At 34.1% G+C, this 72,089-nt stretch overlaps 1 pseudogene; it reads right to left on the bottom strand.

Annotated features, from left to right (window-relative positions):
- Positions 1 to 29,918: 29,918 nt before the first annotated feature.
- On the bottom strand, positions 29,919 to 65,849 carry LOC149545355 (putative inactive receptor kinase At5g10020; annotated as a pseudogene).
- Positions 65,850 to 72,089: the final 6,240 nt, after the last annotated feature.

Below are 72,089 nucleotides of genomic sequence, written 5' to 3'. Positions count from 1 at the left end.
AATCCCTTAACTATAGAGGATCTCTCAAAGATTTTGACCAATCTAAACAATAAGCTAGGTTATGCACAAATCCTATCTTGGTCAATGTTGATGAGATACGCAAGGCAATAGCTGACCCAATTAAAGTTAAGGTGAAACCACAAGAACCGCCTTCAGTCTCTAAGGGTACACAACTACTAATACTTCTTCCACAACCTCTACCAAGTGCAACAAGTGATATAGTATAGATGTCGAGTGCAGAACAAGGGGAAGATATAAGAAAAATAGAATAGATAATAGGTGCACCCCCAATAATTGTGATTGATTATGGAAAATAAAAAGAAGTAAAGGAGGAAACAAACGATGAGGAGCAAGCTAAAATCTAGACTTTGATTGAACTAACAAAAATTGGCACTCCTACACAAACTCTTCAGAAGTTGAGCATTGACATGTTATCATTGCAAGTTCAAACACTAGGCTCAAGCTCTACAAAGGTTGCCAAGATAATTTACCATGGATATCCTAAGCTAGATGAAGAGATTGTCATTCCCTCCTATGAATCCAACACTCTAACAATTGAGAAGATAATTGAACTACAAAATGCACTAGATAGGAGAAAATAGAAAGAGATGCTTAGAAGAGAGTATAAACAAAAGCAAGCACTGAATGGCATTAAGGACATTTTCATGAATGCCTTCAACTTGTAGTCACTAGATGAATCAAAGCCCATAATGGAACAACTATCAAATATAGTTGACTAGGTGACCAATGAGGACCAAGATACTAATCCCAAACTCATGGAATGGTCAAAAATATAATTTCAAGGGAAGGTAAATGAAAAGATATCAGGTGATATAGCACTAGCACAAGTGGACTTGGCTAAGAAACTTGAAAGAGTCAAAATTGTACTTGAGAACATTTTTTCATTGTACAACAAAATGTGTTATTTTTTAAAACTTCACACAAGAGACTAGCCAATGTATATTGAGCTTGGAGAGAAATCTCAAGATTTATAGCATGCAATTACCTACAAGTCCAACTCAAAGTGAGAAGCATTTTGCACAATCTCTTCACACTCAAAGGGAGTTAGCTTTACTCAAAGGCCAATATAAAGGAAAAATTAATGCAAATTCAATCCTCTATAACCCCACATTTAGAAGTCCTCCACAAAGAGAAAGCATATGTAGAAATAGTCCTAATGAAGGATCCAAATATTTCTACACTAGATTGACTTGTACACCTTGCTGCAAAGACTACCATCTAGCACAAGTCATTTGACATTGCTTTGGAAAATTGGGATGTAGCTCTGAAACTACTCTTGGAGGTAAATTATAACTTTTTGGCTAAGTATGGTATTACTCCCTAGAACCCTTTGACATAAGTTTCAAAAAGGGGGAGATATATATTTTGGGGAGATATATGTTTTTGGGGAGAATACTATATGTATTTTTATTACATTCTTTCATTCATTTTGAGAATAAAAAGGAAAATCTATAGATATCCAAAAGGGGGAGATAAGCAATAAGACAAAGTGAGGGGGAGTTGCAAAATTTTGACAATCATATGAAAAACAACACTAAAATAAGGATTCCATATAGATCAAATACAGAACACAAGTATAGAATATAGGAACAAGAAAAAAGAAAAAGAGTATTAGGTACATCAGCATTGAATTTTAGTTTCAAGAATGAACAAGGTAGAATCAGCTTAGGGGGAGTTATAAGGTATATTTTTGCTTACAAAATTTTGACCAATTTTTGAAATTTTGAATATATGCCGAGCAAAATTAAAAATGTACTCATAAGATTAGTTCAACAATGCATAGTTAAGTGTTTTTAACACTCATGTCAAAGGGGGAGATTGTTGGTTTTAGAATGGTTTTAACTTTTGAGTGTCAACACACTTAACCAATTCTACTATATATGTGGAGTACATTATGTATGCTAAGCTATAGTATATGCCGAGCCATAATATCAATAGGTGCCAAGTAAGTAATGGATGCCGAGCAAAGTATAGGTGCCAAGTCATAGTTCATGTCGAGCAAGATAGAATGTAACATGTGCCAAGTGATCCAGAAATATACATTAGCTGAGAAAAATAGAGTGTAATAGATGCCAAGGAATCTAGGATAGCATATATGCTGAGCACTAGTAAAGTAATATGTGCCAAGTAACACAAAATTAGCATATTAGTTTGTGCCTTCACAAACTTAGATGCAAAAAAGTTTATGGATGATTCATGAAGGGATAAGAAGATAAGATCAAACCTTTACATTTATCTATGATATTAGCATGTAGCCAATCAAAAAATTGGAGACAACATGCAACCAATGGGCTAAATCTAAGGATTTGAGCTAGAATTTTAAGTTCGTTATTTCATTGTTAATCCTAAGTCCACAAAGCCTTTATAAGGAAGACTTAGAAACCATAATATCATTGTTGGTAAGTTGCTAAGAAGTTGTTAAAGGAAGTTGCCAAGCAGATAGGAAACTGCAAAATAGAGCAAGCAGTAGGGGTATTAAGGACTTAGTGAATTGTGTAGCAATTACACATCCAATTGATTAGAATAGGACAAGCGACAAGAACAGAGATTAGATCAAGCTAGGATCACATCATAAAATAGATCAAGTGCCTAAATCTAGCAATTGAAGATTGCATATTATTAGGTCAATTGGTCTAATACTTTCATGCCATTGTATTAGATGTTGGAAATCCTACATTGATAGGTTAACTTGATATCTAGGTGGGAGAAGCTTTAGAGAAGGTGATTGAAAATCCTATTGAATTAGGTAGGTTTAACAACCAATTGTAAATACTTTAACAAGGTGACACTTTGTGTAAAGTGTTTGTAAATCCTTTAACTAGGTCACTATTGACACAGTGTAAAACCTTTAATAATGTAGGCTTTTAATGGGGTAGACCATCAGAAGTGGTCAAACAATTAGTGCTACAGTGATTTTGTGGGTATCATCCCCACCCCAGTTTTACCTTCTTATTCTTGGAGGGTTTCTGTGTTACCAAATTCTTGGTGTTATGTGTTTATGCATGCTTCTATTTTGTGTTTGTTTATATATTTACATGCATGCACTTTAATTTTAGTTATGTGTTAAAAAGGATTTAAAAGGATAAAAACTAGTTATGTCTAATTCACCCCCACCCCCCCTTCATAGAAGTACACTTCCCATTTGAATATTCCAACATCACCAACTAGAAATTATTAATTACTTTGAACCATGCATAAGAAAGTAAGCAAAAAATGTTGAACAATAAAAGTAACCATACACAATGAGAATTCATAACACCATATTTTGTTAACTAGGGAAACCTTGGCCAACGAAAAACCCCTATGGGAATGATTCCCATAAGATACACTGATATATATGTTCCTTGGTAGAGGATGGACCCTATTAGGAGTCAAAAAGAAGATTTAGTATATAAAGTCCCTATTAGGAGACTTTGAATCCCTATTAGAAGATTCTAATCCTGTTAAGAGTTGTGGTATAATGTATGCAATAAGAGCTCACTGCTCAAACATGCACTTTCAATTATAATAAGAGCTTATTGTCCAAACAAGTAAGTAAACTTTAAGTTCCTTAAATATAGAAGTATAGATGTTGTAATTTCTTCTCACCTGATCTTTGACCTCAGCTCAATCTCAGATCACAAACTTTGGTTCTCAAAAACTTCACATATATCACTTCACAAAAGTTTGCATATCACTTTCACATAAAAAATACACACTTAATCCTTGCAAGATTTCCTTTGCATAAATACCATGCCTTTTTCTAAATTTTTTCTAGGTTAGCTAAGACCACAATATATTTTTTCTAACTTAGAGTAAACATCTAGGATGTTGGCCCTAATTAGTCAAGAAATTATTTTATAAACAAAATAATTTGTTTACCTATCATTCTGATGTCCTATACATCTTAGTAATCATTCTTTCATACTATCCATACTAATTTCTAAGGTTATACACATCATCATGAACATGTATACTATCTTCATCTAACCTTGCTAGACATAATATGATGTTAGAAATATTTTACATATAAAACAATGCACTTCTTTAAACCATTTTCATACTTAGACAATATTTTGAGTACCAAAAAGCTAAGTACCTTGATTTTTGAGGTTTACTACAATTATGTACATCATGTGTTTCCATTGATGATAACATTTACATATTTTCATATAGCCAATTATCAACAATCTCCACCTTTTTCATTGATGGCAAAAAAGTAAGGAAAATTGGCTAAGGAAAAAAAACTTTACTGAAATCTACATTACTTATCATCTATTACAACTACTTCATATTTCAAGTACTCGATATTACAAATGCTCCATATTAAAAATACTTCTCCTTTCAATATTATTACAACATACATAACTTACTACAATTTTCTTCTACAACTTCTCCCCCTTTGACATCAATGACAAAGGTCAAAAAGTCTAAAAACTATCAAAAAAGTTATATCTGTCGTCCAAAACTATCAAATTTTTTTATCTTGCTACTTCAAGATAATATAATCTTCATGTAATTATCAAAATTTATATTCAAACTACTCATACCTTTTTTCCTTATGTCCTTTTCTTCTTTGGTAGAAGTGAGCATTACACATAAGGCATATGATGCAATCTCAACTGCATTAAGGTCGGAGTATGTAAAATTGGAATAAGTGTCCTTTTCTTTGACACATTCCTCTGATTGTCTCTCAATAGTTGATGTCTTTAGAATAATAGTCTCTCTAAATTCTAATAGTCTTCTCAAAATTTATTCTTTATCAAATCATGATTTTCTAATGTCTGAGTGAACATTGACAACTTATCCTTCAAACTCATCAATTTTGCAAGAGGGTTGTTGTATCTGACTAGTTAGAGTTTCTAGGTCTAGCTTCCCTTGAATCTTGTTATCCAACTCTATTGTCAACTTATGACATAAAGTATATTTGATGTACAATACCTTGCCAACTTTTTGACAATTCCAAAGTTCCTTGATACAAGTATCAAGACTCATCAAATCATTCTAAATATATTCAAGCTGATTGAAAGGATATTCATCAATGTTAATAGCAACATTTCTCTAATCAATCTACATAGTATCACCACTTACTGATACTTCTAAAGTTTTCTCTATAGTTGTAGCTTCTACCTTTAACTCACTCATCATTTGATTGATGGTTTTTTTAGTTTCACTTCTTATAACATTCTTTTCTCCTCCCATTAACAAAAATGGCTTCATCTTACTTCACAATTTAGATGCTAGTCTCTTCATCAATTTCTTTATTTCTTATTTATCATCTATCTTGCACATAATTCTCATCATTGACTTCTGATGTTCCATGTATCCTTCATGAACTGGTACCTTCTCAGCTATAAGTTTGTCATAGAATTTTTTATTCATCATGCCTTTAATACTCTCAAGTTTCAAGTTATTAAGAATCATATATCTCAAAGTAGAGATATCTATCTATTCATTCTCAATATCATTGTATAAATTGTAGAATTTATTTATCTACACAAAGTTTCCTTCATTAAAAATGGCCATGTTTATCTTCTCTATCTTTGGTTTCCATGGTTTCCTTCTTTTTTACTTGCTGACTACTTGGAAATAGTTATTTTTTTGGATGTTTGACTTGCTGGAATCCTCAATTGTCAACAAGTATTTGTTCCTTTTGCAAGGTCCACTAACTTGTTGCTTGACTCTCTTTGCCTTGTGAGTCTCAACTTCTACTAACCTCTCAAACTTCCTCTTAGTTTTATTAAATTTCTCTACTGACATAACAGCATATGGAAAGCTTTGATCTACAAGAGTTTTTGCAATAGATAGACTAGATGTTTCACCAAATGATAGGGGTGTCACATACGTCACACCTTGTTCACCAATATGTTTTAGTTTAGAGATCATTTGGCTTACTTCTTATCAATCATTTTTGTCATATTGGCCTCACTTGGTGCTTTCCTCACCATAGTTTAAACTTTCTTATGAGATGCCTTCTCTAATGATGCCTAGTAGGTTGACTAGGTTACATCCTCATAAGTTTCAAATATATATGAAGCTTGATCTATTTTAGATTTCAACATTAAATCAATGTAACCAGTAGCTACATCATCACACACAAACTAATGGCTCAAGAAATGTTTCCCTTGGTTCTACTGCTTCAATATAAGTTAGATTTGTATCTACCATAAAACAATATATCATTCTTAAATCTATTAAAATTGCAGGGGTAATTTTGAATCTTAGTTTTATTTTATTTTTAAATGTCCTTGTAATCAGACTTTTTTTTTCCAAGATTTTCTCTGTAGGATGCCTTCTGCACACATTTCTTGTCTTGTCCATAGTGCATCTTTCACTACTCATAATATTAATAACTGATAGAAATGGAAATCTCTTAAGTGCATGAAAGAAAATGTGAATGATTAGAGACTAAAATCTAGATACACCATTCTTAGGCCTCTTAATCTTCTCCAGATTCTCAAGGAGTTTTACCCTCAAAATCTCACTCAAATTCACTTGCTCTTTCTCAACAATAATATTATAACCTACATAAATGAAACCTACTAACAACTCATCACTTTTGGAACTTGAAAAAATGGAATTTACAATGATTCTGCTCAAGAATCTCATGTCATGTTGTCTAATGTCATGTCCCCTTTTCAAATAATTAAAAAATAATAATTTTTGCCAAGGCAGGCAGGCCCAAAAAGGTGAAGCTTCGAAAAAAGGGGCTAATCTTTAGAAACCAATGGACTAATAAATGAAAATTATTATTAAAATATATTTTATTAAACCCTCTTGGACATGAGTCAGGGTTATACCCTCTTTTAAGGAGTTTGGAGGCATTTTGGGCTCATTCCAGAACTGAATTTTTGCGCATTGCTTTGTTATTCTTCATAGGCAGCCAAACCTGTGGAGGAGACCCAAGAATGAGATTTTTCAGGTTTATAGGAAGGCTAAGGATGGAATTTTAAAGCCATTCCATGTGCATGCTCATGCAGAGTTTTCCTTTGTGCTGAACAGTGCAGATTTGTGAGTTTTCGACTGTGTTTTTTATAAGAGTTTGGTGTTTCTGGTTGAGTATTTCATATCAGTTTGGGTTGCTGCTATAATTCAGACATTTAGATTTTAAAATAGAGCTGAATATATTTATTGGGCCGTGGTGAAACTTCTATGATATTTTATTAGTGTTTTGTGGTGTTTTCAAGCTATTTTGTGTTATTTTTAGGAGCTCAATGAGCATTGTTTTTGCCCTCCATTTTGGAGTTGTTCTATAAATGTTATATAGATATAGAAATTTAATTTTTTATGCTATTATGCTGCAGAAATTTCTGTATAAAAATGTCCACTTTCAGATTTATTAATAATATGTGAAGCTGTGAAATTTTTGGCACTATTTCGGGCATACTCGATTTGGGATTTATTGAGAAATTGGTGGATCTTTGAAATATTGGTTGTTTGATTTTAAAGATCTGATTAGAGGCTTGAAATATCATATAAAATCAGAAAAAGGACATTTCATCTGATAGTGCTGATCACCATTACCTTACCATTATAAACTGCTTTGTTGTTAAGTTCCACCTTCTTCTTAACTAGTTTCTCTCCAATAGGTACACTTCCTTGTTTACTAAGACTAGTAATGTCATGTATAAGGTTGATAGAAATATCAACTACGTCTTTTCCCATATTAATCTTTCCATTGTGAGTTCTACTTAATATAATATGAGTCCACTCTTTAGTATCAAGTTCATGGTAAAAGTAATATCTAACTAATTCTAAATCCTTCAGATGCTCATATCTACACTTTACAGTCATGTCATGATTAAAAAAAATCCATATCTTTTTTCATGAATTCACTTCCAATAGTCTTAAATCTACTAGACAAGTAGTTTCCTACATCTTCCAAATATACTACATTGTTCAGAGTAATAGATATAGCTAAATTAGGGTTTTCCTCTAAGGTTATAGGAAAAACCTTCACTTTGGGTCTATCAACATTATCAACTATTGAAATATCCATAATTACACCAAATATAAATTTATCCAACATATTTTGGGCAAAAAATGATAAAAATGTTTCTTCTAAAGTAGAGTTTTTCTCGAAGTCGCCTTTACAAATCACTTTTGGATGCTGTAATTTTTTGAAATGATTTGCAATGTGAAAATAATTATGTTCATACTCCATTTATCAACGTTGAACTTGCATTAATTATGTACTTTGCTAACTTGAAAAATAAGTTAATTACATTATGAAATCAAATATCTACTTAAGATCATCTATCCGATCTTCAAATGCTACCCAAGGTTAACTATAGCTTCCATCCATCATAAAAATTCTCCAAAAAACTTTGCTTCACAAAATTTGTTGTAAGAACATAGATTCCATCTTCTATTATAGAATTAACCTTCTCTGTTTACAACAATAACTCTTATTTCCTTCATAAAAAGATCCAAATTCCAAGAAATCTTAGCCATAGTCTAGAATCATCTAGATACACCTTTTCCCAACCTCGCTACTCACAATTCTAAATCTACTTGGAGTTCCAAGTTCTGGTACAAGCTTAATTCAATTTATTTGAATCAAACTCAATTATAACTTCAATATTTCTGTCTCTACATCATCTAACTTTTCCTTATGAATATTTAACCCTTTTACAAATGCCTCATCAAGTTCTTCTCAAAGTTCACTAACTACATTTTTTTAATCTTCATTGTCTTTCTTAGTTCTGGAGTTTCTTTCATGATTCCTTCTATCATTTCCAAAGTTTCTTCCATTGTTTCTTTTGTTCCCAAAGTTTCTTTCATGATTCCTTCTATCATTTATGAAGTTTCCTCCATTTTTTCTTTTGTACATTCTATGAAAAAATTTGTATGTCTGAAGTTGTTGCATAACTGACATGTTCTGGGGTTCTTCTAGGATTTTATTGATCAATAAGTGCTTGACAATTCTGAGCTATGTGGCTAAATTTGTTACACTTATAACACATGATCTAATTTCTTTCAAAAAAATATCTTCTTTCTTTTTATGTCCTCTCATTAAATCTTCTTCTATATGTAGGGTTAGTATTTCCAGACATTCTACTATTCCTTTTATCATTATCATATTTTGGCTTCTTACAATAAATTTCTTTATGACCCATACCATGACAATAAAAATTCATAACATGATTAAATGACTTATTTGTATAATTTCTTTTCATTTGACCTATTTTATTACATGAAAAAAACTACCTCTAAATTCATACCTAGTTTCCTTAGGAGATTCCACTTGCTTGGGTTCATCTAATTTCTCAGTTTCCTTCTTTGGTCCAACTTCTTTAGATTTATCAAAAGATTAACTAGATTCAATCTTATCATCAGATTTATCTTTTTTTGTTAGATTGGTTCCACTTTCAAGTTTCTTTGTGGACATATTAAATAGGTAACCAAGACCAGTCTTATCATAAGTGGCTCTTTGTATTGACATAGATTCATCAAGATTTTCTCTACTAGAATAAAGCTTTTCAAGATGTAGCTTACTTTGAGTTAGTTCACCTTTCATAATAGTTTTATAGTTTTGAAGTTCTTCATAATCTTCTCTTAATGCTTCAAGATCAGATGTGAACTTTCCTAGATTGGCTCTAAGATCTGAATTTTCAGTCTTCAATTCAAATTCAACTTTGTTAAGATCACTCTTCAAACTTAACTTTAGATTAGTAATCTTCAACTCATGCTTCAAGATCTTGCACTCCATTTTCAGCTATGAATATTCATCATCATTGGTTTTACATTTAGTAAATTCAGGCTTGGATTTGAGATGTTCAATCTTGTCCTTCAGTTGTCCAATATATACTTTGGAATCTTCATATCTACCTCATCTCTTTCTTCAATAAGGAGATCAATTTTTTCAAGTTCCTCTTCAAGGTTCTTCATCAACTATTCCATATCCATAAGGATCTTACTCAAGCTATTAAACCTCTTCTGAGTAACTGTGCTCTAATAATAATTATTAGAAATAGGGAATATTGGGTGGAGGGCGGGCTGAATTAATATACTACAAAATTTTGTCTCCAACTAGATATTATTAATTTCTTTGAACCATGTATAAGAAATTAAGAAAAAAATGTTGAATAGTATAAATAACCATACACAAAGAGAACTCATAACACCATATTTTGTTAACTAGGGAAACCTTGGCCAAGAGAAAACCCTAGTAGAAATGATGTCCACAAAGATATTGTTAGAAATAATAGTCCACCAAGATAACTAGGGGGAGGGGGGTGAATCAGTCATCCAATAATTAAAACATTTATCCACCATAATTAAACTTAACCATTCAAATAAAGTAAACAACCATACAAAGATATTCATACATAATTACACTAGATATGTTAACTACGAAAACCCTTGATCAAAGGGAAAACCTTAGTGGAAATGATGCCGACAAGATGTTGTACTAATATAAATATTCCTTGTTAGAGGATGGACCTTGTTAGGAGTCTTTTACAAAATTTAGTACATATGAGTCCCTATTAAGAGAGTTTGAATCCTTGTTAGAAGATTCCAACCCTGTTAGGAGTTTTTCCAACCTTGTTAGGAGTTGTAGAAGATTGAAGGACTCATTGTCAAAATAACTTTTGGGGCAAGTTCAAAAAACTCACTATCCAACTGATCTCTCAACAATTCCTTGCAGAATAATTGTATGTATTGTTATTTTAACTTCTCTCCTCTATCTTGTAAACTATACCAATCATTGTCAATCCTTATAGACCATGTCACAAACCTCAAATCCAAGTATCCAACTTTGGATCACATAATAAAATCTCAGCAATGAAGTTTTCTTCACCTTTGCTCTACTCTACTCAACTTTGCATTCCACTTTTCATGCTTCTTACAATAACTTTTATTCCATACTTCATGATAAAGGAAAATGTTGTTCCTTTATACCAAATCTATAAAATAAATTCTTGAGTTGGTTGTTACACCTTCTCAATTAATTATTATAATAGGACCACATTAAGAACATGTTACACTTAGCAATAACATTAGTCTTGTGCCTTGCAACTTAAATAACTTTCTGTACATGTGACATTATGATGAGAAAGATTAACTATGCCATGATCAACATGTCTTTTCACATATTCAAATTTGGTTTCTTAGAATAACAAATCTACTAAGAGATATAACAAGTTTACTAGAACATTCCTTTGTAAATCTATCTCAGAAAAATCTTCACCAAAACTTGCATAGCTTCTTCCAAAATTATTATCTTATGCTTCCAACATTGGATATGTATACTAGGCACATAGTACAATCTCTCTTCAGCCTCACTTAGTGAAAATGCTTGACTATCTATCCATACCAACTCAATCTTTCCATTGTTCTTTTGTTGAATACCATAGAAAACTATTATGTTTACAGCAATGACAAAAAAAGTCATGATTGTAACATATCATCATGATAATGATTTAATCACGTTTCTATAATATTCCCCATAGGAATATCATCAGAATTCATGCTTCCAATAGATATAGTGATATATATGTTCCTTGTTAGAGGATGGACCCTATTAGGAGTCAGTAAGAAAATTTAGTATATGGAGTCCCTGTTAGGGAACTTTGAATCCCTATTAGGATATTCCAACCCTGTTAGGAGTTGTAGTATAAAATATGCAAGAAGAGCTCACTACCCAAACATGCACTTTCAATTGCAAGAAAAGATCACTGCCCAAACAAGTAACTAAATTTTAAGTTCCTCAAATATAGAACTATAGATGATGTAAATTCTTCTTAGCTGATCTTTGACCTTAGCTCGATCAAAAGCTTTGCATATATCACTTCATAAATATTTTTCATATCACTTTCACATTAAAAATACACACTTAATTATCATAAGATGCCCTTTGCATAAATACCATGTCTTTTCACAAATTGTGGCTAGGTTGGCTAAGACCACAATATACTTTTCTAACCTAGAGTAAACATCTAAAATGTTAGCCCTAATTGGCCAAGTAATTATTTTGTAAATAAAATAATTTTTTTACCTTTCATTTCGATGTCCTATACATCTTAATTATCATTCTTTCATACTATCCATATTGATGTTTGAGGTTATACAGATCATCATCACCAACATGTATACTATCTCCATCTAAGTTTGTTAGTCATAATATGATGTCATAAACATTTTACACATAAAACAATGTACTGCTATAAACCATTTTCATACTTAGACAATTTTTTGAGTACCAAAAAGCTAAATACCTTTATTTTTGAGGTTTAGTACAAGTATATACATCATGTTTTGCCATTAATGAAAAAATTTACATATCTCTATATAGCCAATTGTCGATAGGCAATTCATCAGAATGGTTGATAGGCAATATATAGCCAATTGCAATGATGTACTAAAATATTTTTAAAAAATTATTTGATAGGAATGAAGATGGATAATTTCAATATAGTTTGATGTACTTATTTTTATTCTAGCTCTTTAGTTCTGAGAATTGGAATATATGTGATATTGTGGTTGTGAGGACACTAATCATACATATATGGTTTACTGGAATATGTTGGATAAGCACAATAAGCAATATTCAGGTCCTTCGAGGGCACTTGCAGAATATGGAATCCTAATCTTAAATACCATCCTTTATATTTGTTGAAGAGAACTATTCATTAGAGAAGGGCATTACAATGATTTGAAGTATGGGGCATTGTAATTATCTGAAGCAAGTACAAGTCATGATTAGTATGATTCATTTAAGGTATTCTATGTGGTAGATGCAACCAAAATGTGTATTACATTTAGTTTCTATTCTAGTGGTGTGCATTCTAGATAAAATAGAAACTAACAAGAATGAAAAAGGGGACACTATAGATCTTGCTTGTTTACAAATGGAAAAATCTTCTAAACCAATCTCCATATCAATTATACTTCAACTATGCTAACTATAAAATTATGTAGCAGCTATTTTTCCAAATTTTATACACCATATATTACCACTCATATGGTGAAAATTACCATAATATGATCTATCTAGAAAAACTACATTACATATCATAAAAGAAATTGAACAAACTATAGAAATGTGTGTTACATATAGTAATACTCAAAATAAGTGACCATTTTTTACAACTCATGTAATGATCACGAGGTTCAATTTATTTGTATATGATAAAAAATTATCCATGTAAAGAAGTTGTTTTAGGAGGGGTGAAATATATCAATATATTTATTTTTTATTTTTTATTTTATTTCTAACTCATATTATAAGGAGTAGTGTGAAGAGGAATAGGAGTAAATATTGTTTGGTAGGTACAATGTTATATTTTATCATCTCAAGTTTCTTATACTGTGAGAGAGACATTATTAATTTACCTTTGCTTAGTTTAAGTTCCACATACACCTACCTCATCAAAATTCAAAATATATATTGGCCTATATGATGAGCTCTCATATGAAACTATCTAAGAGAATGTCATCAACTACATTGCCAAATGGAAGGCCACAAATCCCACATAACCTTCCTTTGAATGCTATCCATGTGTCAATTTTGTTGTAAAAGAAGACCCCCAAGTTGATGCAACTCATCTCTAAGAGACACAAAAAAAAGAAAAAATTTAAATTTGTGAAAATGTAGAAGGAAGAGCCAGAAGAGTACATCCATAAGATCATTAGAGATCATGGAGACATGTATACCAAAAAATAACATCATGATAAGTATTTTTTTTATCTTGGGGAACTTTTATTTATCCCATGCAACATACAAGCATGAGGCATTGCAATGATCTGAAGCAAGTACAAGTCATGCTTCACTTGACATATACACTACATGATAATACATTAGTCTTAGAATTGTAGTAGAATAAATAAAAGTGTAACCTCTATAAATCTTTCTGAAGGGCCTCTTTACTATAATATAAAGAGGTAAATCTTCACAATTCATATTTGTTTCTTCTTTGAAGTAAATGCATATTTTTGTGTAATGAGGGTTCTAGTACAAGGAGGGATCTATTTAGATTTAAAAAAAAAAAAACACCTATGTTATGCGTAGCTTGCCAACTTTGAACTATTAAATTTAAATTAATGTCAAGGTGGGATGCCCCATACCATCAATATATTCATGAAAAAATGATGGAAAGGATGGATTGTGATGGCCACCACAAACATTTTCTACAATTGGTCCATAAATAGGGACAAAGTGTCATACTTTGCAGCATATGGACACAAAATAGAAAAACAATTATGCTTACAATAGTCCAATTCAAATATTGTAGTCATTGGGTTTAACTAGAAGAGGTGAAAAAATAATGATATTTTTATTTACAACATTGATTGCATTATGCTTGTATTAATGTCAATTACTAATCAAACTAGTCTTAAACAAGAATTTAAAAAAAGTGCAGTTGACTAGCTCGGTTGTAGTTTGGTATTCACTTTTACCATTGCTAAACTTAGAAAACTCTAGGAAGATGAAAGGTTAAACTTCTTGGGATCTATAGAAGGTGTAACATTAATTAGAGAATTATTGATTGCAAACTATACAAAAGAAGTAGCTAAGATCTTTTATGAGTTGAGCTATTTAGCTTCAGGAAACTACAAACTCCCATGAGAGTGGAAGTGCTTATTGAACTACCCTAAATTTGTATGTTATGTCAAATTTTGAATAGGGAACATATGCAACTTGACAACATGGAAGGATGAATTGATTAGAAGCATGAAATTAACCATCTAATTAAGGTAACATGAACAATACCTAAAATTTTGTTTAATGTAACACAAAATTGGCCCAGGTACATGAGTAACCTTATTTTAAAAGAGAATGATGATGGAAGGAAAAGACATGGTCATGGACCTCTACTTAGAGATATTATTGTTGAATGTGAAAACATCCTGAGACAAAAGGGCATGTACATTATGAAACAAAAAGAAGTTGCAACTATATGTAGAACACACACTACCAAAAGGGAAACTAAATGTAATACAAATTCTGGTTGCATCTGCCACATAGAAAACCTTAAATAGCTTTGAATCATACCGATCATGAACTATACTTGCTTCAGATTATTGCATGCCTCATGCTTTAGTTCATTGCAAAGCCCTTCTGCAATGAATAGTTCTCTTCAACAAATACAAACAATGATATTTAAGATCAGGATTCCATATTTTACAAGTTTCCTTGAAGGATCTAAATATTTCTTATTTTTCTTATCCAACATATTCTAGAAAACCATATATGTATGGTTAGTGTCCTCACAATGACAACCTCATATATATTGCAATTGCCCAGAATTAATGAGCTAGAAGAAAAAATAGTACATCAAAGTATATTGCAGTTGCCTAATATAATTCTAAAATGAAAAAAAAAACAAATCTTTTCCTTCTTTTAATTACATATAAATTAATCAAAACTAGAAGAAAAATAAGTACATCAAAGTAATAATTGAATAAACTAACTTTCCTATTGCTTTCAGGCCAAAAAATGAATTTTTTTATATTACAATTTGTTTGCTACTTGCTGATCTTGATTTTTGTACTTAGATGAAGGAATTGACTTTTTAAACTCCTTATATCTCTTGCATTCCAATAAAAAAGAAATTCTTTACGTAATTAAATTCAAAAACTGTTCAACATTGTAACACATTTTAAAACCAATTGAAACAGTACCAAATGCAGATGACAAAAAAATAAATTTTAAGAAGAAATACAAAGCAGACCCATTGGGAGCTTAAAAAGCTAACAAAATGGGAAGCCTAGCAATACAAAGTGAAAAATACTTGGTGCTAGGAAAACCCTAAGATGGCATGATATGCTTATTTAAGTGCAAGGACATCTTGTAATCAAATTGAGGGGTTTAAATTAAAGAAAAGGTGTGAATTTACATTCGTGCAAATGATCAATTGAAGTGTGGGAAATTAATTGACAAGACATGAGTCATGATGAGATCTTGGTTTAAGTCAATGTCAAATCTGACAAAGACATTAACAACTATTTAAAAATTTGTTTAAGAGTGACTTTAATATGCATACTAGAATTCTCTCTCTATAATTTACTATTATTATTATCTATATAATGTTTGAATATAATAATGATCACATTCATTAAATTTTTACATCTATATGAACCTTGTAATAACTATTAAATTAAAAAATTAATTAATTTCTTTTTTGGAATTAAAAAATATTTTTTCTATACTTCTATCAACTTCCTTATTTTAATTATTGTCCCTTACCATCCTCCCCATCCCAGAAACTTGGGGGATAAAAGCAATACATGGACTTCTCATGTTGTTGTAGTTGGTGATAGCAACAATTTCAATTTCTACTTTGCAGAAGAAAATGATGCCAATGAAGATGAGATGTTTTTCAATGAAGCAATTGCATTAGTAGTTAGTGGTGACAATAACAACATTGATTTCTTTGTAGTTGGTGAAGATCCAAGAACAAGAATGGTCTGTTGGAATCTTGATCAAGATCAAATGATGTTTCTACAACTGGTACAAGTGAATGATGGGCATGATCAAATAATGGGCTACAATGAATATAATGCAAGTGTTGATGCCATCAAAGAATTAGCTACAATGATTAAGAAGTGGCTACATGGTGAAGAAGAAGAAGATCAATTAGTAATAAACTATGCCCAGTTGCTTTAAACCTCTTGGAACTGATCTCAAGACATTCTTGATCATGGTCTTAAAGATCCACTGCTCTATTACTCTACACTTCTAAACCAACCTTATTATTAGATCAAGTGCTCTATTGTTATATTGAACACAATTTTTTTCAAAGGCATCAAGATCTACATCATTCTTATTCTACTTCTTATGAATCCTCATGCTATAACTCAAACCCCTTCTTATTTTTAGATTGAGGTCTCTCTATTGTATTGAACACAATTCTGATCAAGTGATATTGGAAAGGAATGTCATTCAATGTAATGTTTTGTTGAATTGTGCTCCCACTATCTCTTCCGTTCAATATATTGTTTTCATGTTTTATTTTCAAATATTTCTATATTTAAATTCATTGGGGAAAAAGATTAGAATTAAATAAAAGATAATGATCCCTAGTAGTTAAGGAGTGTATATGCCCACCAAGAAAGAGGTGACTACTCAAAAAAATTGTGGTATCAAATGATTGGTGGTATTAGGGTTATGAAGTTTGAGGAATGGTTAAGATCTATTTTTCCAATTATTTTATAAAGATTCTTGTACTTACACTCGTAAAAATAATTTTACCATAATGTAGGAGAAAAAATTAAGACTTAATGAATAATCAAAACTCTTATCTTACATGGGATCTTTAACATGTTATCAAAGCCTAGTTAAGAGAAAGATTATATTTATTCAGAGAGATACCTCTTCTATGATGACATGTTTTGTAGAGTTTGAAATAATGTATATTGATGTTTATTGACACAAGCTCAGCTATCTCAAGATTTTTCTACTCTTTCTTAAGATAATGAATATACTTTAGGATCCTCTTCTTCCTCCCTATAATATTATTCAACATATCACCACACTCAAAAGAAATAATGAGAATAGTTCATGAATCAACATATACTTTAGAATGTTTTAATATCATTTGTTTCCACTATTCAAATATGACTCCCTTCCTTAACCACATCATAAGCACCATACATAAGAACAAACATGCACACCATACACATGCAAGTATGGGGTAAGTATCCATAATAAAACACATGAGATAATAAACCATCTAAGTAATCATCATCTGAAAGTAATGTAATAATCATCATGCACATATGAAATGTAGAGTCTAAGTAATCTCATCATACATCAACTGAATCCATAACATAATGTCTGATAGTCTTGAAACAATGCTACTAATCCATCAACATAAAACTAGTCTAACATAGTCTGATAATAATAGCAACAATGTGTCGAAGAGAATGTGAATGAGGGTAGGCACTACTGATTTAAATACCATTTTAAAATTTGGTATATGAGAGATTTCGCTATTATTTGGAAAATATGACATGCTATATTGAGGGTCAAACCTCTAAACATCCAACTCCCAAAATTACACTATACCATTACACTATTTGTTAATTTAATTATTGTTTGATGTCTTGTCTTATTTCAAAGTGTTTAGCCACCAAGCTTATTTAAATAAGGGGTCTCATTAAAACTAACCTTTATTTATAAGATGGGGATAAGATTTTTTAAAAATTGCCATGTAAAGGGAGTTACAAGGTTGTTAATTTTGTGTCACCTAATTTAGCTAATTTTTATGTATTTAAATGGGAGATGGCCCCTTTGTAAAGGCATTGGAGTTTGAAGATTTTTCTAGGAGAAATATTGTAATTTTCAAGGAGAATTGTTTTTGCAACAGTTTTACAAGGTGTTATTTTACATCCACAATTGTAAAAGAAGAAAGAGACTATGAAGGCTCAAAGCTTGGATTTTGTAACAAAGTGTTTTTCTTGGAAAAATTTATAAAGCAATCCCCTGATTGAGAAGCTGACCTGGAGATGTAGTCCTACTCGGACAAACTCCGTATCAAATTTTTTGTGTCTCCTTATTCCCTTTCTTATTCTCTCAATTCTTTAAGTTTTCATTTTTATTAAACACATAATTGATTAATTGTGTTTAAAGCATAAATTTTCTTATAATTTCAATGGTTTAAAGCACATACCATGCAATTACTACCTGGATCAGAGATTGAATCTATGTTTTGGATTAAGTTATAAAACTTGTAAATCTTAGTTTATAGATCAATGTTGGCCTTTTATTGAATCTATTGCCAATATTCTTGGCAAAGTTATTACCAAAGAACATGATAATTTTTTTGATGCTCATCCTTAGAAATGTGTGTGTGTGTTGAGGTTGTTCTCTCCAAGGATCTCATGGATTCCATGGAGATAAAAATTGGTTCTCAAACATTCTATCAGAAGATGCTCTATTTGAACCTTCCCAACACTTGTTATAGGTGCTAGTTAGTGGAACACAAGATTAGGGATCACCCTTTGCCTATGCCCAAGGTTAAACCCCTGCCTAAGGAGGCCTCTACCATACTAGCAAAAGGGAAACAAAAAGAAGAATGGACTATTATTGGGTGCAAGGGCATGACTCCCTCAACTCCTAAATAGTCATAGGTGGTTTTCATTTTGATTCCTCCTATTTCAATAGGAATGCAAACCCCAGCCATTGTAGGGTTGACTATAACTTTTTAGAATCAAACCCTGGTGATTCTCAAGTTTCAAACCCTAGTAGCTCATAGGGTATCAAAGTGGCCACAAGGGCTACTAGTTCTATTGTAGTTCACACTCCTTTTTCTACTTCCTCCATTACAACTTAGAATGTGTGGCATTCTCACAGTCATCCTAAATGTGCTAAGAAACTAGAGGAGAAATGATGAGCTATTAGTCCAGAAGAGATTCCTTTTGGCTTCAACCAAGTGTGAACTTTTTTGGAAAATAGTTACTCCTCTCTCAAGGAAGAAGAAGATATGGAATATTTTTTACAATTTTTTTTATCATGGAACGTGCAAAGTCTTACAGACCTCTCCAAAAAGTACTATGTTAGGGATACCCATCATAGAATTGGTAATTTAGATTTTCTTTACATCCAAAAGGTTAAATTTTTTGGTTTCATGCTTTCCTCTACATGTCACATCATTTGGCCAGATGGCATTATTTTTTCTTCTTAGCACAAAACTAGTAGAGGTGATGTAGTTACTCTTTTGTCACCTCATCTTCATTCTATTATTATTTCATGTAGTTACAACCCCATGCATAGAGTAATTTTCCTTTTTCTTTCTATCAACAATCATTATTTTGGAGTAGTTAATGTTTATGTTTCCAATGATGCTAGGAAAGATCTCAATTGTGGGGATGGATGGCTGACAACTTGCCTCCAACTAGTTGGGTTATGTGTGGTGATTTCAATATAGTTGAGTTAGCATGTGACAAAGATGAAATTGTTCCTTTTCATTGGATAGTTGGGGAAAGGGAATCCTAGTACTACATACATAATGAATTGGGCCCTTATCATCCCAATACTAACTGTCACTAGCATAGTTGGGTCAGGCACACTTGGTCTAACTTTTGAACTAGCCTTTATCACATTTTAAAATGTCTAGATTGTGCTATGATTACTGCACAATATTTTTTCTCCTTTTCTAAGGAGCTAGATTTACTTATCATTCCTCTTCCAAATATGATGTTATCAAACCAATATCCCATTTATTTTACCATTTCTTGGCACACAACTTCCTAACGAGCTGTCAAAATGTAGATTTTCATCAACACACCAGTGTTGATGCATACTTCCAATGTTGTTCATATCCTACACATCTAGAATTTGGAGCCACGTCTACATTCTCAAACAGGATGGATTCAATGGTGGATTGATGTTGTTACCATAACTGCTAGATATTTGCCAATCTATGGGTGGCAGTTGGCAGTTTTCAGATGATGGTCTTATGAATTCACTACCACGACTCTCAAGAAAGCTTCTGAAGCTCTCACCCTTAACCCTTTTGATGTTTATTTGTAAATCCAACTTGCCAAGCTTCATTATGACAAACAGATTGCAAATAATTATGCTACCCGAGGGGCTTAGATCAAAGCTCACCTCCATTGGTTGGAGGTTGGCAATAAGTCTTCTAAAGAATTCTTCCAGCCTCTTAGAGCCCGTCATACCAATTTTGGGATTAAAAAGATCAAACAAAGCAATTTTGTTCTCTCCACTCTCCCTAACATCCTGCAAGATTTTGTTTACCACTCTGAAAATTATTTTGCTTCACAAGGAAATTTGGTTGCTTGGGAGGAAGCCCTTAGAAATTGTATTTATGTTACTCCAAACTACCTAGTGGTCAAGCAACATGCTTTCTCTAAGAAAATTTTCACCATCTGAGATCTAAAGGAAGTGGTATTTTCCATGGCTAATGAAAAATCCCCCAGGTGTGATGGGTTTACCAGTGAATTTTACAAACACCTTTGGGAGTCTATCGATATTGACCTGCACAAAGTTTATCTTGAAGCCTATCATTCTAAGAGTCTAGGAGCTATTATCAACAAAGGAAACATCAACTTCATACTTAAAACTAATGATCATGAGTATATCTATAACTAGAGGCCCATCATTTTTCTTAATATGTCTTATAAGATTATTGCTAAGGAAATTTGTCTCAAAGTTCACCATGTCCTACCTTGAATTGTGTGACCAGAGAAAACTAGCTTTATTAAGTCCAATTATATTCTTAACAACATCATTATTGTCCGGGAAGACATGGAGTGGGCTCACAATTCCTATCAGTCATCTGTGTTTTTAAAAATTAATTTTGCTAAAGCTTATGATCGAATTGAATGGCTTTTTATCTTGGCTATGCTTCAAGCTCTTGGTTTTGGTCCCAACTTTCTTCTATAGAGATGATTTTCGGAGATGCCAATGCTTGTATTACTATCAATAGTTCTTAATCTAAAGCCTTTGACTCTTTCATTCCATTTGGTAGGGCTTCCCTCTAGCTCTAACTTTATATGTTCTTGCTACTGAAGGGTCTAGTTACTTTCTAGCCCACTCCATTTCTTCTGGTTTGGTGCCTGGCATCTCCTTGCTAGATTCCTCATCTCAGTTGGTCAATGGGCACTTTATTGATGATTCCTTTCTCACTCTTTTGGAGGATGAGGATAACATCACTAATGCCTAGATATCTTTTGTCAAACCTTTGGTTCTACTATTCAATGGCATAAAATGCTCTATTATAGGAAATATTTCCTTCCAAATCCACCATGGCTTGATGTGTTCAAATAGAAATGGGTCATTCACTGGGAGATCTTTCACTTTCTAGACATTCCCTTTACATTTCAAGCATTGCCAATTGATTGTGGAAGAATGTGCTTGTTAAAATTGAAAAGAAGCTTGACTATTGGCTTACTAAACCCCTTTCTCTTATGGGGAAATTTCAGATTTGTTCAAAGATCTTAGTGACTATCCATGTTTATTATTCTTCTTGTTGGCCTCCTACAAAAACCTTGTATCTAAAACTAGAGTGATTTCTCTATCACTTTCTTTGGGCTTCTGGTTCTAACCATCATGGCTTTCATAGAGTGGCTTGGGATTTTTGTTGTCTTCACAAAGTGTCTGGAGGCCTTGGCCTTCTTTCCACATAGAAACAAGGCCTCGCTCTTTGTGCCAAATGGATGATACATTCCATTACTAGAGATGAAGCTTGCAAACTTTTGGTTTAGCATTACAGTTCTTTTGGGATTCCTTTTAATAGGCCTACATTAAAGGGTATTGGCTTTCAAATCCTTCTCATCATGTGGGAACTTGTACACATACAGAGCTCTTCTATTATTAAGAGTATATGGAAAGCTTAGGAAACTGTCAAGCCTTGGCTTTACTAGTCTGGTGATGGGTTCTATAATGGGCACTCTTTGAATCAGCAGAGCATTTGGTGGTCTCCATTGTTTTCCATCCAGGGTGTTCCTCTAGCCAAGACTCAAGGTGCTAGAGCTCTGCATTTTTTCAAACATGACATGAAGACACCTAATGACCTCTTTTCTAGGATCTCTATGAGTCTCAAATCCTAAGAAGATATGCAAGTTTAGTTCTATCGTTCCCTTTCAAATTGGTAGACTTGTGGTCTATTAGTTTTTGCAATTCCAAATCACTTAATTCACAAGGTCGGTGTTCAATCTATTCAACCTTGGTGAGTAGATTATAGGTGGTATCCTGTCACTCCCTTCACCAACTACCAACCAAGTTTGGGGTATCAATGGCTTTCTCCCCATTTGTCAATGGCGGATACCCTCAATCAATGCTGGCATTTGTAGCCTTCCCTTTCTTAGTGGAGAAAGTGTTTTGACACTATTTGGAGTGCCATTATCGAGCCAAAGATTGATCATTTTTCTTAGTGAATAATTTTTGAAGGTCTTCCCCTTGGGCCTTAGCTCAAGCATATTGGGTTTTTATATCCCCAATGTCCATTTTGTGGGCATCCAAAGTCTTTTTTGCATATGTTTTGGTTTTGTAGACATGCTCAAAACTATTGGCACTGGATTCATGATTTTTGTAAACCATTTCAGCCTGATCCTTTTTCCTGGCATACGGTTCTATTGGGAAACTCCCCTAGGTTCCCTAGAAAATTTACCTAGATCTAGCATATTTTCAGGATGGAGATTTTCTTTACTTTGTGGAAAGATAGGAATATTGTACTTTTCACTTATAGTTTTGTCGACATAAATATTTCTATGTACACTAAATCATGCATTTGTAATAATTTAATGATGTAGATTCAAGTCCAAGCCAATAAAGTGGCTCTGGAGGTACTCAATCAAGAGCTACTCAATCATTGGAATAATGCTCCATGTAGGGTTGCCAAAGTGCCTCCTAATGTCTTAGTAGATCACACTCCACCTAGGGTGTAGTGCCTACCCCTAGTTTATATTTTATTATTCTTGTCGAACTCTTTTAAGCTAGTTTATGCTTAATGATTAGTAGCATTATCTTTTAAATTATCAGAATTGTTTCATAGTTGGCTGATTTTATGATGAGACTACTTGGTACTATTTACTTCATGTATGCATGATTATACCTTGATGATGATTAGTTAGATGGATTATTATAAATTTTTTCTTATGGATACTTACCTCATACTGCATGTGTATGGTGTGCGTATATATTTTCTTTATGTATGATGTTTGTGATGTGGTTAAGGAAGGGAGTCATAGTTACCTACTAGTCAGGATCTACATGATGCACCACTTCCTATCATTTCCTATTTAGTTTAGTATATATGTGTTTCTACATGTGTGGATTTTATGTAGATTATAGGTACTAGGTATTGACTTTCCTGAATTGTCAGGATGAGCGTACCCTATAGCAATATCTCAATAGTAAAAGAGGGAGATAAATTATTGAGTCCAAATCCTAACCTTAAACCAATTGTCCTACAAAATTAGGACATGTATCTAAGACAATTACCCTTCCAAATGCGTCCTATGATGTAAATTCATGATTATAACTCTTGAGTTTGATCTTGTATGTGATATTTGATGAGGGGTTTTCATATTTTGTCCTATAGGTCTTTGGTGATTTTTCTATTAATTAAGTCAAATTAAAAGATTTAATTAATGATTTAATTTAATAGAAAATTATTATGATATTTTTAATATTTAATTATATTTAACTAATAAGAAAATTAAATAAATAAAAAGAATTGAATTTAAAGAGATAATTATAGTCTAGTTTGGGAGTGTAATAATATTTATTTAATTTGATAATAATATATTTAGGAAATCAATTTTAAATAAATGCTAAATATTATTATTACTTGAGTTAATAAATATTTTAAAAATTAACACTTCAAAAATAAATTAAAAAGTGAAAAAGAAATTAATTTATTAAAGACATTTAAAATTGCATAAAGTATGTATGAAGTTTTGAAAAAGACAATAAAGAGTTCAAAATTTGTGATCAAGGAGTTCCCTTGGGTGATCGCATAATCAATGCCCCGAATTCAGGAGAGAACTCCTTATCTGCAATCAAGGGTCCATTTTCTAGGGAACAAAAATTTTCGAGAAGGAAATTTTCAGAAAAAAGGTTTTGAGAGGAGATATCTCTCACAATCTTTGGGTTTTTGGGAATTAGCATTAGAACTAGGTAGATCCTTATGTTTTGGCCACCCAATTGTTTATATAATTTAATATTCCTCTCTTCCTTGTGATTGGGAATTAATTTCATTATGACGAATCTTTCAAAAGTTTATTTTCAAATTACTGGTATGAATGTAGATTTCTTCTGTATACGTGAGGAATACAAATATTTGTAAAGCCTCACTTTGTAGATTTAAAAATGGTTAGTTAAATTGGGAAGGGTTTTAAAAAAAAAAAAATTAGAATATGAATTTGGCTGGTTGATTATATTTTTCCTATTAGATAGTGTTTCATAGAACATTTGTAAAAAAAATATTTATTATAAAAGTTTGAATTGGGGAGGGAGACTATTTGATTTATTAAAAAATGATTTTTATCTTAAAAGATTATTTTTAAAAATGGAGGAGAGGCAGGTTTTATCCCACCTCCACCCCTTATCTTCACCCCGACAGCATAACCACTATTGCTCGTAGGGTATTACGACAACAACAGTACTTTGTACTGCTACGGCCATAGGCCCCTATCACAATAGGGTGGCCGCATAGCTTCTAAAGGCCAACGAACCTTAAACACAATGTTACATGCATTTCAAATTTTATTTTAAAATAAATATTTTTATTTAATTTTATTAAATATAAGTTATATTTAATTTAATTTATTATTTATTAATAATTTTATTAATAACTTTCATTAATATTTAATATTTTAATAAATAATTAAAGAATATTAAGATAGTTGTTCTTTATAATTATTAATTAATTAAATTAAATTTAGTTTAATTAAGTTTTATTAATAATAAATATCATTTAATATATTTTAAATTTTTTTTTTTATTATTATTAATGGTATTTATTTTACTAAAATTATAATTAGTTTATTAAAAAATCAATAATTATTTTAATAATGTAATAAATAATTATTTTTAAATTATTTTAGAATATTTGACTTATAATCGAATAAGGGTAATTGTGCATTTTATTCAAATATAAGAAATGGATTAATTTGTAAGGCTAAACTGTTAATCTCATCTGCTTGAAACATAAATTGAAAAAAATACTTAAACTTTACTCTTAACTCAACTATGTGTTTTCAAAATCAAACCAAACTATGAAACTACATAGTTACCTATATGTCAACTCTATATTTTGGGTTTGGGTTGACTAGAGTGTTGACTAGTTTTAAGACATCTACCAGAGGCTTGAGAGTTCTATGTTTGTGATATTATGATGATTTGATCTTTGATCTTTTAAACTCAACCATGGTAATGTGTTTGCGTACTCTATGATGAGTTTTCTTATATTGTACATTATTGCTTTCAGTGTCCTTATATGATTACAGGATGAATGTAATGACATAATTGTCTTGACCTTTGAGTCTTCGATTAGTTAATTTTGGGATGTTTTCCAGTTGCTTGTAAAGAACTGAGGGGTTATTGTGAATTATCTTTTGATGCTTTCTAGTTACTTGTAAAGAACTAAGGGGTTATTGCGAATTATATTTTGATGCTTTCCAGTCACTTGTATAGGGCTGAGGTGAAATACTATGATTCTTTGATTTGTGATTTTATGAGCTTATTGTAAGTTATCTATATGTAACGTCGGGAAGAGGTTTGCAATGGAGGCTAGGGCCCAAAGTGGCTACCAAGGTAACCCATTGTAAGTTGTTTAATCAGTGAAAACACTACACTAAATGAGAGTAAAATGAACCTAATAAAAGTCTTTGTATTTCTTTTCCTTGCCCCTACCTCGAGTGCTAGTACATACTAGGATGAGAGTAGAGAGGACACTTAGTTGCGACCATGCATCATTAGTATGCCTTGTCAGTACGAAAGGATACTAGTGCCACATAGAGTCACTAGGGGGCTAGGGTCAAGTTAAACTACCAAAGTAACTCTAGTGTTAATTCGTGTGAAGACACTTGTCCACTTACATAGTAGATTCCCTACATGTCTTTGTTTGCCTCTGGGTCTAGATGTCGATTTATCTTGGAACCTTTGAGTTAGATTAACTTTAGGGTTTCCTTGAAATAGATATTACTTTTGATTTTGGGATTCATATCATATTTTGGACTTGAGATTATCTCCTCAGCATAGTGGGAGTGGACCTTTTTGGGTTACCATGAGGTCGGGCGGTATTACTTTTTATTCTTACCATTGAGATCTGTCTGTTGATGCCATGACTGGAGTTCCTTGTCTGCATTTCTTTTCATTCTATCCCTGTGTATTATGATGGATGATTATACTTTTTGTATTTGTTTCATGGATCCGAAAGGGATGATGTAATCTATTTTATAAATGCATATTCTTTTAGCCTTTCATACCCTATGAGATGTACAATGGATGAATGCACATTCTGAATTTTACTACCAAGTTGCATTTGGAATAAATGCATATTATTTAGGTGGAATGGACTTGTAGTTGTACTTTCATTTGGATGTGTTATTTATTTGACTCATTATTATTTAAATTTAAATATGACTCAACTTTTTGGAACCTTTAAGGAATGCAATCTATTATGTTTACTTATGTATGATTGGATCTTATTGCTTTTGCTACTTTGTGATTGTTGTATATGTTATTCTTTTTAAAAATAATTTTTTTTGGAAAAGTTAGTAAAACTTTAGGTTAATTCTTTTGGATTCCTTGGTGGGGTGTTACATAGGGGCCACTGTCAGGGGCACAACACATTTGCCTGCTGCTCTCACACACCATGCTTGCAGGCTCCCTGCCACCACTCCCCTAATGGTGGCGATGGTGATTGGCATCGTTGCTTGGCTTCTCCACCACACCATGGCTCCAAATGGACCCCATGTTCGATGGCTCTCCCTCCTAGTGCTCCTTCTGTGGTTTCTAGAAAATGGCCTTTTCACTTGGAGTTGGCTATTTTACCCTCAGGAGCTGATACAAAGAATGGTGACCAAGTCCCTGATGATACTGCTAATGGCTGGACAATTCTTAGCCTGTCTGCCAATCCCTAAGATGACTGGGGTTTCCATAATTGTGATGAACCACCCCCTAAACTTGAAGGGTCGCTTAATAGTTTTTTTTTTTATGAATAGTTGTTGATTCTGACTTCGACCATGTGAACTCTCACAAGTTAATTTTGTATCCCCCGACCCTTTTTTGTAGATTGTAACTAGTATATTATTTATAAAAAGAAAATGACTATTCATCAAAAAATAAATGAGGGCCAACAGTTGTAATGGAATTACCTGTAACACCAATATTCCCTACCATCCGTCAAATAAAATTAACATTTTGTTGCTAGTTTAAATGCAAAAGACATATACGAAAATTACGAAAATTATGAAAATTACATAGAAGTTTAGAATTGTTCAACTTTACATATTGCATTTATGATTTATTAATTAAATTCAAGCTCATACACAATATGCATTGATATTTTACTCACATTTTTTTAATATTTTGCAGGTTGTTCATACTATCTAGGATTCTTAAAGCTTAAGTTTCTCCATCCACAATAGTCCAGGAAAGTAATCTATTGCTAGAACCTTGGAACATTTTCAAATTGAAATACCTAGATAGATTTCTTTGCATCTGCGCTATAAACTTCTTGATATACGTACATTATTTATAATTAAAAGTCTATTTTAATTATTAATCAAATTGACAAGGAGCACATTAAACAATAATGTTATTGTAATTACAATTGAACACATTATTATAGAAACAACTGTATTGCAATTATGGTCATTCTCTTTCCAATAGTCCTCTATTTACAAAAATCTCATAATTATTATAGAAAATTACAAAGGGCTTCTACACAATAATGCAATTGTTATTACTAATCAAATATAGAGTTTAGTTTCCTGCAGTTAGTCATTTATTCACTAAAACTCTAAGTCATTAACATTTCTTTTTGCCATGCTATTTTGTTTATGCTAGCTAAGTCTTCGAATTGTTTCTCTAAATTCTAACAATTACAACAAAATTGATTGAAATTAACAATATAACTTTTATATTTTACAGGGATCAGCACTGGTCATGAGCAGTGACAACTTTATCTTGTATCTTGAATTAAAGTAGCAGAACTCTACCATTTTTAACAAATGTGAAATAAGACGTTTCCATTGTTACATGACTAAATAAGCTTTAAGATTGTCATTTCCTTAACGTGTCATGGCAAATGGAACTGCTTAATCAGTTTGTTATTTTCTTCAACCACTACTACATAGTAACACATTTAAAGACATAAATTCAAGACAAAATCCCTCTTTCATCTTTAATTTTACTGAAATTTAATATTTTTAAATTATAATATATATTTTTTTCTATAATAGCACAAATAGAAAAGTTTAAAATGATAAAAGTTGAAGGTCATCAAAAAATAAAGCTAGAAAAGGATCAAATTCATTAGGTAATGGACCCTGCAAGAAGTGAGCTTTTTGTACCACAAGGATCAGGGCTATAGTTGAGGCAAGAGAAAAATTTCTAATGTATGCTGAACAGAATGGTGGGAAATAATCACAGGAAGCAGAGAAAAGCTTGATAGAGGAGACTGTGAACCAAAAAGAAATGGGAGAAAAGGAAAATGAAACCCTCACGCATGAGGTTGCATTCTCTGAATGCCCTGGAGCTACAGTGCACAAACCCTACCAATTAAATCTCTATTTTTTTGTGTCAATCTCATAATTTAATGATAGGTATGTTTTCTTCAAACCTGTTATTATTTTTTGAATGTTTGATGTTTGATGCTTGTAAGTGACCATGAAATTATTTTGGAGATCTGTCTTTATGAGAAGAAATATATATTTTTATTTTTACTTAAAATCTAAAAAGTACAGCGCATTCACTCTATTTCTAGTTATACCATAGGGCATTCTGGGCAACTCTTCTAACAGGTTCTAAATAGAACTCCTCTTAACCTGGGAACTTCTATTTTTTAAAACCCAACTGAATCCTCTTTGGGACGAATCCAAAGGTCCAAGCCCAGCACAGTAATCAACCTATTTTGATATTTGCGGAGATTACTCACTTTGACCACAGTCGCAAACATCACTTTTCAATTTCTATATATGGGCTCCTAATAAATCTTGTATTAGGATTTCCTTCGCGACTCCTCATGCACAACCGATGTGGAAGACTGTGTTAAATGTGCATTTTTTTTGGCACACCAAGGGTTTCAGAACCCCAAACAATCCAAACCATGTATCTATGGTTTGGAAGCTCCATGTACTACAACCTCCCAAGCCACATCAAGATCTAAAGAAAGTGCAACAATAGTTCTTCGGCAAATGCAAAGGAAACACTTCCCAACATCCTCGAGCTGGGATAAAAATATGGCAACCAAAACATAGTAGTCTAACTTTGGCTCGAATCACAAGGGATTCAAGAGGATCTTCATCTGAGGTGGCCCAAGTTGTTTTTCTTCCAGATCTTTTGCTTCCCCAATGTAAAGACCTGCGTCAGAAAACAATTATTCGCAAATTTAGGGGGACAAAATTTTAAATTTTAGAACTTCAAGATCTTTTAGTCGATGAATGGAAAGGATTTTTACAATTTTTTTATTTCAATGAAACATTTGGTATATTTTTACCTCTTTTTAACACAATAGAAGGGGGAAATCTAGTTTTCAAGTGAACAGATTGGGTGTATAAGGGTTTTGGGTTTATTACGAATGCATAGGCCCCAATTTTTAAAGATGCAAACTTTGATTCTCGTTTTGTCCCTTTTTGGATCCAACTACATAATATGCCATCCTTGGAAAAAATGGCCAGTGACATATGCATTTTCCTCCAACATGATGTCAAAACCTTTTAGGATTCAGAAAAATCTGTAAGAATCTGTTTATTATTTGACACCTCAAAAGATCTCCCATCTTCCTTTCATATCAATTTGCTTCATGGCATCTGGACATAGGAAATTTTCTTCGAAGATCACACCAATATGTGTCACTTTTGTCATGCCTTGATCAAAATTTGATGCACTCTTGTCCTTTTAAGGTTGAGGACATTGAACAACAATACCCTTCTAAAATTGGAAGTGATAAAAGTAGGAAAAATCTAGGGCAATTTCAGCTATACCGAAGCCTTCTTAAGGAAAAACAAGCATCAAATTGTTTAAGAATGGTGGCAATGTTTACACTAGTGGGACAAGGTTCACGATGAGGAGGTGGCATCCAACGAGTCATAAAATGTAGGAAATGTGTGCTTTCTTAATCCAATGCTATGAGCATTTCCATCATGTGCACCTTTTTTCCAACTTCTACGAATCCTCAGATCTAGTGATAGCCCAGAGGTCAGTACTAGTCTATTACAGGTTTGTCACTTGGTCATGCTTAGTAGAAATGAGGATTTTCTAGTGCTTATAAAACCCTGTAAGAAAATGATAGTAGTTTATATGATATTGATATTGAGTAGAAACTGTATCCTTACTATTTGTGAAGTGCTAAAGTATTTTTCAACAAACACGATTTGTTTCAACCTAAAAGATTTAATTTCTCAAACAGGTTGGCTATCTGATACTTGAGGTATTGTTTAATTTTTGGATGAGATTTAGGAGGAGAAACCTGCTAATTCAGTCCTTGAAAAAATGAACAGGAGATTTGATAGTGTGAATTGGTGAAGCCTTTCTATCCAACAATGTTTGACCCTATACTTAAGATTTGTAGTCCTGACCAACCACTTAGTTCTATCGAAAGACCCAAGTATGTAATTGCATTGTATTAGATATGGATTATGTTTTTGTCAATCATTAAATTAAATTCTACATATACTTGGATTTTTTTCTGCAATACTCTTGGAATAAATAATTGTTTACCATTTATTTACATTGTTCATTCAAGAATGCATTCATTAGCTGAATGTTTATTTGATGTCTACTGACTTGTCAATAACCAGTTTAAAAGTGTGCTTAGAAACCTGCCTTGGAATGTAAAGGCATATATCTGACAGATAAATTGTTTAAGGAATAATTTTTCATTCCTATCCATCTTTCTTCTTGAGAAGCCCTAGATAAATAGCAGGTCTATCTTGAAAGATTGCTTTGGCAAATGTTATGTCTATTTAATATACTCATAGTACTTCTGTCTGTCTATTTTTTTTGTTAATTCATGTATTTCTTAATGGCAGTTAGTTCTTGGATAGAAGTATTGCAGTGGTAGGGAAAGATTGAAATTATTCTGAAATCCATTTTGAAGGGAGAAATTGGCTTATGATTAATTAATGTATGGATTTCCCTTATGGAATTGTGAAAATAAGTTTTTTCTCTTTTGTATTTACAATAATTGGTGATGTTGCAAAATATGTGAGCTTTATGCGTTTCTTATCTATCATTTGGTGGTTGCAACTTCCATCATTGAATGTCAAGGATATGACTCGTATTATTTTCCTACACTAACAAGACAAACTAATCCTAATTAGATTATCTGAGGTGGGATTTGAGACTAAAGTCAAGGCATGCATGTCATAATTTTTTATTACGAGGCACATTATCAGTATATAATATAAATTGAAAAAGGTAATACAAAATGAAAGATTGCATATGGATAGATATTTTTAGTGAGATTTTCACTACCTTGAAGTTAATGATTAATTCTCAATTTTTAGGTTCCTTCCACCTTCAGATTTCCTAAGTGGAAAATTATTTAATTTTGCACAAAGGCTTGCAAAATTAAAATATGTTTCTTTTGCATCATACTATTGAATATTTATTTTATGCTATCTGATGTAAGAAAGCTAAGCCTAAATTATTAAAACTGGAGGCACAAGCTTTAGAAAGCTCAAGAGTGGTTAAAACTAAAAGCACACACTTATTTTCATAGAAAGTTATTTAGAAATGGATGATGATATTTTGTTGCAAAGAAGAAGGTAAGGGAAATGATAAAAAACATTTGAAGAGTTCTTACCTTAACTATCTTGGGCATCTGACTTCTACCAAGCATAGTTTTGCAAGCAGATGTTGGAGGATTGGATATATTTTGATGGCCCTTTTGGAGGTTCAGATTTATTTCTGATACTTATTAAAAACAAAGAGTTTGTTCAATTTACTGGCACATGCAATTTATCATTGAAGATTTAGATTCTAGGCTTTTTGTGTGCATCGTATTTTTTTGGGAGTAACTGCACAACATATGGCCCATCACCCTTTTATTTTTAAGAATTTAATGAATTTCCTCCCATCTTTAGTACTACTCCCCCAAAGAATTTTTGGTAGCTTTTGTACCTAACATTTATAGCTCGTTAAAAATCTTGATCATATATGTCCCATATTTAATCCTTTTTAACAGAGGCGTGTTAGATTTCCTCATGAAGATTCATAAGCAATTATTCAATGAAATCATTTAAGGTTATCATTATAATGAGAAAGGTGTGGAATTTATTTCATGGATAATGACACACATGTTGGAGTCTCTTCAATTTTGATGGAGATGATGTCAAATTATATTTTTAGTAACAAGACACTTTATAGCCTCTCTTGAACTCGCATTAGGTTATGCTAGGATCCTATTACCACATTAGTTTTGATTTAAAAATTTAGTCATCTTTCACTAGATTGATGTTGGGAGATTTTTACTAATTATAAAACTTGTATGGTTCATGTTGCACAATTTAAATTTTTTTTTTAATTAAGGCTCTTACGACATTTTAGTACATTTACTTTATTGAAATCACAGCTAAGATAGTACTATTTTGAGGGGCCATATGGGCACATTTTTAAAATCTATTTCTTTCCAAAGTATCCCTCAAAACATAGTTTTTAATCCAATTTGAATTTCCTAATTTGGATATCAAACAAAAAAGATGTGGCCAGAATATCCAATAGATGTCATGTAGGAAACTCAGAGCAAGAGTGGTAATAGAGTTAGGACAGTCCATTTTTGGATTATCAAATTGTTGAATCTTTAAAATCTGGTTCCAAGGAATATTCTCCTATGAATCTAGTTTATGAAAAAAATTTAATCACTCAACTTTGATATCATATGAGAAATTTGTGCCCAAAATACTGTCTGTCTATCCTAAATCTGCACTTAAAACTCACATTTCCTAATAGTTCATTGGCACATTTTTTTGAATCAATTATTATTTTCTTCAAACCCTAGTTGTAGTTGAAATTAAACATTGGATCTACTATCTCATCCAATTTGAATCACATCAATCCATGATTAAACGACAAATGGGTACTCAATCTTGTGATCGTTAGTCTATGCAGGAATTTGAAAACAACGCTGGCATGCAAACTATTTCTTAGCATGTTTGAAATATAATTTAATAATTTTCAAAACTTTTCTTGAGAAGGGATAGATCTCTAGATGTGCTTTCGTATGGATTTTTAATCATTAAAATTGGGATTAAAATGAATATTTTCTCTACAAAGAATCATCGAGTAGTCTAAGGTAGCTGCCACTTATTACCATCTTTGATTTATTATAAAAGATGTGTTTTTGATGATATTTTGTAAAGTACCATTGGCAATGTTGGAAACCTATTAATTTCAATATATGTTTCGCAAAAGACTTTGGTTATGGTGGGTTTGTTATCCTTGTGAGTACAAGAAAAAATAATTGGTTCTAGTTTTTGGAATTGTAGCTACAAGTCCAATTAGGTCTACTTTTGTCATTAATAGACTAATAGTTTATTTTATATCTATTTATGCTAAAAACAAAAGGCTTCTAGGGAAATCAATGATTTCTACAATGCATAGTATATTGATTGTTCCTGCTCTAAAATATTTGATTATGACCTTTGAAGAAATTTAACAAGCTTAGGTTCTTTCTGCCAAAGCTAAAGACCTTATGGTTTCTTCAGGCATATCCACTAAATAAAAATTTCATTTTCCACATGCTGAACTTAGCTATTTTTCTTATTTTGTTGTGGTACTAAATTTTTAATCCCAAGCTCTTTAAACTCTAATGCAATTCTTTTAGGCCCTTCAGGTACTTGAAGATTATATTTTAAATTTACAACTAATATGCGTGGTTTGTCTTTTAGGTCCTTTAGGTGCTTGAAGATTATATTTTAAATTTGCAACTAATATGTATGGTTTGTCTTCAATTATGGAGCTTGAATGATTTTTAATGTTCCCAACAGATTTCAATGGAATAAATAAATGTTGAAAAAAAATTGTGCATTAATTTCAAACTATTCTTTATGCAGTTTGCACTAATGTTAATGAATCAATACAAATAAGGTTGCATAGGTCATTGAAGCTTTGGACATTCTTTGTGAACTTGGAGGAGAGTCTAGGAATATTAGAGTTGGAACATGTAGTATATGAAAGGATACTTGATTTAAATATCACCCTTGCATAAATTATTATTAGCCAATAGGCTATCTTCTAGGGGATCCTTTGCTGGAAAGTGTCCTATTCAGATATTGGAAAAACAAAGCGGTGGTTCAATTGTCCTAGCCAAGTCAGAATCATGTTTTTGCAAATTTGTATGTCGTGCCCTATTCCTAAGCTCCCAACATGGTGCAAGAAAAAAAAAGCCTATGGTAGGCTATTGAATCTAGCAACAATTTTGGGTTTTTTTCATACAAAAATTATACTGACTACACGACCATTGTTTCCTATAAGAAAAACACAAGCCCATATGTATAACTATGTTCATGGTGAATCAATGAACGAAAATAGGATTTTTGGGCCCTTGTATGCTCATATGTGCATATTTCCCCAATAAAGGATAAATGAAACCTCACTGCAAGTGCACGTGCTCACATTCTCTATCCATCTTACCCAAGGGATTGAAGGTATTTATACTTTCCTTTGCTTTTTGTCATTCGGATATGCCCATTGGTTTCTCGAGTTAACAAATCATACATGAAAGAGAGGGTGACTTCTAGCTAGATTTCTTCCTCCTTATTTCTGTGATATAATTGTGTCAGTGCACACTATTTTCTTCATTTGTAGGCCAATTGAGTGAAAATCTAGGTTTGACATATAAGAAGCAACAATTGAGTTGATGGCTTGATCCAATTTATCTTGATGAGGCAATGAAAGCCCCATTGGGAGAGGCCTAGACTGAAGGAATTAGTGGATGATCATTTGAAGGAGGAGATATTCATAATTAATTGGGTATTAAATGACTCGAATAATTGAGTTCTCTCTCCCCCTTGACTTCTCTTTCTCCACTACATATCGACCTATTTGTGGAATTTATTTATTGCAAGGTATTATGGTGGATTGAATGTAACTAAAATTAGATAAATGGTTATGTTTTATGGAATTTAGGGGTTTCATTACAATCATTGGTGTGGTTGAAGTTGGGTTGTGAGTTTGGTGGATTGACATTAAGTTTATCACAACATAAGATTTGACTTTCATAAAAGCATTTTGAAATATTTATTCACCAAGGCATATTAGGGTTTACAAGGATATTAGTAGTCTTACACATTGTATAGCATCAAGGATTTTATGTCTCAGGGTCTTGAGCAGAAACATTGATATCTCTATGGATTGAATCAAGATTTGTAATATGTAGTAAAATTTTATTAGTCTAGTTGATATCTCCTTCAATTGGGTTGGGAAATAATTAGAAAGGTCCTATGGATAAAGATTTAGAAGGTAACTATGGCGAAGGATGTTTATTAACTTGTATTGGTTTGTGTACATTATGGTTGGTGACTACATCTAGATAGTTAGAAGACTTATGAGTAAAGTAATAGGATCAAAAGATTCTTCTCTACGATGGACATGGATTTGGAATGTTGGCCGGAGGATAAGAAACTCTCACTTTTTGATTTGATCTTAGTTTTGTAACAATTGTTTTTTCTTATGTAAAACATTGTTCTCTTTCTATACAGATGCTAAGTAGGAAACTTTAACATGACATTTGAATGGGAGTTATGTGTTTTGTACCTATGTTGTGACTAGAGGAATAAGTGGTATAGCTGAATTGATCTTAGTTTTGTTAGAATCTTCTTAGTTTATGTGAAATGATGTATTATTTCTATACAGATGTGGAGTAGGCAACTTAAGCATGGTGTTGAATAGGTGTTGCATTATTCACACGTATGTTATGACTATGATCAGGAATAAGTGGTACAATATTTATTCCCCTTTTATAAATTATATAAGCTCATGGAGAAATAGAATACCCTGTGAGCTATATATCTTTCTCATCCTCTATTTTATGCAACTTTCGTTTATGTAGTTTTCTACTATGTTTTTTGTAATTCTTCTCTCTTGAACCTTCTTTTAAAGGGATTTTAGTGTTTTGGGCACCTTCCCTAGCCAAGAGCTTGTGTGCTCTATGCTATGGAAGGGGGAGCTATGATAGTTGTGATACTTGTTTGGGGAGACTAGGCAAAAGGGAGGAGCATTCATTAGAGGCAAAGACAATCTGAATTAGTTATATATCGCATTTGAGTACTCTCTTTCTATCAATTTTATCTACTATATAATGATCAATTTATAGAAATCATTTATTGTAGTGTGTTTTGGTAGATTCAAGAGATCTAGAATTTGTGGCTATGTCACATGGCATGGCAGAGGATGTGAAATTGTATTGCCGATGCCTACTTCTTTAGAAATTGGGCTCTTGGAAACCCTAATAATTTGAGTGCTTCCATTTATTGGATAGTTAATGACTTGATTTGATTTCCTTCAGGTAAGAGAGTGGTTACGTGTACATGGAAACAAATTGCCAAATTTTAGCAACAAGATGTCAATTTCTATTCTTTTTAATTTGAGTTGAGCATTATGTTTTAAATTAGTTTAAAGAATTGATATGTTCTTTTAGTTAGGTGGGAACAATTTTGCTAAGAGCATTTAGCTTATATGATAGCAAATGAAGTTATTGCAATGAAACAACATGATTAAGAGAGAGTTCTCTACAATGTCTTCCTTATTCATTAATATGTTTAAGTAATTTTATGAAATTAAAATTGCCCGCAGTCCTTCATACTCTACAATAAACCTAAATAATTAAAGTACATCTTGATGCACAAGCGACATGAGAAATTCAAAGCATTGAAGGAAAGAGACGTAAAAAACAATAGAAAGTCATATGTTATAACCAAAAGTTTCAAATGGCCAGGGATTCAAATTTTGTGCATTTCCTTGTAGGCCTTTAGGCTATGGAGCAGTTGAACAAATTTGACTTCCAAATGATATAGTCCTTCAGGATTCCTCCTGATGTAAACTTACTACCTTCAGAATGTTAACACTCAAAATGGTCTACGACAATGCCATACAGATACTACCCAACTGATTTTCCCTAAAAAAGTCACATTGCAGATATGAACTTTATTGAAAAGACAAATTTGTAAGGGGTAAAAAACTAAGAATAAATAATTTAAAGAATTAAGTTCAACACTCTTCTCCCAAAAAGCAAAGAAAAATTCATAAAGAGCTATAGTTATTAGGATATAAATATGGGAGGATGTCTTACCATACATATGACTTGCTAGACTGCCTGAACCCATAAAATCAGATAGAATTCCCCAATAATATCCTCTCAAAGAGATTATATTTGGATGTTTTATGTTACCAAATTTCTTTGCCTTTCTTGTGAAATCTTTTTTGCACTTTGCCAAGCCTTCCCTCAGCCATTTCACTCTCAAAAAATGGCCATTGTCAAGTGTTGCTTTATAAGAAGTGCCATGGCTGCTTCTACCCATAACCTCAGCAGGTGCACGTGATAGCTCCTCAGCTGTTAAAACCAAATTTTGATCCAAAATATAAAGGTCCCCTGCCAAGCAATCTGGTGACCAGACCTTCAATATAACAAGATGGTCAGGCGTGAATGAATCTTCAGACCATGGAGATGATGAGAAGTGACTATTGGAACTAGGTGAGGACCACTTAATCTTTGGTGGAGAAAGTGCCAAACCAATTAGCTTTGTAGAGTCCACACCTAATTTAACATCTAAAGCCCATCGTAAAGTTGGTTCAGAAGATAATGCCTTTTGTGTAGCAACCGGAGATGCTTTTTTGGAAGCAATGTGGTCATCAACAGAAAAGCTTACTGATGTAGGTTCTATCATATCAGAACTCTTGAAAGAGTCAAAATACAGAGTAGAGGAGGTGCTACCCTTATTGTTGTCTACTCGAATAACTTTCTTATTATGTTCAGGATGTTCCAGGAGGTCTTGAGAATTTGAAACTCTTCTATGGTGCAAGAAAAGAGCTAGAGCAATGAGAATTGCAGCACCAGTAGCACACCCTCTAATGATCAAAGCCTTATGAAGGGGCTTAAGGCTCTTAGCATGGCTTCTATTGAATTCTCTACTTGGAACACCATTAGAAGGGGAAGCAATATGAGGATAAATTAATTGAGCATAGCCAGTATGAAAGGATAAGGGAACCTTCTCAAATTCTGAGGAACTATTTCCACTAAATTATTGTAGGAAATATTTAGTCCTTTCAAGCTGTTTGGAAGATTGGGAGGTATGTGCCCTGCCAAATGATTAATAGAGAGATCAAGGTATGAAAAATTACTAAGCTAGCTTATTTCAAATGGTATTGATCCTAGGAAATTGTTTCCATGGAGATCTGGTTCCCTGAAGCTTTCCAAGAAGCCAATATCTGCAAGAATGGAGCCATTCAACTAGTTTCTTGAAATATCTAGTGAATCTATTCATGAATATTGTAAATATGGTGTACATGCAAATGATGATGCTGGACTGATAGGGAGCATTTTCTATAGTGGAATAGCTCCTGTGAAATGATTGCTAGCCAAGTGTAAAACTGCCAACGTAGATGAACTAAAATGGCTAGTCAAAAATAAACCATTTAGATGATTGAAGCTAAGGTCAAGCACATTAAGCTTGGGATATGTTCCAAGTATGGATGGGAGAGGACCAACTAATGCATTGTATGAGAGATTTAGACGAGTCAGTCTCATAAATTGAGATGTTTCAATTGATATTGATCCTAGAATCTAATTAAGGCTCAAATCAAGGACTTGCATAGAATTTCCCTAGGTCTACATCATAGTTAAGTCTCCAGTAAACTCATTATTACTTAGATCCATCACTGCACATGTCCCTATTTTGCTGGGCAACGAACCAGAGAGAGAACTTGATGAAATATTTAGAATTCTCAGAGTGGTTGATGTAATTATACCAAGTGGACCTACAAAAGAAAAGGAAAAATCATATGGCCAACAGAATATTTCAATTAAAGCATGTGGCATATGCCATTTGACATTCTTACATCAGTTAACCAAGAGAAACTCCAGGGTGCAAAAATTCATAAATAACTGAGGTCATAATGTACACTAATTAGGAAAGAGTACACAATTAGCAAATGAAAAGATTAAAGTGCATGCATTGAGAATAGACATTGGAAAATAAATGCATATTTAAAACATGCACTATTCCATTATAATAAATCTAAATCACAAACTAAACATCTAAATAGATTAATACACAAGAAAATACAATGTTAAATGCTATGGAAAGAATTTGTCTTGTACAAGGGCAGTATAATGACTGTTTAGTACATTACCTGAAAGATTGTTGTAGTTAAGATCCAATTCAACCAATACCGAAGAATCTTGTGCCAAGAGTGTAAATGGTACAAAGCTAGAAAATTGGTTATTGCTCAAGTGAAAATCCTGAAGTGCATAAAAAAAATGAAAAGCAGGAAGTTCCCCTGTCAGCTGATTGCTACTTATATCTAGAACCTTTACACTATGAAACAAAGGTATGCTATCCTCAGATTGTAATAGTATTGTAAATCTATTGTGGCTGAGATTGAAATACTAGATTGAATGTGTTAAGCTAGCTATAATTTGTATTTTCCAAGGAAGCTATCCAAAAAAAAAGTTTCCGCTCAGATCAATGTACTATGCACTCATCAGAAGCATTAATGAACTTTCAACATGTCCAGATAGCTGATTTTGATGCAAATCTAGGTTCTTCAAATTCAAAAACTCCTCCAAACCAGCCGGAATGCCTCCACTAAGTTTGTTCAATGATAAGTTGAGAGACACTAAATGCTGCAAGTTTGACATAGTAGTTGGTATCTGCCCATTTGATGAATTTCGGCTTAAATCAAGATTTAGAAGTGAGTTCATTGCACCCACCAAATTGGGAATCATCCCAATAAGTTTGTTGCCAATGGATTTGGAATTTCTGGTAGGAGGATAAGGATAAGGAATTTTGTGACTTTGATTTAAATTCAACGCTGCATCTATGCTTTTTTTTTTAAGAACTAGTTTTATCTTTAGTTTTTTTGGTCAGAATTGTGACTTTGTTTAAGAAAAGTAATGTAATCTGTCCATGCAAATTGTGAGTAGGAAACTTATATAGATACGATGCTGAAGTTGTCTAACCCTACCTATGTTATTACATTGAAGAAACAAGAAAAAGTGGTACAATGTTTATTCCCTTACTAGCAGCAATATTTAGGTGTAATGTCTCTCTTACACACCTATTTTCTTTCCTTCATACTTAATTGTAGTCACTACAGCATGAACGATGCACACACAGATCTGTATAGAATAAATTATTTGTTAGTACCATCAAAACATTTTTGAGGATTTGTTAGATTACTCAATTCCTCTACGTTCATATAAGAGAGTTGAGTATTTAGGTTGACAGTTATATTATAGGGCAGAGAGAGTGCACCATAATGGTTATGGATCTGGTATTTTAGGTGATTAAACAATGCAAATTCTAATTGTGGGAGGAGGATAAAAAAATTCTTTAACTCGATGATTTGAATCGATGTTGTCTCTATGATTGATTTTAAAGAACCAACTTGATTCTATATGTTTGTTAGAATAGTTAAGTGTGCCTTTGGTTATGTAGAATACTGTATCTATACAGATTATATCAATGTTTTATGAAACTGTCCTATGATATTATAGTTAAGGTAGAGGTTTAAGTGATACAATTTTAATTCCCTTGGTAGAAGTAATAATTATATGCAATTGATTGTCTCTTATGACACCTAGAAACTTTTTTTTGTTTTGACTGTAATTTCCTACATTGAAACATACATAAGTAGACATGTACATGGTTAAACTTATTTGTTGGATATTATCCAAAATATTTGGTGGTTTCATTGGAGTGATTGATTGGTCCAAGTTCCTAAAGGAAAGTTGAGGTATGGAGGATTCCATTCTTCCATCTATGGGTAAATAGGTATGTTACTGTAAAGAGCGTGTTCAACAATGGGCATGGATTTGGTGTTTCTAGTGTTGGTAGTAGGATAAGTCATTATGAACTTGCTGATTTGAATATACTATCGTATCTATGATTAGTATAAAAGGACTGATTTGATCCTAGTTTATTTTGCAAGAATTGTATCTTTGTTAATGCAAATTTGTCAATCCCTCTAGTACCAAACTAATGTCATTATGTTGTTCTTAGTTATGTTGTAGATATGTGAAAATTTTGTTTTCATATTTCACTGGATTCAAGGCCTGGCTCCTGCTTGAATAATGTGTTTGTGTCTCACCCAGATTTGTTTTACAATCTTGGTCCCAAGTTTAGGAGATCAGCTCTTGTTTGCCTCATTTGTACTACATACTTGTAATGCTTATTTTGATCTTTAGTTGGGTTGCAATTTTTGACAAAGTGTGTTCGATTTGCTGCTCAAACATGAGACATGATTGTTATCCATCCATGGTTCTTTTACAACCTAGGGAATGTCATTGTTTGTTTTACCTTAATGCAACCCTAGGTAGCTAGCACTGCATAGGCTTCTTTTAAAATAAAGAAGTCACAAGTTTTGTTCTTTCTATCCTGAGTAATACCTAATACACTTTCCCTCTTTCATTGGTCAATGTTTTTGTTGCAGGCTTTCTCCAACTACATGGCCTCATTGATAATCTTATTCTTTCCTAGATATATTCTACGCTTTCTTACTATGTTCTGCAATAGAATGTTTGATTGTTTGCCAGTCAAGACTTTTGACTAATCCAATTTTATGCGTCATTTTAGAGATTTTTTGGACTGCTCCAAGAAAAAAAAAAAGTAGTGAACTGTGAAACACAACAAGGTTAGAATGAAATAATTAGCAACCTATAGAATTGTAGTAATATAGCTATAATTGCACTTGATGGGCATTGAATGAAACCAACTATTTTTGTGCCTAATGAAATTGGTACCATATTTTTTTGACATTCCAACTGTTGATCCAGTGCTTGATCCACATGGATAAGTTGAGAGCACATAAGAATTTTGCACAATTTTACATCCACAGATGTATCTTGATATTAATTTATTAATTTGTTTATATTCAAACTTCAAAATTAATTAAAGGCCAAATGGTAAATAGCACTAAAAGTAGTATGGATAAATTATATAATAGAATTGCGAAGTGCACCTCCTCTCATATCATTCATAATTTACCCAAGGTAGAATTTGCATTGAAAGATAATAATTCAAATGATATGAAAAGGCATGAGAATAGGGATATTTCATCAACTTTTTATTTTTCTAAGTATCTATCTAGATATGCTAAGGATTTGGAAGAGATTGAGGAGGAGAAAAGAAAGTTGGAAGACTTGGAAAGCTTGATTACTATTAGAGTATATAAAGGTGGAGGTAAGCATGAACGGAAGTTTCTTTTAAAGTGATTTTTCATGTAATAAGGTTGGTCATTTTTCTCCTAGATGTCTAGAAAGAACACCAATGTTCAATACTAGATAGTTTTAGAGAAAATAGCTTAAGGAATATTACATTCTAGTAAACATGTGATTGATGATGAATCTATAAATACTGAAGATAGAATTATATTAATTTTTATTAGACACAAGGGAATTATAAGTGTAGTTTTCATTACACAAAACTTTTACCTTTCTATACATTATATGACCACTTGACATAATAAATACACATGAAGAAGTTAGCCCTTTGTTATAAATCTCAAGGGGAGTGATGATCATTTTGTCAACAATATCCCCCTCTATGTTACTCAGGGTTTCAAACTTGTGACCAAGCTCTGATGCCACTTAATTTTTAAGTGTAATTGTTATTTTTTTGAAATAATTAATAGTAGCCAACAAGACGAGGGGTTGACCCCAAAGTACAAAAAGGCTAATGAAACAATTAGAGGTAACCTCACAGTCAACTAACCAATACCAACTTTAAACTTCAAAAAAAAGTCCATAGTCAACTAAATAGTACTACTAGTCTTTAAAGTAATATGCATAATAGACTATAAAATAAAACAAAAACCCTTAAAAAAAATTCTACTATAAGCCCCCTTAATTGGCATAAACATAAAGACACCATGGGGTACCAAGTTCATAGGCATAATTATAAACACAATAAAAATAATAAAAAGACATAAGGATAGCTACACTTTTTTATCCCATGGCTATCATCCTTCTTAAGAAAATCCTTGTCCCCATCCTCCCCTTCCACTTTAATTGGTTTGTCTAGGATATTCTTTAACCAATCCTTAGCTAGGAACCCATAGATGGATCGAGTGGTCTCAGTGACTTTTCCCAAGTTCTTCTCCTCTTTGTTCACCTGCAAAAAATAGAGGGTGGTGACTATGGAGTGCATGACCTTGGTGGAAAAATCCACCAAGGTTTCAAACCTCTTGTAGATAGTAAGCCCATGAGGGAATTCTCCAGCCTTTCTAGTCTCACCTTGCTATGGCTATGCTTTCCTTTCATCCCAACACTTTTTGGGTTTTGTTTTCTTGGGGAAGTAATCTTCCCCTCACTTCTAGTCAGGGTATCCTTGAGGGTGTCAGAGACATGAGAGTGGTTTATAGGGTTGGGGATAGGTTTTTGTCTTGAGACATTCTCTTCTTTTTAGCAAGTTTGGCATCACTTTCAGAGGAGTCAAAGCTAGAATCATGCATGGGAGGGACTTAAAATATTCCATCTGGAGATATTTTATGGACCTCCTAACACTTTGGTTACCCTTCCTAGTGTCTAAATCTGACTATATCAAATTTATTTTAACCTCCGGGTTAATTTTGACATCTAGGGTAGGGGTTTTCTTGAACTTCCTATGGCTTGGGCCAGGGCCAAGGGAGGCATGGGGAGTAATAGAGGCAAGAGGGTTAACCAAAACTAATAGATTCAAGGAAAGATGTTGGATATAAATTTTATTCATCAGCGCCTCCTCATGTTTCCTCTTAGCCTTAAAAATGCAATCCTCCAACAAATAAAATAACCAAAATAAGGAGATGCGGTCCAAATTCCTAAAATGACTTAGGATGGGGAATAGCAGTAGTATAGTACTTGAAAATGATCCTTCAAGGTGATGTACTACATGATAGCATAAAATATGACGTCCCAAGGATTAGGAAGGGCTACTTGAGAAAACCCTTTAGGCACTCTATCTACTTCCTCCTTGCCTTTGAAGAGTTTTCCTAGGCTAGCTTCCTCATTGACCTTGGCCTACCTCTGTTAGTTCTTTCCTTCCATAGAAAATTCACCAGCCCTTGTGATGGTTTCTTCCAAAATATCGAAACTCATGCCATTGACAGTCACCTTCTCATCCTTCAAAGTCTAGAGGAACTACATCAATATTACCTCAACATGCTTTACCATACCCTTCATTTACTATAAAAGTTTGCCTTCCTTCAAGTACACCATTCTAGCCTCACTGCTTTGAATGATATCTTCCACACCCAATGGTCCAACTTGATCACTATTTCTCATACCCTCACTTACATCAACCACTAATTCTTTATATGACATAGCGTTATTGTTGGTTCTAACATTGTAGGGTATAAATTGAAGAACCTCAACAAATAAAATGAAAAGGCATTGCATGACCATCATAAGTCCGTAATGTTTCTCAGAAAAAAAAACCATTTTTTATAGCATGTGTGAGTGCCCTCTTTCCATCCATAAATGGTTATTGCAAGTTATATCTTGTGTGGGAATTCATTAACTTGTCATTTTCTACATCTTTCTAAGTCCAACATTTGCATCCTTTTATAGTAGTAATCAATATTCATGAAACCAAAACTATAATGCAATTCAATAAACAACTGTGCCAAAAAATCCCTTTATGAAACATCTTGTTCACATGCTTACATGGAGAAAAGAAGGCTTGCCACCTATTTTGATTACTCATATGGTATTTATAAGGTACACTCCCTTTCTATCACAACTTGAGTTAATGATGGCAAGAACTCGATGTCATCCCATTCCACAACGTGCATGACACTATGGCCAAATTTAGCTAGCACATTTTCCATGCCATTTCCTTCATGATACATGTGAGAAATTTGGATCTCTTGGAAATCTTGTGTCAACCTTCATATTTTATCAATTATAACTTTAATCAACTTTTTGCTTCCACAACCAAACCTTGGTGCATTCTTTTAGAAGTGTAATAGTGAGCTAGGCCAACCCCTTGCTAGTAGTGTACTTTTTATTGCACCAAAAGGTGAAATTTTTAATTCTTTATACAACTACTAGACATATAGTGTTGGTGTAAATAAGTATTTATTTATTACACTTAAGTTTCACTTAGGTTAATGCATTATTTAATTATTTTGCATTATTTTATTATTATTTTAGGTGAGACACTTAGGAGTTTGTGAACTCTCATTGAGTTACGCAACTCTAATTATGCACATATTGTCTACAACACAAGAGTATGCATCATTCACTGAGTTGTCATGATGAAAACATAGTTTCCACACTCCTTATTTAGCACATGTTGTCTACTCCACTAATTTGTGTGCTACACCATTGTAGTCTTATCCTCACATCATCGCACTTAATCTCATGCTTAATGGAGGATAATCCATATCTGGTGGACATGTGCCTGGTTGTATGACATATCATAGTGCTGACTTCTATGCATTATAGAAGCTCTCTTAAGGCCTTTATATTCAGGCACTCCTAGTGTACTCTTGTATCCAATTATTGAATGAATATCGTCAGTCTGATCATACTCTGCCTATTTTAGTCTATTGTGTGCTTGTGTTGAGTTCTTTAGTTCTTGGGTGAATTCTGGCCTAAACCAAATTCTTACATGGTATCAGAGCTAAGGAGGATTCTCATCACATAGCCCTTCGAGACCTTTCATGCTTCAACACCTCGACTCGCATCCAGAGGATCCGCAGAAATTGGGAGTGTCTAGAGCCAGATCTGACCTCTCTGTTGCGTTCGAAGCATGGATTTAGTGAAGATTGACTATAAATTTTCCTATATTGGGTGAAAGTTGATCGTGAGGCAAAAAAATTTTGCAAACTGGCACCCAAAGGCAACGATTCGCAAATTGGGTATCATCTATTTCAGATCTATTTAGTTCATTTTTTGGATCTAAATTTATTCTTCTCTATTATTATTAGGTATTTTTTTGACAGTATTTTAAGAATGAATTCTCTCGTCAGAGAAATTTTGTTTGTAGTATGGGCTGTCAGATCCCGTACTACACATTTGTTGGAATATTATATTTATTTTTGCAGGGGTTTTTATTTAATTTTCGGCTTAAACAAGTCTCGAGCCATACCTTGCAAACACTATACAACACCCAGTCAAATTCTAGCGAGTATTATCTACCCGCAGGCCAAGGTCAACCGGTGTCTACATATTCCAACCGCACTAGCTGGCACTACGCTCAAACCAATGATGAGAAACTCGACCGGGATCCCCCTTCCACCGTCTCAACATTGCTCAGCATTCTGTAGGTGAAGGTTTATTAAAGAGCACATATTGCGTTGTCCCATGCATGTGGGACTATAACAACAAACTCTAGCAATCGCTTTCATTTCTGGCACCTATAGTATAAAAAATGGCGTCTACCCACACTCTGACAAGTTTTCCACAAAGCAATTGCATCATCGGCCATATTTTGCCTCAGTCGGCAATGACAGTCAGTCACCATCACTGAGTCAACATCCTTGCTATCAGTACTGCCAGCAGTGACTCAGCCACATGCAGACATCCACATAGACAGTACCACCTACACATTTAGCCAACACTTAAGCAGCATAGTCAGCATTTTTATGCTCTGTCAGCACCCCATGGAAGCAATTTTCATACACGTCCATATAGTATGAACAGTGACGTGTCCCATTCATACTGCCATATCATTCAGTGGGTCCGATTTTGTGCTGACATCATCATTTTACGAGCCTAAAATTAACGATCATATGACCATCATCTTTTGGCCCAATTCAACTATTGTGATGGCTATATGACTGTCAAATTTAACCTTTTCTTTTACTAGTGCAAACCCTCACCAAATTGATTTTGGTTTTGGCAGTTCAACTTCAAGAGGCCATAACTCGCACTTTCAGACTCCAAATCAGGTGCAATTTTTTTTGAAATTGGGTAAAATTTTCTAAATTTTTTAGTGGTGTAGCTATTTTTTTGTTTTGGTGCAAGCATTTTTCAGAAATTGCATTTTTTAGCAACTATATCTGGATAATTCTGCATTTTGAAACTTCAAACACTCTGTATGGGTACATCTAGAGTTGAAAACAGGTTCCATTTTTTTTGAAAGTGAATATTTTTTCATTTAATTTCTAGATTTTGCATCAGATTGTAGTGTTGTGTGTAAAAAATTGTCACTTTCAACATAGGACCTTTCTTTGCTTTGTAATGCTTTAGTATTGTAGCACATTGTAAAGTCTCAGATTTGTACTCTATTAAGAGGTTGTAACAAGAAAAATCAAAAGTCTACAAAGGCCAAAATTGGCAAGTGGCCCATTGTAATTGCACTATTGATAAAGTGCTCAAAGCATCTATTTTGGGGGGGTTTCTTGATTTAGTGAAAGGGGGGGTGTTCTTGGTGTTGTGTTCTCTCTTTTCTACAATTTTCTTTCATTTTTTTGCATTATGGGCAACTTTAAGTTTCCTAAATTAACTCCTCATAACTATGCTACATGGTCCATCAAAATGTTGTATCACTTAATGCATAATGGAGTTTTGTATTATGTGGATGGTACTCTTCTTAAAACAGCAGGTGATCATGTATCAATAAGTGAAATTTCAAATTGGGTAGCCATGGATAGGAAAGCCCTAGGTGATATATGTTTGGGGGTAGATGATAAAATCATGTATCAAATCAAGAAATGTACTACATCCAAGGAAGCTTGGGATACCCTCGAAAGCCTTTATGGGAAAGTGTCTGAAGAGGATGTGTTCAAGATTGAAGATGAGCTTGTTTCCTTAGATCCTAAGTCATATGACTCAATACATGACTTCATCATTAAGGTGAATGAATTAAGGACAAAGCTTACTGATTGTTGAAGTTCTATAAAAGATGACAAACTAATCTATCTCATCCATAACAAGCTGCCATCTGAATATTCCACATTTGTATCTTCTTTTAACACCTCAAAGACTACCTTAGGGTCTGTCTATAAGAAAGTCACTTTTGATGAATATGCTAAACTATTGGATGATGAAGAAAAGAAGTTTATAACAATGGGGATTCTCAAATCACCTCAATCCAAAGAATTGGTGGCCAATGAGGGTTCTCAACATTCAACTGGACAATCTTCAAATAAAGGAAAGAGTAAGAAGAAATGGAAGAGCAAATTTGAGGATGCAGAAAAGACAACACCTTAACAAGGCAAGTCCTCAAATTCCAACAAGAAAGGGGAAAATAATAAGGAGAAGAAGTGTGCTTATTGCAAGAAATCGGGTCATGAAGAGCATGAGTGTTATATCAAATAGATTGATGAATTGACCAACATCATAAGGAAACATAATGTTCCATTGCCTAATGCTTACAAGGAGAAGGGATCTTCTTCAGATTCAAAGGGCAAAGATCAAGCATTCATGGAAAAGGCAAACTCTTCAAAAGAATGGATATTTGACTCTGGTGCCTCATATCACATGGGTTCTTCAAGAGAGGATTTTTCTTCATTGAATTGCTCAAGGGTACTGCACATCTTCATGGGGAATGATAGCAAAATGGAAGTTGAAGGAAAAGGAAATGTGGAAATGGAAAATGGAGAGTTTCAAGAGGTTCTCTATGTTCCAAACGTAAGTTCAAATCTCCTTTCAATCTACCAAGTCACTCACTTTGGAGATGGACACAGAGTTGAGTTCCTTCCTGACTTAGTAAAAGTGCATAGTCTTAGAGACAATTCCTCTGTTGCAATAGGGAAAGTGAATGATCGCAAGAGGTTGTACTCTTTCTCGCATTTTGTGGCCAAGTCTTCTTCAAAGGCCTTGTTAACTCAATCTCATTCAAACATGCAATTATGGCATGAGCGGTATGGTCATTTTGACCATCGCTATCTTCAGCAACTTTGCACATACCAAATGGTCAAAGGTCTACCACAAATCAACTTTTCTAAGCATAAATGTTCTTTGGATTTAGTGGATATGCATCTAGAGGGGAAGTTACAAAGAGGGAAGTCTTCTAGAGCAACAAGTGTTCTTCAAATGGTTCACATGGTATTAGCAGGTCCTTTTGCATTTAGCCAGGGTCGCTACATACTTACCTTAGTTGATGACTTTTCAAGGTTCACTTGGGTCTACTTTCTGCATAGTAAGAATGAAGTTTTGGACGCATTTCTAGACTTCAAGGCTCATGTAGAATGGAAATATAGAAAGGCCATCAAACTACTCTGCATGGACAATAGAAACAGGGATGTGCATAGAAGACTTAAAGACTTTTGTAGACATGAGGGAATTGATCTTCAAATTCCTTCAACATTCAGTCTGCATAAGACAGATGTTGCAGCTTTGAGGATTAGAACTCTTAACTCTATGGAAAGTTGCATGATTCATGCCAAGTCTCTAGATCCATCATTAGAAGTCAAAGCAATCTCAAGTGCCACTCACATTCTTAATCATTCTCATCATCCTTCCTTAGATGGTAAAACTCCTTTTGAGGCATGGTGCGGCAGGAAACCTATTGTGACACACTTCAGAGTCTTAAGTTGTTCTGCATAGGCAAACAGATCTTCCAGGGGTTGCAAGGCATAGTCATCTCGGCCTTGTACCTTCATTGGTTATGAAGATGGTGTGAAGGCATACAGACTTCTAGATCCTGAGACACATTAGATTTTTGTGGAGAAGGATGTACATTTTGAAGAAAGTTCACCAAGCTTGTCCTCTACTCTTCGCACATCATACAGTGTGGATACTGATATTGACACCAACGATAGTGCTTCAATAGCTTCAGACACGTGGAGTTTTATTGATAGATATAGTGAGAGGTCACTTCCTTAGTTTAGTCCACATGCATACATAGCCACAGTGATAGGTCCAGAACAACAGGGTACTTCTAGTCTTCCAGATACAGGTTCAGTGATAGATTTGGGCGACAATATTGATGATTTGCCTCTTTTTCTTGATGCATAATTACCTTCTTCAATTGTCATGAGGGTTCCAGACTCTCCTATTCATTCTCTACATGATCAATCATCACAGGTTGAAGTGATTGTGGATACTTATGATCAGCAGTTGCAGCAGGGTTCTTCATTAGTTGCAGAGATAGATAGTTCTTTGAGATAGGTTCTTCAGATAGTTGAGCAGTTTTTAGGGACATCACTTATCTATGAGATTCTTTCCACACACAGAGGACGCATCTCATTTGTACCCTTGGCATTGTTTCTTTCTAAGGGGAGGAACACCATTCTGCAGTCTTGGAATAGCTTCTTCATCAGAGCAGTCACTGTTTGGCTTTCTTCTTTGGGGGGGGGAGCCCATCCTGTCTCTCTACCTCTTCTCATCATTCTCTTATGTATATATTGGATGTATGTTGTAATGGTGGGGTCCTGATTACTCCATCCATCAATGCATCCTTCTTTATCTCTATTTTTGGGGGATGGTTTTTCCCATGAGGTTTTCCCTCTTTCCCCGCTTTATGAGAGATTTGTATATCATTATGCACATGGGTACCTAACATGGTCTAGTAGTTGAGACCCATATTGCATTTCATCCTAGATTGCATAAGCTTAAGGGAATTCTCCTAACTTGCACTTAAGGGGGGGTGTTGGTGTAAATAAGTATTTACTTATTACATTTACTTAAGTTTTACTTAGGTTAATGCATTATTTAATTATTTTGCATTATTCTATTATTATTTTAGGTGAGAAACTTAGGAATTTGTGAACTCTTATTGAGTTACGCAACTCTAATTATGCACATGGTGTCTACAACACAAGAGTATGCATCATTCACTGAGTTATCATGATGACAACATAGTTTTTCACACTCCTTATTTAGCACATGTCTACTCCACTGATTTGCATGCTACACCATTGTAGTCTTATCCTCACATCATCACACTTAATCTCGTACTTAATGGAGGATAATACATATTTGGTGGACATGTGGTTGGTTGTATGACATATCATAGTGTTGAATTCTATGCATTCTAGAAACTCTCCTGAGGCCTTTATATTCAGGCACTCCTAGTGTACTCTTGTATCTAGTTATTGAATGAATATCGTCATTCTGATCATACTTTTCCTATTTTGGTCTACCGTGTGCTTGTGTTGAGTTCTTTATTTCTTGGGTGGATTCTGGCCTAAGCTAAATTCTTACATATAGAATCCATGAGAGGTTGTTATCACCTTGTCATAAATCTTGAGGAGAGCATTGACCAATTTCCCAATAGAGATCCTTATGTGTAGACGAATAAAAATATCTAGTTACATGTGAACAAAGTAGGGATGAATGGGTGATGGAAAATATATATTCACATCACATAGAAAGAGAAAAGAATAAATTTTTCAATATATATAGGTATGGTGGTGGTGTTATTAGATTTAATAATAACACTCCTTGCTTAATCAAAGGAATAGGTTCTATTACACTTGATGGTAAGAACAACACTATTATTTTTTTATATGTGCAATGATTAAAGAATAATCTCTCGAGCATTTAACAAATTATTTCAATATAGTTAACAACTTACAATTCAAATATGGAATGTGCACAATTGTTGATAATATTATAAATTAGGTTAGATCAAGAACTAGGGTAAAAACACAAACCTATGTCACCCTTTTGTAAAGGAAAAATCTAAAAAAACTATAATTGTGCACCTTCAATCACATAAAACTAGTAATATTATTTAGAATTTGTAAACAAAGTAAACTAATGAAATTTTCAAAAATGGATGAAGTTTATGATTATACTTTTTAATAATTATTTGGAATAAGAACTTATATATTTTTATAGATAACTTTAGTTGCTAAAAGACACTAAAAATTAAAGGTCTAATTCCCACCAAAAAACTATATGGAAATAAACTTATTTCCCTTTTGTCTCAAACTATATAGATAATATACATAGTTAGAATAGTCCAAAAAAATTGTCTTTAGACCTAATTTTTCTCTTTTATAATGATTCAAATTGCAACTCACTTGAAATTGATAGTTTCCATCTCCCACCACATTTTGCAAAACAAATATATTCTAAACAAAAGAAAATTATAGATTTTGGAAGAGGATGCTCTCCTCTAGAATGTCGTATTAATTTTATTTATTTGATATGCTTTAATATTTTTTTATTTTCGAAAATTGACATCCTCTTTAGTGTTAAAATGTGTGCTTGTAGATTTTTTTAATTACAATATACTATATCTAATTAAATCACTATAAATTATATATGAGAATATTCTTCATTTTGAGCTCTATATAATGGTGTTTATATGTTATTAAAAAAATATCATAAAAAAAGTAAAACCTATTGGAACGTTAGTTTTCTGAATTTTTATTTATTTATTTAGTGATTCGATACAACCTAGAATAAAACATGCATTCAATAGATATTTCTAATTGGGAAAGTGTGATATCATATATAACTTAGCTAGAATGAATTTATCTAGATCATACGTTTGAATAAAATTGGTTTTTTAGATAGAAATACTCAAATTTTGTCATTTTGATAAGTTAGCCTGAAAGGTTACACAACTTTGTACTTGTATACACTAAAAATTGTCCCGAATGACTATATTAATTTAATTAATACTAGTCACATTCCTCTACTTATTTAATTAAATTATTTTAATTAAATAAGTTCATTTTTGTCTAAGTATTTAAATTTAATTTAAATACTTCTTAGCTATAATGTGTTAATTTAATTAACACATGTTTCTCCACATATTCTTTTTTTTAAAAATAAATTTTATTTATTTAAATCCTCCATATCCTATTAATTTCTTCTAGATCTAAATTAAATTAAATTTTATTTAATTTAATTTTTATCCTAAGAGTTTGTGTACTCTTATGAGTTGTCATCACAAGGGTTTGCATTTCTTTTTAAGCACATGGTGTCTACAACTTAAAAACTTTTTACACACACGTGCCACCTCATCATTTTATCCTCCCAACTAAGGATATGAGATAAGGTGCTTAATCCTTCTCCTTATCCTTATCCTTATCTTCTAGAGACCCTCTAGATGTTTCTTGAGAGTCTTTAAATAGAAGCCTTGTCTCAAGCATTGCATATAGAGGATTATTGGATTGCATTGATACGCCATCGCTTTGAGTCTAGAATCACCACATTGAGAGCTTGCATTAAAGGTACATTCTCATATGGAGTTCATACGCTGCATCTTAGTGATTTGATAGTTGGTAAGATTTATATTTTGTATTGCATCTTAGTTTTTGTTGTGCATGCATATTTATTTTACATTCTAGTTTAGCTTTCATTCTAGTTGTAGCTTGCATCTTGCATATTTAGTTTACATTCTAGTTTTAGATTTCATTCTAGTTATACCTTGCATTCATTGATAGTTTTCATCATTTCATGTTCATTTCATCATAGAGTACCTTTGAGTGTGACTTCCTCCATAGTCATATCTTGAATGTATTTGTCTTTTCATATAGTCTAGGATCATATTGCACATTCACTTTGCACTCAGACTCACATTTGCACTTCCACGCAAGGGATTTACTTATTGTTGTGTTTATGAGAGCATACCAAACATACCCTCCATCAATGATACACAGACAATGGCTACACATAGCTGCCCTTGTTGAGAATTAGAGGTGGTTAGAATTTTGGTTTGTTGGTTGCTTTTGTGAATTTCTTTTAGATTAGCTTGATTCCTTAGGCTTCCAGCAATTTGCACATTTTTTCAGCACACATTTTGGCACGTCCAGTGGGACCCACATCCTTGATCTCACTTCAAAAGTCCGCTAATACAATTTTTTGCAGTTTGGATTAGCGTTTTGTCGTCTCTGATAGTCGCAGTGTCATCTGCGTTGTGCGTCTACGCATAGTAGCGTCTCCGCAGATCAGCATTTTTGAGAACAAACATCTGTACCGCTGCTGAAAAAATTAGGTTCTTTTCTTTTTGCATCTGCGCATTACTTATTCTATCGTCTGTGTTAGGGTTTTTTCATCTCTGCTTACTTCTCTGTCATTTCCGCTTTGTGATCTATTGTTTGTGATCTGAAATTGGCGTCTCCAATTTTCATTTTAGCGTCTTTGCTTTTCATTTTAGTGTCTTCACTTTTCATTTTAGCATCTGCGATTTCCATTTTAGCATCTTTGCTTTTCATTTTAGCGTCTGCGATTTTCATTTTAGTGTTTGCGCTCTGTATTCTGGCGTCTGCGCTTTGTGCTTTGTCATCTTCATGTTTTAGCGTCTCCGATTATTAGCGTCTGCGATTGTTGTGATTTAAACTAATGGTTAATAGTATTTTTAAGCACTTGGTGAGTTTACAAGTCGAGGGTTTGTGTTAGAGGAAAAACTAAAACGCAAAAGACTGGGTCACATTTGAAATTGGAGCGTTTTAAATGGGTACATCTAGTATAGAGCACATTTGGATTTGGGATTTAAAATGAACTCACATCCAAAGCCCTAAGGAAAATTAATTTCATTTCAGCATTTTCATTTTCAGCATTTTCTTTTAGTATTTTATTTGCTGCTATTTAAAGTTGGAAAGAACCTTGTATGCTCTAAACACGCGTGTCTTCAATTAGAGTAGCAAACCTAAAATTTTGTGGATAACGAACAAGTGTCTTTTAAACCCCAAGTCCACTTACGTATTCTCTCCCCTCACGCCTTTGGGCGACCTTGGGTGCACAAGAAATAAGTGGATTTTTTTTTCATTTTATTAGGAGGCCTGCTTGGGGATTTCATCACCCCTTGGGACGACCTCAACTCCAACGTTCTGGCGGAGTGTAAAAATTGGGAGGTGAATCGAAAGACACCTCTCTTGGAAGTGTAAATATTGTCACTCTTGGCTAAGCCCCAAAGAACTTTATACCTTTGGGAATTGAAGGAGGAGATTGGGTTACCGTTTCCCCCCAATTGTGTGGCAGTATTTCCTTTCATCTACAGAGTTGGGCCTCACGTACCCAGTGTATATCGAGGATGCCCTTTAGCTAAACCTTGTACAGCCTAGTATCAACCTTATTAGGATTGTTGTTGTGTTTGGTGTGTTTTTTCAAATAATCAAAAAATAAAAATAAAAGTAAAACAAAACAAAAACTTCAAACAAGCCAAAAAATGAGTGAAATTGTGAGGGAACCATTGCACTAAGATAGGTTAGGTGAGGTCTCTTTGACTCACAGTCATATTTTGGAAATTTTTTGCACTAGAGTCATCTTTTGAGTTGTGGTTGAGTTTATTTTTGATGTCAAAAAGTTTGAGTCTTGTTTTGTTCTTGCCATGACCAAAAAAGTCAACCAAACCAAGCATAAGAAAGTGAAACTGTCCAAACCCCCTGTCTACAAAGAGAGGAAGAGACTAAACCATGGTGACAAAAAATTCAGCTATGCAATCAAGGACATTCAAAAAGAGGAAGCTAGGCAAGACCACTATAATAGGATCACCTATAACAAAAAACTTTGAAATTGGTCTGCTTTCCCAGGTGTAAACCCAAGGTTCTTATTTCCTGTAAACAAAAATTGAAATCATCCGTACAAGTGGCCATTATACATTTTTCTTTCTTATTCATTTCCATTTCTCCCATCTTTAAACTTCCTTCTAAGAGAGCTAAAAACCTCAAAACATCTTTTTCTCGTGACATTAGACCTTACATCCATAAGCAAACACCTTATCCTAATCACATTCTCTTATTTGGGACCACAAGTCAGTCTCCAAATAGCAAGCAGTCTATTTAGTGTCCTATCTTGCCTATAAGATCATATTTGACTATCTTTGGTGAGAGAAAGATACTCAAGTCTTACTTATTTTGGATCACAAGTCAATCTCAAAATAGTAAGCAGTTCACTCAATATCTTACCTTGCTTATTTGGGACCACAAGTCAGTCTGCAAATAGTAAGTGATCCATTTGGTGTCTTATCTTTCCTACAAGATCATATTTGACTATCTTTGGTAAGAAAAGGATACTATTATCTTTCAATATCATTTTGTTTGCTAAACTAAGGTCTCTTGTTCAAATTTAGGTAGTTGACCCACTGATCATCTAAGGTTAAGAGCTCTCATTTTCATTTTATATTTCGGTCATAAGCCTTCATTCATCATTTGGCCATTCTTGTATGTAAACACATGATCAGGAAGGTTTACATTCAACCCCAAAACACATTTGTGGGAATCAACAAAGCAATCAGTAATGGAGAATCTTCCTCCCTCAATTGCAACTTCATTAGGAGATGTGTTTCCCTCTAATCCGAACATTGGTATGCCTAATATCCAAGAGCCACAACAACCTTTTCATAATAGCAATCTAGGTGATAATGATGAAGAAGTAGACCAAGATGAAGACCCTATTGGTTTTGGTGATATTTCTAGTGAGGTTAAGACCTTCCTTGCAGATCCTTACAATGTAGAGATGATGGAGAAATCCATTAAGGCAAACAAGACTAACATATTCTTAAATCTGATCAAGGATGGTGTTAACGTTCCTACAAGTTTTGATGAGAACATCCTCTTTACTCAAGTCAAGAAAGGTGGTGCTCCCTTAACACCTAGTTCAAGTGCAATACCAACATCAAGCAAAGGAAAAGGACCTACGGTGACAACTAGTGCAATGCCCACATTTAGCACTTTACCACAACCAATGCTTCAAACCAACCCTGATATATTTAAACAATTCATCAATGCTCTATCAAATTTTTCCACATATGCTAATGCTCCACAAAACATCATAGCAACTTCAAATGTAGGAGGCCTTGGTATTAGTCAAGCACCAACTCAACCAATCGTCATGTCTACATAGCCTACACCTTCACCTCAGTTGCATGTGCCTATGACCATGGTAACAACATCCACGCCAAATGCAATGAGTGTATATAGGCAGGGTGGTTCAAATGGAGCAACTCCACCACCCCAGGAATCACAAGCCCAAATGAACTCTTAAGTAATAGATCTCACTCAAATGATTCATGAACTACAAAATGAGGTGTGCAACACAAACAATAAAGGGGTAAAACACTTGTCTCTTGATGAGATTTGTCCTTTTCATAAATCTATTCCTGTTACTCCATTCCCAATTGGTTTTGAGATTCCAAAGTTTGACAAATATATGGGAAAAACATGCCTTTTCACACATGTAAGGGAGTTCTATATTTTGTGTCAAGAGGTGGCATACAGTGATGATTACCTTAAGAGACTCTTTCCACGAAATCTCGGAGGCCCTGCATTTGAGTGGTACATAAATCTGCCTAAGAATTCTCATTCTACCTTCGATGAGTTGGCAAATAAGTTCATAGCATAGTACTCATACAACACGGACAATCAGGTCTCATTAAGTGACTTGTGTAATACTAAGCAACGAAATGGAGAAACTTTTGCCAATTTCTTGCAAAGATGGAGACGTCTGGCTAGTCGTATGCCATACAAAATTCAAGACTCTCACCTTGTAGATATGTTCATCAAAAATTTGATACCTAAAATGTCCTTTCACTTGAAAATGGTGAATCCTGAGGACTTTCCTACTCTGATCAAAAAGGGTAAAAACATTGAAAGTGGACTTTTAGAAAAAGGCACCATCAAACATTATAGTTCTTCATCTTCTCATAATGAATCAAACAACGATAACAAGCCTAGATCATGGTCTAAGAATAAGGGTGTTACACACGATGGTGTTACCGATGTCAAAAACCTTCGAGGAGGTAGCAACAATAATTACCGCAACTGTAACAATAGTAACTCAAATCAAGACAACCAGGGCAATCAGCAAACTCGATTCTTTTCGCGTAATAATTACAATCATGATTTTGATAGAAATAGGACATTCACCAACTTCTGTGAACCATTGGAAGCCATCTTTCAAAAGGTGGTAGATCATAACTTAATGGTGTTTCCTAATACACGTCCTTTTGATGAAAATCAACCAAAAGCTAGGTGGTATCAAGAAAATGAATATTGCAAGTACCATCGCGTCAAAGGACATGATACCAATAAGTGTTTCAAACACAAAGTGTTTATACAAAATCTTGTTGATAATGGAGAAATTGAAATGGAGGGAGGTCCTTCCTCTAAGAATGCTAAGTTGAAAATATTTCAAAAGCCCTTTCCCAATCACAATGATGGTAACAATAATACGAATCAAGCCTCCACATCAAATGTTGTACCTTATGATTACACTACTAACCACATATCAGGATTTGACTCCTTGTGTGGCAAAATAGACACCAACGATATATGTGGTTTTGATTCCTTGTGTGGCCACATCGAAAGGGTAGACACTCATGTGAATACCCTTGTCTTACAAGCAGCTGATTGTGATGCAACCACTCGATGTGGAAGACTCACTTTGCAAGCAGCTACTCTTAATAACAGTAATTCACCAGCTCCACATGCACCTACTGTGCTGTCCACTCCACAAAGGCCCGCTTCACGCTATGATGTATTATCCCAACTAGGTAAGACTCCTGCACAAATATCCATCCTTGAGCTTCTTACCACCTCACCTGTACATAAGGAAATCTTGGAAAAGGCCCTTTTAGAGTCCCGTGTCCCTGATAATATTAACGCCACCCAATTCACTGCCATAATTGGAAACCTTTCCACTCAACAACATTTGGTCTTCACAGACAAAGATTTCCAAGCTCCAAATCCCAACCATAATATGTTGCTCCATATTGAAGTTCTCATACAACGACATAAAATAAAAAGAGTCCTCATAGACAATGGATCTAGTTTAAATCTTTGTACATTAAAGATGATTCGTTTCCTAGGACTTCCAGAGGATCTCCTTGATTCTAGAAAAAGAATTACTATAAAGGCATATGATGAAAGAGAAAGGGAATCAAAATGAGTTATTATGTTACCTCTCGAAGTTGGACCAGCCATTATCAATACTGAATGTCATGTTCTAGATTTAGATTTTCCATATAACATCTTGCTTGGTAGACCCTGGATACACACTCTCAAAGCAGTGCCTTCCACATATCACCAATGTTTGAAATTCCCACACCAAGGATGAGAAGTTACAATTCCAGGGGATCCTACACCTTTTGAATTTTGTAGAAGATTGGAAGGTACTCTGGTAAATATTTGTCCCATAAGTGAGTTTTCTATAGTCATACCTAAGCCACTTGTCATTAAAGAAACTGCTTCCCATACAGTACCAGAAGTAGCCCATGAGAGCTCAAATTCCCGTAAAGGAAAAGAGAAAGTTGAAGATGTCAAAGTTAGCACTACAGGGAAAAATACTACCTTTACTGACTTGGGAATGGGAGAGTATAAGTTCGAAAATGCCTTGTGTGTGGGACAATTACCACTCTCCCCTTGTTCCCTTGGAAAACCTTCACAATTGCCATCCTCTACTAATAAGGAAACCATGCAAGTTAAAAAAATGAAATTTGAACATTGGGGTTCCCTTAGTGATGAACACATGGAAGATAATATTTTGGATTGGTTATATTATGATGCCAAAGACGAGCCTGTGGAGTTTCCTAAGGAAAAATATGTCAAAGCACTTTCCATTGTTGAAAACATGGGATATCATGGTACTGGTCTTGGCCCAAATGAAAATGGAATTAGACAACCCCTAGAAGCTAATAGATATCCTAAAAGACGCGGTTTGGGTTCCCTCAAACATAAGGTTACTTTTGCTGACACCTATTTGGCTGAACATGAATCTGAGACTGAAGAGGAGGAATTCTTCGAAGTTCCTTTCCAATACGTTGAAGATGACCTAAATAATCATGTCCATACCATTACCATAAATTACCTTTCATCCGTTGATCTACCTCTCACTAACCCTGACATGATAGACTGGGACCTTCAAGATATGCCACCAAGTCTGGACATTTGTAAGTCTGATGAGGTAGTGATGGTGCTTTTTGGCCTTAAGAATCTTTGAGATTATGAGCATGAGATCCAATATGATGAAAAAGGCTGCTTTGGTAGCCAAATCAACTCTCTTAGTCACAAAAATGAAAAGGAAAATAAAAATAAAAAAATCAAAGAAACATCCTCTAGTGAAAATCCTTCTAGGGCACTTTTGGATAAGGAAAAAGATAAAATAAAGGACGCATCTTCTGGTGAAAACCTCGTAGAGGCACCAGAAGAGGGAGAGTTGAATTTGCCATTTAGATCATTGCCACTAGAAAAGTCATCCATTTTGAATGAAGACACCATTGCAATAAACTTGGGAACAGAAGATAATCCACAGATTACCTACATTGCTGCCACCTTGAGTCCTGAAGAATAAAAGGCTATGACAATATTCTTAAAGAAAGGAAAGATCAACTTTTCTTGGACCTATAAGGATATGCCTAGATTGGATATAGATTTAGTGGTACATAATTTGACAGTTGATCCCAAAATTAAGCCAGTAAAACAAAAGTTGCATAAAATGCATCCTAAGGTAGCACTTCTAGTCAAGGCAGAATTACAAAAGATGCTACAAGCAAAGTTCATTCGACCCATTGACTATCCTGAGTGGATCTCTAATATTGTTCCTGTAGGAAAAGCATCTGGGGGCATTCGTGTGTGTTCCAGTTTTTGAGATTTAAATCTCGCATGTCCTAAGGATGATTTTCCACTACCCAACATAGACATTATAGTGGATTTGACAGCTGGACATGAGATGTTGTGTTTAATGGATGGATTTTTTGGTTATAACCAAATCAAGATTGTAGAAGAAGATCAACATAAAATGGAATTTATCATGCCTTGGGGAACCTTTTGTTATCAAGTCATGCCCTTTGGTTTGAAAAATGCTGGTGCCACATATCAACGCGTGTTGACTACCATATTCCATGATCTTCTACACATCATAATGGAGGACTATGTTGATGACATTTTAGGAAAATCCAAGACTAGAGAAGCCCATATTGATGTCCTTACTACTATTTTTGAAAGATTGGAAAAATACAAAGTGCGCCTTAATCCAAAAAAGTGTGTATTTGGGGTCAAATATGGTAAATTATTAGGTTACATTGTATCCAGAAGAGGAATTGAAGTAGACCCTGCAAAAGTAAAGGCCATCATGGAGATGCCTCCTACTTCCACATTAAGAGAGCTTCACAGTTTCCAAGGAAGATTACAATCAATCAGAATATTTGTGTCACAGCTAGCTGATAAAGTTCATCCCCTTCAGCATTTGCTTTGTAAAGGAAAACAGTTTCAATGGGATTGCTTGTGCCAAAAAGCATTTGAAAAAATCAAGGCATATTTGACTAATCCTCCAGTCTTTGTCCCTCCAGTAGTAGGATGACCATTGATCTTGTACATTTCAGCTACTTTCGTTGCCTTAGAAGCACTCTTGGCACAATTAGATGATAATGGAAATGAACAAGCCATATATTACCTCAGTCAAACACTAGTTGGTTATGAGCTGAATTATACTCCTATTGAAAAAGCATGTTTGGCCATAGTCTTTTGTACATAGAAGCTACGCCATTATATGCTTAATCATACTACATTTCTCATTGCCAAAATTGATCCACTCAAATACCTATTGTCAAAAGCCACCCTCACTGGTTGAGTAGCAAAGTGGATCTTAATTCTCAGTAAATTTGACATTGTGTATAAGGATCGTAAAGCTATTAAGGGACAAGTCATTGCAGATCAATTAGTTGAAGCACCTCTTCCAGGAAGTCACCCTATTGTGGCAAACTTTCCAGATGATACCATCATGACTATAGCCCCTAGTATATCATGGAAACTATTTTTTGATGGATCCTTTAGACAAAAAAGATCGAGGGCAAGAGTTTTGTTTGTAACACCACAAGGGGATCTAATTCCTAAGTCCTACAAAATTTCATTCCATTGTACAAATAACATAGCTGAGTATGAAGCATTAGTGATAGGAATGCATCAAGCCATTAAATGGAATATTAAGAATCTTCTTGTCTTTGGAGACTCACAACTGGTTGTTAAACAAGTGACTGATGAATATCACACCAAAGATGAGAAATTGTTTCCCTACCGCCGAATAGTTGAGAATCTTAAGCAACACTTTACAGAAATTGTCTTTCAACAAGTTCCAAGGGCTAACAATAAAGTAGCAGATGCCATGGCCACTATTGCTTCTATGATTGCCATGCCAGAATATAGTCCAAAATGTGAGTTTCTCGTGGAGAATCTTGTTACTCCATCTTATGAGCAGAATGATTTTGAAGTGGTGTGCAAGATTGTTAGTCCTGAGTCTCCATGGTACACTGAAATTTTTGCCTACCTACGTCATAAAACTATTCTCATAACCCTCACTCCAAACCAAAGTAAGACCTTTATTTGCTGAACCGCTCATTATACCATTATAGGTGATACCCTTTTCGAGAAACACTTTGATGGAACCCTCCTCTGATGTCTCAATTCAGATGAAGCCAAAATAGCGTTAGAAGAGGTTCACCAAGGGATTTGTGGTGCCCACTCTAGTGGCTTTACGTTAGCAAAAAAGGTTCTTAGGAGAGGTTATTATTGGCCCACTATGGAAGCAGATGCATACCATTTTGTGAAAAGATGTATTCCTTGTCAATAACATGGCGATTTGATACACGCTCCCACCCAAGACTTGCAACCTACCATCACACCATGGCCCTTTTCCCACTGGGGATTTGATCTTGTTGGTCAAGTGTATCCTAATTCCTCTAATGGCCACAAGTATATTATTGTTGCAACTGAGTATTTCACAAAATGGGTTGAAGCCATTCCCTTAACCTATATCACCGGCAAGCAAATTTCTAAATTTATCCTAATGGTATACCTCAAGATATTATCTCGGATAATGGAACCCCATTTAAAAACCAAGAGGTAGCCACGTTATGCCAAAAATTTGGAATAACCCATCATTTCTCTACTAGATACTACCCTCAAGGCAATGGCCAAGCTGAAGCCACAAATAAAAAGCTCCTAAAAATCCTAAATAAAACTGTTGATGCAGCTGGCCATAATTGGCATCTCCAGATTGCTCCCGCACTTTGGACCTATCGAGCCTCTATCCGCACCCCCACAGGAGCCACTCTGTTCTCCCTCGTTTATGGTTTTGAAGCCATTTTACCCATTGAAATTGAGTTACCCTCCCTTAGATTCTCTCTACAAAACCTCATATTCGATGAAGAATACTGAGTTGCTCACTTGCAAGAGTTGGCACTCCTTGATGAGAGATGCCTACGCGCCCTTAACCACCTCCACGTGTATCAACATCACCTCCAACTACAATATAATAAGAGGGTCCAGCTGAGAGAATTTGAACTGGGTGATCTAGTGCTACAACATAATTTGAGGAATCTCCAAAATCGTGAAAAGAAGGAAAATTTGAAGCAAATTGGCTAGGTCCATTCGTTGTTACAGCCAACTATGGTTTTGGGGCATATCAGATTGCTACACCTGAGGGGGATCCACTCCCTGAACTTGTAAATATTCAGCATCTCAAGCATTTTTATGCTTGAGCATTTGTAGATCTTGTACAATCTTTAAAAGTCCTAAAAAAACCCAAAAAAAAAAAAAAAAAAAATGCCAATCCATTTGTCTATCCAAACCCTTCCTTTCATGTCCTACCATTATTCCCTTTTCCATTTGTGCAGAGTAGTACTTAGTCTTTCGCGTATTGCTCAATCCAAAAAAAGACCTCTTGTTTGTGAGGCCTCATATTCCATTTCCATTTTTGCATGCTTCCTATCAAATGGTTGTTTAATCGCATTCTGTTGCACACTCTTACGATAGTAACCACACTTGGATACACATAAAATCACGTTTTGGAGGCTTATGATTCGAGAAGTTTGTTCGTTTCACAAACCCCTGCTGAAATCACACAATCACATTATCACAAAACACTTGATTCAACATTTTCCCATAGGTTGAGTCCTTCCTGTAGACGATATGGGGACTTTCACTTTTCCAGACTTAAGGCTCTTGGTAGGAACTATGAGATAAATGACTAGTTGGTCATGAAGTCTCTTTTGTTTGGTTTGTCGTATTTTCTTTATGTCTTTTATGGTTTTACTATGTGTATGTCTTGGATATTAATGCCTGCTGCAATGGGGGCAATTACGCAAAGGGGCTTTGAACATTTATGCTTCTATAGCATATAATGCATACACTCTTTTGCAAAATAAAAATAATGGTGTGCTCTCTATATAAACACAACAGAATCCCTTGTTTTCACTTAGTTAGGGACCATGTAGTATAGGGTTTCATTCAAGTCGTGCTTGAGACAAGGTTCTATTTATGTCCTCCTCCTATGCTATGCTCCTGGATCTTTATAGATGATGATTTTGACAGATGTTCATTAGGTTGCATCTTTAGATGGAGTGTTCATTTTTAATCCTTTTAAGTTACATTAATTGATCAGTATAGATTGCATTAGTTTACTTGTCAAATTAAGTTTCTTAGTGCTCATTAGATAATCTAGTTTGTTTTAGCATCACCATTACATTTAGGGGCACATACATATCATAATGCATAAGTCTCATAATTGCTAGCCAATCTGCGTCACACATGTTAAGCATCATATAGTAAATAGAAAAGATACATCACATCCTACATCATAAACGTTAGTCTCATAAGCATCATATAAAAATCCATACATATGCATCGTAAATACTCATACACATATAGAATCATCAACTCATGTCATGTATATATATCACAAAAGAATCAATGTCTATATAGTCCAAATACATATCGAATCATATAGTACAAATGCATCATCTGCACATATCTGTCAAACTATCAGATATCTATACAAAATCTAGGAGCCATGCTATGAGGGTCCTGCTCCTCCTGTGTCACCCCCTCGAGGTGGCCGGCTCTACCCCACTAACTGCTCTGATCTAGCTCTGCCACCCATGGTCCAGGAATTAGCCCCTCTCTCAAAATCAGGTTGCCGTTGGTCAACAGGTACAACATCATGATAGAGTGACCTATAATAGGCTGCCTCTCATACTGCCCGTGCCTCGGATTGCCTGGCTGAGATGGCCTCCTGCATCATTATCATGTTGGCCCTTGGTGTAACCATCTGCCTCGCTATATCATGCTACCTATGATACTCATCGACCTAAGCCTGATATGTCACTCGCTCGGCATGTAAGGTAGCCACCTCTCCTTGTAACCTCACTCGCTCCACAGCATCAGCACGCATAGCCTTACCTGCAAAATCTGCAACATCTACTCATTCTTGTAAGGCTGCTAGTGCCTACTGTGTGCTATCTACTCTGGCTCTTTGCAGCTATACCTCTACCTGTAGCCTGGCAACCTCTGTCCGTAGACTATGCCGCTCGGCCCTGACTATGTCCGGCTCCTCTCTCGGTACCTATCTCTATGGAGGTACTTGTGCCTGCGCCTGTGCCTGCACCTCAGGTCCCATCTGTGGTGGTACTTGTGCCTATATCTGAGGACCCCTTTGTGGTGGCACCTATGCTACTATGGCACCCCTCTTAGCAACTGCCCTATGACCATGTGGTCCCTATTGTGCTCCCTGAGCTGGCACTGCTACCATAGCAGCCCATCCCCCATCTTTTGCACCATCTCCCTCTCCTCGTGCCTGCTCTATTGGTGGCACTACTCCAAGCACTGTCAGTCTGATTGGCTGGTGTGTTGCCCACCACTGTGCATATGCCGGTGTCATACCAGCATCTCACCTGTCTTGACCATGAACCCATGGCACTCTATCCAGCGGTAACCATGACGCCCGAGAAAATCGTAACATTGTCCCCCAACCCCATAGCCAACCATACTCGTGAGTCACTACAGGATACAGGAATCTGTCTGGAACCAAATCCTAGATACGCCCAAACTTCTGTAGCACCCAAGAAGGCATATATCGCATAATCACATGCGCGGATTGACCAATAATCTAGCAATCGGTCTGAGTAAATGGGAGATACATTTGATCCTTCGTATCATCCTCACCCCCTGCTGCTTGTACTATCCCTCAGTGCTCCACTCCATCATAAGGAGTCCAGATAAACATGATGATCTCATCTAGGCACCTATGCCAAAATCCCACTGACTCTGTTGATGTGCACTAGATAGGCGATCGATATCTGCATGCATATGGCTCTCTAGGCTGCCTGGTCTCTTTTCGTGTGATGGGTCGAGTAACCTCGATGTGCTCCAAAGATTAGACCATCAGTAGTGTCAGACTTGGTCCCATAGTGCGCTGTGTTCAGTATGTACACATATGTAAATCATGGTATAACTCTGCTAAGATGTTCTATCCCCAGCAGTAGACCTCACCATCCTCCTGTAATAGGGTGCTCAACACCCATGCCCAGCCAATAGGCCACCCATGCTCTACATGATCTAGTAGCATATGCCATATGAAAGAGGTTAGATATACCACCAGTCTCGATAGTCTCTGCTCTAGGGCTCCCCGCCAGGATAACGAGGATCGCTGTACTGGTGGTCTCTGTTGTTGCCTACCAAAACACTCTCTCAGGAAGGGATTAGCTCCCTCAACTACATACTCTAGATATGTGGCTCTAATAGACACTCTCAGGATCTGCCATACATCTAGGAGAGTGATGGTAGCCTCCCTTGTTGGTAGATGGAATCTCCCTGTAGGTGTATGCCATCGCTCTATGAGAGCTGATAGCTGTGCTGTGTGAGCTCTCAAGTCTGGCCACTCGTGGACATGCTCCAGTCCACACAACTGCACGTGTCCCCAATCTGCATCTGTCAGTCTCTCCTGTATCACCATAGTCGGTGGATAGTGCTCCCGTGACCTAAAAAGCACCGTGCCCTCCTGCAGCATGGACATGTAGTAAGTCAGTCTTTTCATTTTTAGAATGGGGCATTTTATGCTCGCCATTTCTTATTTTTGTTGTGTCTGGTGAAGACGCTGATCAGAAGAGACGTTGATCAACTCAGACGCCAATTCATGGAGATGCTAGTCTGCGCTTACGCAAAAACCTGTGTTTTTGTCTTCGCTTTGCTCTCGAAGATGACATGGCACGCTCTGTTGTCTCCGACGTCGCTATCCATCGTGTAAATAACAGACTATAGTCTGTCATCTTTGTTGGTCTTGTCGCAGCTTTAGCATCTGTGTAGACGACAGGATGTTCCTTGTCATCTCCGCAGGCACCGGTATCCCTTCTTTGTTGTCTGCGCAAATGACAAGGTGGAGACTGTCGTCTCCACAGGCGTCAGTATCCCTTCTTTGTCGTCTGCATAGACGACAAGGTGGAGACTGTTGTCTCCGCCCGTGATCATTTTTTGCCACAGTTAGACCATCATAAATGCTTCTAAACTAATCTACCTATCAAATTACCAAGAGGATCAGATGACTCACCGGTGCCCCCATCACAACTGGCCTCTGGTGCTCTCAAACGCACTCACCAAGCTGCAATCTCTCAATCAGGTCCATAGCTGCTCTGGATGCTCTTCTCGTGGTGTGACAATGACCTTCCTATGAGTCCCATGGCGGCTTATGTAGGCCCCGTGGACCCTGTTTGCACCCTTCTCTGCTCCACGCCGTGTCTGTCTCATGATTTCTCCATATATTCAACCTGTTTTTCTTCTTTCATCCTTTCCCTTCTTTCTATTTCGTAACCTTTTCACAAAAATTGCACAAATTTGTATTTTTTTGTGCAATTTCCGTTCAGGGGCATCAAGATTCTCCTTCCTTCTCTGGGGCAACCTGCATTTTATTTTCTTTGATATGATGCCATGTCGACATCACATCAAAGAGGGGCAAAATGTATACACTAAAAATTGTCCTGAATGATTATATTAATTTAATTAATACTAGTCACATTCCTCTACTTATTTAATTAAATTATTTTAATTAAATAAGTTCATTTTTGTCTAAGTATTTAAATTTAATTTAAATACTTCTTAGCTCTAATGTGTTAATTTAATTAACACATATTTCTCCACATATTCATTTTTTCAAAAATAAATTTTATTTATTTAAATCCTCCATATCCTATTAATTTCTTCTAGACCTAAATTAAATTAAATTTCATTTAATTTAATTTTTATCCTAAGAGTATGTGTACTCTTATGAGTTGTCATCATAAGGGTTTGCATTTCTTTTTAAGCACATGGTGTCTACAACTTGAAAACTTTCTATACACATGTGCCACCTCATCATTTTATCCTCCCAACTAAGTATATGAGATAAGGTGCTTAATCCTTATCCTTATCCTTATCCTTATTTTCTAGACACCCTCTAGATGTTTCTTGAGAGTCTTTAAATAGAAGCCTTGTCTCAAGAATTGCATATAGAGGATTATTGGATTGCATTGATATGTCGTCGCTTTGAGTCTAGAATCACCACATTGAGAGCTTGCATTATAGGTACATTCTCATATGAAGTTCATAGGTTGCATCTTAGTGATTTGATAGTTGGTAAGATTTATATTTTGTATTGCATCTTAGTTTTTGTTGTGCATCCATATTTATTTTACATTCTAGTTTAGCTTTCATTCTAGTTGAAGCTTGCATCTTGCATATTTAGTTTACATTATAGTTTTAGATTTCATTCTAGTTATACCTTGCATTCATTGATAGTTTTCATCAGTTCATGTTCATTGCATCATAGAGTACCTTTGAGTGTGACTTCCTCCATAGTCATATCTTGAATGTATTTGTCTTTTCATATAGTCTAGGATCATATTGCACATTCACTTTGCACTCACACTCACATTTGCACTTCCACACAAGGGATTTACTTATTGTTGTGTTTATGAGAGCATACCAAACATACCCTCCATCAAGGATACACCAAAAATGGATACACATAGCTTCCCTTGTTGAGTATTAGAGGTGGTTGGAATTTTGGTTTGTTGGTTGCTTTTGTGAATTTCTTTTAGATTAGCTTGATTCCTTAGGCTTCTAGCAATTTGCACATTTTTCCAGCACACAGTACTTTTACCCACCAAAAGTAGAGGTGATATTTTTTATTTGAATAATACATATAATAAATGTTTGATTTCCAATATTATGAAGATAAATACTAAAAATTATTTGAGAGACTTGCCTACATTGTTGAAGCCTACCCACACCATATATTAGAAATATCAATTGGAATATCTAACAAGATCTCTAGGTATTTAAAAAGAAGACAATTTTTAAAATGGATTGTTAAATTTGGTGCATACAAATTTATGAGGTCATACAAGAACAAATTTTTTATATATAGATAATTAGCTATTCTTTTCATCGATGACTAATCTAAAATGACATCGGTTACATTTTTCAAAGATAACTAAAATAACTTTTCCAAATTCAAAATATTCAAAGCTATGGTTGAGACTAAGATAGGATTGAACATGAGTTGTCTAAGATTAGATAGAGGTGGAGAATACACTTTTGATGATTTTATTAATTTTCATGGTGGGAATAAGATAAAAGAGATAGATATCAAGCTCTAAAGCCTTTAGCAAAATGGAATTATAATATAAAGGGCCATAACAATTCTTGACATTGCGAGGACTATGGTGTTGGAAGAAAGAGTACCTCAGATACACTAGATAGAAGCAATAAGCACTACAATCTACACAAAAGACAAAGTAAATATTTCAAATGCTATAATAGTCAATTGAAGGGAATTTTTGGAAATGTTAATGTTAAAGTGGATGGAATTTATTCAATACAAATAAGATCTTGTAGGTATGAGAATCAAATTGTATTTTCACAAAATCATAATTGTAATCAAAATCAATTGGTTGAACAATTTGAAGAAAGTAGAGCCAGTGAGACTAATACACAAGTATCTATTACAATTTAGAAGATCCTAGGATATGAAAAGTTAAAGAATGCATAAAAAAGCATTATTAGTGATAAAAATCATGATTTTATGTGTAGAGGAGGTATTTTTAGGTATGATTTTTTTGTTAATTTCTCAAGTTAAACCTAGTAATGTTACTAAATCATGCAAAGATGAGAGTTGGATTTAAATTATGAAGGAAGAATTAAATTAGAAAGAACAAGACATGGAATTTAGTTCCTATACCTAAAGGAAGGAATATAATTATAAATAAACGGTTTTATTGGAAAAAATTAATAAATATGATATGGTTATGAGGAATAAAGCTAGACTAGTTTAAAAAGTGTGTTCACCAATGAAAGGTATATATTTTGAAGAGACTCTTTCCATTTTCACTAGAATTGAAGTACTTAGAATATATCTTGTGTATGTCACTTATGGGTAAAAGCACAAACCTGTGTCACCTTTTATAAAGGAAAACTAATATTAGAATTTAAACTCTTCAACTTTAATGACATAAAAGTGGCATTTATGTTTAGATTTTGAAAATGGTGTAAATTAATGAAATATGTAAAATTGGATGAAGTCTGTGTATGTAATTTTTTTTAAAAAAATTGAGTGAAAATTTTTCTTATTTTTTTATTTTTTAAAGTCTATTTTTTAATTTTTTAAAGATGCTAAAAATATAGAGTCTTTCCCTATCAAACAAATGTATGCAAATGTTCATGTTTTGGTTTGATTATGGAACATTTTAGAGTTGACATGAATGCCTAGTGCACAATAAAAGAAAAATTGAAATTCGACTTATATTTTTCAAGTTACAATAGGTCAAAGTCAAAGTTATTAGAAATTGACAGTTTTTTACTCCTGTCAAACTTTTTCCATCAAATCTAAATATTTTTTTCAACAAATTACATGTACTTGAAGAAGACTCTCTCCTCTAGTGCAGCACTAAAAATAATAATTTTTTAACATGATTTACTAATTTTTTCTTATTTTTGAATAGACATCTTCCTAGATCTTAAAATAGCTACTTGTGATATTTTCAAATTATAACATATTATCCTTCATCAAAATAATAGAAAATTTATATGATCATTATCTTGACTCTGAGACCTAAAAAGTATATTTTTAGTTTTAAAAAAAAAATTCAATTTAGTAGGCCAAATTGGCGATCAAAGTGAGATGTTTATAGAAGTTCTTATTTTTGCTTGTGTGGTTGCCACCTAGGACGCCACAGACAATTATGACCAAAACACTTTCAGCTAAAAGGGTTTTGGCCGAAACCCCTATCAACCTATCAAACTGCTAGCAGTTAATGTTGTTGTTTCATATAAAATTAGATTTGTTTTTTCTTTCTTTTTTAATAAATATAGAAAAAAAATAAAAAATAGAAGAGCATTTTTTGAAGACAATGAATTTTGAAGCCATTTTCAACAACTATTTTGCAGATTTAATCAGAATTGCAATGGATTGAATATTTTTAAGGTGTTTTTCTTATCTACTTATTTTTATTTTTATGTATTATATATTGGAGCATTAGCTGGTGTTTAGTGAATTCTAAATTAATTTTTTTGTTTCTATATATTAAAGTATTTAATGGACAGTAAAAGGAAAGGATCTAGGAAATATGATAGAATAAGAGATGACAAAATGAAAGGTCATACA

The sequence above is a fragment of the Cupressus sempervirens genome, chromosome 7 (genome assembly GCF_028749045.1).
Source record: "Cupressus sempervirens isolate cs-2001-9-10 chromosome 7, ASM2874904v1, whole genome shotgun sequence".
Lineage (NCBI taxonomy): Eukaryota > Viridiplantae > Streptophyta > Pinopsida > Cupressales > Cupressaceae > Cupressus > Cupressus sempervirens.
This window is presented reverse-complemented; position numbering and strand designations above follow the sequence as displayed.